The sequence below is a fragment of the Apium graveolens genome, unplaced genomic scaffold (assembly GCF_009905375.1).
Source record: "Apium graveolens cultivar Ventura unplaced genomic scaffold, ASM990537v1 ctg8482, whole genome shotgun sequence".
In the NCBI taxonomy this organism is placed as follows: domain Eukaryota; kingdom Viridiplantae; phylum Streptophyta; class Magnoliopsida; order Apiales; family Apiaceae; genus Apium; species Apium graveolens.
This window is the reverse complement of record NW_027421216.1, coordinates 85,231-157,319: the sequence shown is the minus strand read 5'-3', so window position 1 is coordinate 157,319 and position 72,089 is coordinate 85,231. Positions and strand designations below refer to the sequence as shown.

Below are 72,089 nucleotides of genomic sequence, written 5' to 3'. Positions count from 1 at the left end.
AACTTACTGAAATCCAATCCTCAGTGGAATTACTTATCTCTCTTTTACTACCTGCTGATGCCAAAAAGGGGAGAAGGTAATTAAGTCCAAATGCAAAACTAACAAGACACTGCAAGGAAAGATGATGGAAATGATGATCAAGGATACTCTGGAATGGGTAGTGGTCATAGTCAAGGTAGAAGGTTTACATCAAGACAAGCTAGTCACAGGACAAGTTCTGATACTGGGAAAGAATAAGTTCTGCTGCTGGTGGAAAGGATAAGTTCTGATGAACTTCTAGATCTTGATGAGGAAATGTCAAGACAGTTATTTCTTCAAGAAAATCCAGGAATGGACTTGGAAAGTTTAAAGGAAGAAGAAGCCAGACTTAAATCAGAGAAGTCACATCTAAATCTGAAGCTTCTGGTAAAAAAATCACTTCCAAAACTCAAAGGCATTGTGATCAAAGAAAGGACACATACTGAAGCAACATTGGCTAGATCACAACCACGATAGATCCAAGATCCAAGGGTAAAGAAAAGGTTGGTGAACCTATCAAGGTTTATGTACCTCCTGAGGAAGAAGAAATTACTGATGAAAAGGATGATCTTGCTCTGACTTCAAGAAAAGTTCTTAAAACAACCTCTGACATGGCTCAAGTTGTTCAGAGTCAAGAAATTGTAAGTTCTGATATTCAGAAGAAGCAAGTAACCTCTGACATAGCTCAAGTTAACTTGATATCAGAAAATAGATCAACACTCCTACCAGGATTCACTAAAGCAAAACAGACTCAATCTTTGAAGACTACTGCAAGTGGTTTTGAAGCAAGAGTAGTTACTGGAAAGGAAGCTAGAGATAAAACTGGATTGGGAAGTGCTGATGAAAGAAGAGTACACAAACTACCAATGATCCAACTTCCTTGAGTGAACCAGGTATTGGAGCAACTCCTGAGAGATTGAATCAACTGGAATCTGTACAGATGGTTTACCATACCTACTTGAAAGAATACATCATGTTGTATTTCATGACAGATGGTAGGGTTTATCATATAAGACAAAATGCCATTCCATTGAAGTATTTTGAAGAATTGGAGCATGTACTTTTCTTACTTCAAGTGGATGACAGAATAACAGGGACTGCTGCAAACTACTTAAAAGAACAGATTCAGAGACAGAAAAGGCTTTATTCTGTTAAGTCTGACAATATATGTTCCAAAGTACAGAGATCACAATGGTGATATTGTTGATATGAAGCCTAATACTGCACAGATCAGAACATATCTTGGTATTAAGGGACTTGAATTCAATCTAGAGTCTGACAAAGCTTATGTCATAAGACTAGATCAGGAGTTGAGAAAAGCAAAGATCAATGATCTCAGAGCTGCAATCTTTCAAACTGGTGAAGATACTGCAGAGCTTAAAGATGTCAAAAGGAGAATGATTGATGAACTCAGATATGCTGAGAAATGTTTGTTGAAGAACTATCTCAGAACAACTCCTGACAGAGAGATCAGAAAATGATGAAGCCAAGTCGAAGATCTACAACTGCTTAAATTCTGATATTTATACAGACTGAAGTTGTTATCAGAAGTTGAAATTGGTAAAAGCTTTAAGGACTGTAAGTTGTAGTTATCTAGTCTAATTCTCATGCATTTGTACTTAATGTTTTTGACATCATCAAATATCTGTTAAACTTGTATATTATGTTAATTTACAAGTTGGGGGAGATTGTTAGATATATTTGATAATGTCATGGCTAATATGTTTTGTTTAGTTTTCAGATCTTACTTGAACAGGATAAATCAGTACTTAACTGTTGATCAGTACTTATACTGGAAGTCAGGACTTAAGGATATCAGTACTTATGTTATCAGGAGATAATCATCAGAAGATAGATATCAGAACTTAAGTGCTGAAGGACGATCAGATAAGGACAGTAGCTGATTAAAGGAAAGAAGATCAGATAAACATAAGAAGAGATATGCATGAAGAAGGAATTCTGTAAAGAATGGAATACTTGGAAGAAAAGATATCTGATTGATATATTTTAGGAAGCAGAATTATATTCCATATCAATTAGCGATTATCTTGTAACTGTGTAGTATATAAACACAGACATAGGGTTTACACTATAAGTGTTATCATTATTAGAGAAGATTATTCATTGTAACCCTAGCAGCTCTCGTGATATTTGTTCATCACTGAGAGGTAACAGTTCCATACTGTAACAGAGTTTATTGTTTCAATAAAGTTTGTTTTCTGTTACTTAAGTTCTTAAAGTTCGATTTGAGTGTACTATACACTCGTATTCACCCCCTCTACAGTGTGTGTGTGTGACCTAACAAGTTTCAAGACATGTTTTAGATAAGTATCAACATTTTTTCCCCCGATAGAGAAAAGAAGCTCGCGATTGATTTAGCGCCTGAGACGAGGCTAGTAACTACGCCTTATCCAAAATGGCACCAGTTAAAATGAGGAAGTTAGCAAAGTAAATACAAGAGATGTTCGAAGCAAAAGCGATTAGACCCAGCATATCCTATAAGGTACACCATTACTAATTGTTAATAAGAAAATGGAAGTATGAGATTATGCGTCGACTAGCGAAAGCTCAAAAAGTTTACTATCAAAAGCAAGTATCTGTTACCTTGACCCAATGATTTGTTTGATCAAACGAAAGAAGCAAAGTACTTTTATAAAATCGATTTAAGACTTAGTATTTCACCAACTAAAGATTAAACCTATGGATGTATCAAGGATAATTTTCAGAACTAAGTATTGTTCTCGTATTGTCATTTATATTAACTAATATACCAGTAATATTTGAACGGGATGGACACATCTTTAAGGAATATCCGAGTAAGCTATAATTGTGATACTTAAAGTCAACGGAGGACCATGCAAAGCATTTAATGACTGAGGAGGAGTCGGAGAAGAAAGAAGCTTTATGTAAAGTTTGCAAGGTGAAAGTTTTGATGATAAAGAGCATAAGTAATCAGTGAGGAGGAGACCAAAGGAGATCCAGTAGAAATTAAAGTTACTATGAATAAAGAAAGGCTAAAAGCACCAACAAAGTAAGAAGTTTTACCATGGACCGGTTATACTGCAAATTTGCGCAAGAATTCTTTAAAGCTGCAATACCTTTGATGAAGCTAATCAAGAAAAGCAAGAAGTTTTGTGAAGTGGAGAAGGGTGAAGGAAGTTTTGCGAAGTTAAATGAAAGAATGGTTTCAGCACCTGTTTTATCAATTTAAAAGTATCAAGGAGGTTTGGTAGTTTATAGTGATGCTTCTCATTAGGGATAGGATGTATGTTGATGCAGCACAATAGAGTTATTGTATATGCATCCAGACAACCGAAACCTTATGAGCAGAAGTATCCTACTATAATGTGGGATTAACAGTAATAACATGCGCTTTGAAAGATTGAGAAACATGATATGTATGGAGAAAGGTGTAAGATCTTATACGGGCCATAAGAGGTTGAAAGTATGTATCACGAGGGAAAAGCAAAGATAAAGGAAAGCAATAACGGACATAGAATCTATTACCGGAAGAATTTTCTAGGGAATTTAGAAGTTAGAAATTGGAGTCGGAGGTTATAATCAAAGAAGCAACGAATGGATAGTATGACTTTCAGTTGAAAGTGTTAAGGGAAAAATAAGGAGATGTCAAGAGAAGATAATGGATCACGAGGTTAGCAGTTAGTAAGAGGAATCCATGCGCTCAGGGAGGACGATTATGATATTCTTAGGTTTTCTTCCAACACTTGGATGCTACAAGTAGAAGAATTAAGAAATGAAATTCCACGGAAATTCACAATTATAAAGTATTTAATGTATTGAAGAAATGTCAAGATAGGCTCAATTGCCTTCTCACTCACATGCCTTCTTGAGGTTGCTTTAGAATCCTCAAGTAAGGCCTTTTTCCTAAGAATCTTTTCTTCTAAGTAATAATTCCTATTGACCAACTTAAGATTGATTACTTTAAGACTGTTTATTTCAACTTTTAGCACTTTAATCTCATTGTTGGTTTTCTCAAGATTAACAATTTTAGGCATTTTAATCAGATTCGCAGGTTGGGGCTTACACACACTCAAGGGGACCTTATTTTGGTAAAGAGTTTCAACATTAAAGTATTCAATTTGCTTAGCAAAGGTTTTTATTAGTTTAACTTGATTAATTTCAAACAGAGAGGTCATCAGCAAGGCATATGGCATGTATTCTTCATAAAACCCATTTATCATGTTTAAAATTATGACATAACTCAAGTTAAACTCAACCTTATTAGTTACTAGTTGAAACATTACCTTAAGATCAACAAAATCAAAAACTCTATCTTGTTTTGGTTTAGGGAGAAGGTTTGCCCTAAGTATGACAGCTAGTTTTTGATATGTGTGTGTGAAGTGTTTAAAGTGTATATCCCAGTTAGACTCACAGAGACCCAAATGCACATCATCATCACAGAAGAGACCAACATACAACTCAAACTCCTTTTGATCAAAGACAAACTTATCAAAGATATTGATGCATGGTTTTGCAAAGTATGGCTTCCTAACCTCATGGCCTTATGGATATAATTACTATCAACCTTTTAAATTAATCCCTTGCACATAAGACTCAACAAAATAAACACCAACATCCCTTTGACAGACTTTCATGTTCACATAAAATTCACTTATGAGATGCACATGATAGTTCCTACCTCTATAGAACACAAGTTGTCCCATTTAACAACCATGATTATCTTAAAGAGTTCACCCATTTGCTCAACTTGAATCATCATTCCAGTTTGAATGTTCTTCAACATTCTGTTAAATTTACCAGAATTGGTCAGTTTGACCAATGTAGGTGTGGGTGGTGTTAAGTGTATGTATGGCAGTGATGGTGGTGCAAGGTTTAGAGGAGTGGCATTAATCACTTGGTTTGAGTTAGAGTTCCTAACTCTTTGTGTATTTTCATGAGTGCTATGATATAAAGGTGCTTGGTGTGTGATGTTGTTGTGTTTGTTGCTTTTATGGTGAGGATAGTGATGATTGTAGTTTGGGAAAAGTGATTCATGTGACTGTTGAGGAGCATGTGGTTAATGATCTCCCATCAATGATATCAATGAAAGGGAGAAGCATTGGTGTTCTCATGAGGTGAAATTGAGAGTGTCTAGAGTCCATGCAGGAGGAAAATGAATGCACAGAGAAGAAATGAAGTGCAGTTTATGTTTGTGTATGTGTGTGATAAAATGCATGCATAGCAGTGGACTTATAAAGAGTTTAAAGAACTCATGTGGTAGCATAGTGAATTAGAATAAAGAATTAGCATAATATGTATATGTATGCATGGCAGGAAAATGCATAGTACAGATCTTAAATGCAAGGCAGATATGGATGACCTCATGTAAGTTTGTCAACAATCTACTTAAGTAATAAGCACAGAAAGCACAAGCATTGTCTTACTTAGACACTTACTTCCAATTTTATTTAAAGATTATTTTGACTTCTATTGACTGCATTTTAGTTTTGGTTGTTTTTATATGATAGCATTTATACAAGAAGATATGCAGTGCTTATGTATGCAAGGTCTGTGCAGAGAGTTCAAGAAATAGAACTCTCAAGGCTGTGCATATGCATTTAATGAAGCATGCATTAAAGAATCATGAGTGTTCAATAATATATTCCTTTTATAAATAAAAGAGTGTTAAAGAGAATAGATATTATACAAAGGGATAGAGGTTCATTAAATAGGTGCAGTCATTTTGTAAAATTGTGAATTAAATGACCAAGACTCAAATGTTCATGATTGATGTGACTAATTTTGGATTCTTTTAGACCATTTAATCTCCACTTCATATAACCATCAGTAACCAAATAACAATGTAACATCTATACACAAAGATAGAAGATGCCATCAACTCACCAAATAGATAATTTAGCACATACATTTAGCATTCATATACTTGTAAAATGCATAGATGCCCCTAATTTCTAAAGTGGCCATTTCATCAGTGATCCAGATACTAGGCTTCTCAACAGGAATCCCAACCAGGTCTTAATGTCAGGGCCTTGTGTGTGATTGAGATTAAGCTATATGAAAAATGCAATAGTCACTCCTTATAAATCAACAAATAATTTTAACAAGTCTGCTCAGCCAAATAAACCAAAACTCATACAAAACCTTGAGTACTGCACATAACTGTTTTAAGTTAATTATCATTCCACTGTGTTATCACAGATTCACATTTGATTTATATATTTCATTCAAAACAATCAATCACTTAATTTTATAAGTTGATTAATATACTACTCACTGTATTTCATCAAGACAAGTTATAAACTGTGTAATTCACAGAGTCAAGAAGCAGTAGTTCATAACACATCACAGAGAACTCTTATAATAATCTTATTTCAGATGATCAGTTAAGATAGACAGTCATTGATCTGATTAGAGTTCATACCAAAAGTATTATTACTTCACAGTTGTTAAGAATCTACTAATCAACCATCAAATAATCATATTATCGTGATTCATATTTTCAATTTATCGTTTAAAGTGAACAAGACTAGTCATATATATTTAAATGATTAACAAATGATCATGTTAATTCCACCAGTTCACACATTAATGGAAAGGAACTAGATTGGTATTGCTTAGTGAATCAATATACCCATGCACAAGAACAAACTTGAATCATAAATTAAATCTTGCTTCTTAATTCAAACACATAAACAATCAGACTGAGATCATACATTAAGCATATAACAGACTAAGTCAGTTTTCTCAACAGTCCATAGCCTTGAAGCAAATACTTCCAATTTAAGTTAAACTGGTTTAGTGATTTAATCTATCAAAATTCTCAAGCACCAAAATAACACATGTCTGGCTTAAAAATCTAATTAACCAAAAACAAACTGATTCATTACTTAATCAAATTAAATACAAATAATCCCTTTAGTCCATAACTGATATCTCAGATAAGCCAACAAAATTGAGTTTAACATCAAGTCAAGATAAATTTATCAATACACCACATATAACTCAGATAATCCAACAAAATTGAGTTCCACATCAAGTCAAGATAAATTTATCAATACACCACTGATAACTCAGATAATCCAACAAAATTGAAATGAATATTTAATTGAATCAAAGAATTTCATCAATACACAGTTGATAACTCAAATAAGTACTATAACAGTTCATGCATAGGGATCAAAATCAAAAAAACTTTGTTTAATTAAACAGCAAATCAGAACTCAAACAACCAAGCAATCCAAAGGTTAATCATCAAAATAGTTTATTTTGAATAATCCAAATAGTCACACAATAATCAGCTTCGAATTAAAAGATATACCTGAGTCCATGGCCTTGAAGCATTCATGGATACTTACCTGACTCAACTCGTCTGACCCCGAGTTGAGTGACTCAGTGAGTTAACTCGGTAACTCGTCCGAGTTGACTCAACTGAGTCGAGCCGATTCCTTCACCAATCTTCACTTTTCTTCTCGATCTATCACTCTTCTGTTCTTGTTCTTTGTTTATCCTGCAAAAAGTGCTCAAAACATCCAGTTAGGGTCTTAAAATTCACCTATTTCAGTAGAATTATAGTTGGATATATCTATATAAATGTGTGTGCATGTATATTTCGATTTAAAACCCTAGTTCAATCGATTTGAACTCGAGTATATTAATCAAAATCATTTCGATTTGCCCAACCCTAACTTTGATTTAATTAAATCGTTTACGAGTATATGTATAGCATCTGAAATGAAGGTTTTGATTGGGTTTTGAGAGAAAGAAGTCGATGAACTCATCGGAAAAATGAGAACGGCAGCTAGGGTTTCTGAGAGAAAAATGAGAGAGAAGAAGGCGAGAGGAGATACTGAGTGAACAGTGTCAACCCTAAATGGGTGTATATATATTTATGTATTTTAACGGTTAGGATTAGATCTTGATAGAATTGAACGGTATAGATTTTAAGGTTAAAAAATGGGCTGGGTTGTTTAAATGGTCTGAAAGAATTTGAAGCCCGAATGTTTTTAAAGGGTTATAGATTTATTTGTCAAATGGGCTGGGCTTTTAACTAAATAAAATAGAAAATAATTTATGTTTTTAAAAAATAATTAAAAACTATTTTTGAATTAATATATATATATATGTATATATTTAGAAAATAATTTTGATATTTTAATGAGTAATAATATTTAAATTATTTTAAAATAAATTTCTTTTCAATGCACTTAGTTCATTTAATTTCTCAAAATCTGATCAATAAGTAATATTGAATTATTGAGAGAATTAACATATAGTAGCAAAAAAAAATTATTTTAAAATAGATATATATAAATGTTTACCCGTAATATAAATAATATATTTTGAGAATATATTATTTATTTTAAATATTTCAACATTCATAATCCAAACGGAGTTTAGTGAACCTGTCAGAATTTAACGGTATTGTAAAGATGTCAGCGATGTTATACTCAGTTTCAATATGAGTCATTTTTATATCGCCTTTGTTGTCATGATCATGTAAAAAATGATGTCTCAGATCTATGTGTTTGGATCTAGATTGCAGCACGAGATTTTTACTTAATTTAATAGCACTCGTATTATCACACAAAATGGAGATTACAATAAATTTTGTGTTATAGTCTGCCAATGTTTGTTTCATCCACAGTATTTGTGCACAATATTTGGCAGCAGCTATATACTCAGCTTTAGTGGTGGATATAGATACAGATTTTTATTTCTTTGAAAACCATGAAACTAAACATCCACCCAGAAACTGACACGTACCACTTGTACTTTTTCCGTCGACTAAATGTCCAGCATAGTCTGAATTAGAATAACAAGTCAAGTCAAATGGTATTCCTTTGGGATACCAAAGACCAATATTCGTGGTACCTTTAAGATATCTCAGTATCCTTTTTACTATGGATAGGTGAGATTCTTTTGGTGCTACTTGAAATCTAGCACATTTGCAAACACTATATTGTACATCGGGTCGACTTGCTGTAATATATAATAAGCTACCAATCATTCCTCGATATTTCTTAGTATCAACGGGAATTCCTTTGGGATCCTCCGTTAGTTTGTCAGATGTTGACAAAGTTGTGGAAATTGGTTTGCAATTTTTTATTTCAAATTTTTTTAGCATTTTATTACAATATTTTGATTGTGAAATATGAATGCCCTCGTCAGATTGTCCTACTTGCATTCCCAAAAATAAATTTAATTCACCGATCATACTCATCTCAAATTCTTTGCTCATATAGTCAGAGAATTCTTTACATAGTGCATCATTTATTGAACCAAATATGATGTCATCTACGTATATTTGTACAAGCAAGATATCATTTGTTTCTTGTCTTGTAAATAAGGTTTTATCAGCCGTTCCCATTTTAAAATTATTTTTTAACAGGAATTTGCTTAACCTTTCATACCAGGCTCTTGGGGCTTGTTTTAATCCGTATAGAGCTTTGTATAATTTGTATACATATTCTGGATGTGTTGCATCTTTAAAGCCGGGAGGTTGTTTAACATATACTTCTTCTTCTAGTATCCCGTTTAAGAATGCAGATTTTACATCCATTTGATGTAATTTAAAATCCTTATGACATTCAAAAGCTAATAGCATTCGAATTGACTCAATTCGTGCTACCGGTGTATATGTTTCATCAAAGTCTATACCTTCTATTTGAGTATAGACTTGTGCAACCAGTCTAGCTTTATTTCGAACAACAATTTCATTTTCATCTAACTTATTTCTAAATACCCATTTAGTTCCAATTATGGAAGTATCTTTTGGTTTTGGAACAAGTTACCAAACTTTGCTACAAGAGAATTGGCTTAATTCTTCTTGCATTGCAGAGATCCAATCTTCTTCTAACAAAGCTTCATTAGCGGTCTTAGGTTCTATTTGTGATAGAAAACTAAGCTGTTTCACAATATTTTGAACTTGTGACCGCGTTTGAACTCATTTACTTAAGTCTCCTAGAACATTGTCCAAAGGATGACTTCTAATGTTTGGAACATCTTTAGGTAGTTCAATATCTGTTTCTAACAATTCTAGTGGATTTGTTGGTGATGATGAGCTAAATTCCATATTTTTGAATTGTCGAATAATATTTTCAATATTGTCTTGTGTGACATCTTCTTTGTCTACAAGATCTTTGTATTTAGGTGATGGTTTTGATTCATCAAAAGCTATGTTCATTTATTCTTCCACCATTAGAGAATTTAAATTAAATACTCTATAAGCTTTGCTATTTGTTGAATATCCAAGGAATATACCTTCATTTGATTTTGGATCAAATTTTGTAAGGTAATCTTTGGAGTTTAATACATAGCATTTACTTCCAAATACTCTAAAGTAATTAACTTTAGGATTTTTACCAAAATAGAGCTCATATGGAGTCTTTTGTATTATAGGTCATAATAAGCCTCTGTTTAGTATATGGCATGCAGTAGACATTACCTCGGCCCAGAAATATTTAGGACGGCGATATTCATTTATCATTGTATATGCCATTTCTTGTAATGTTTTGTTCTTCCTTTTAACTACTCCGTTAGATTGAGCAGTATAAGGAGCAGAAATGTTATGAGTGATACCATTAGCTTCACAAAAACTTGTAAAGTTTGAATTTTTAAATTCTTTACCATGATCAGTCCTTATATAGACTCTGGTATTATTTTGTTGGTTTTGAATTCTTTTTCATAGAGAAGAAAAAAATTCAAAAGCATCACTTTTGGTTTTGAGGAATTCTGTCCACGTAAATCGTGAGTAGTCATCAACAACTACCAAAGTATATGAACATCCTCCGAGACTTTGTATTGGGACTGGACCGATAAGATCCATGTGTTAAAGCTCGAGAGGTCATGAGGTAGATACCATAAATTTTGCTTTGTGAGAGTCTCGTATTTGTTTGCCAATTTCACAAGCTTCACATATGTGATCCTTTTTATAATTTAATTTTGTTATCCCTCGTACATGTTCTTTAGTTGATATGTTTTTAATCAACTTCATGTTTGTGTGTCCTAATCTTCGATGCCATAACCAAGGTTCATCTATAGTAGTGATTAGGCATATATTAATATGCTTACTCATGTCACATGTATAGAAATTTTTGCCTCGAGGACACGTAAGGACTAAATTTTCATCTTTGTTAAGAATAGAACAATGGGTAGGATAGAAAATTACCTTATTTCCATTATCGCAAAGTTGACTTATCGAGAGAAGGTTGTACTTTAGTCCCGTGACTTGTTGTACCAGATATCTTGAAGTGCTCGTTCCCGATGTCACTGATGCCAATAATGATACCTTTACTGCTATCTCTGAACGTGACACTTCCAACAGTGACCTTTTTAATGTTGTTCAAGAGTGACTTATTACCGGTCATATGTCTCGAACATCCACTATCAAGGTACCACAAGTCTTGCTTAGAAGTAAGGCAAACCTACAAAATAGATCAATTAAATACATAGGTACCCTTTTGTATTGAGGGTCCAGGGGTTAGTACATCATAAATAACATTTGAATTTGCATGGAAAAATCTAGGCATTGGATAAGCATTGTTATTCACATAGAGATTTCTAGATGCATCATTCCTAATATTATAAAGTGTTCCCCGTGGATATGTGGTATTTAATTTTGATCTTCTTGTACTAGCATAACTTTTAGAGTTTCCAAGTTAATATATCATGCTTCTATCATTTGGATAATACACATTATTTCTAGGAAAGATATGATATTTTGGTTTATTATCTTCAAACCTAATAGGTGGTTGAAATAATTGAGATCTAGGTTGCCTTTGATGGTTATTAGCTACCTTAGGATGGAATACATTTTTTTCAACATTTTTTGATGACTTATATCCTTTTTGAACCCATATATGCTTTCCTTTAAATTCACCACTTTTAAATTTACAGTATGAAACGGTATGTCCGTGTTTGTTACAAAAAGAACATGTAAATGAAGGTGATTTGTGAGCATTATTTTTAGTTTGTTCAGGGTGTTGAACAACTTTCTTTGGTTGAACATTCTTATCATATCCTAAACCTTCATGGTTGAAGGAATTTTTAGAATGTACCATTTTTTTTAATATCTCATTGCCTTTTGTAAATCTTTGAATAACAATTTCAAGATTTTCTTTTTCTTTGTTTAAGGCATCAATCTTGTTGTTAAGGAATTTCTTGATCCTTAACTTGAGAAATAAGCTTGAAATTTTCTTGTTTTAACCGTTGAGTTTCTAATTCTAGATCTTTTCTTTTAGGCTCAATGGTTTGTAGTAGCTCTTTTTCTTTTTCAAGATTGTTTATTTGAGATTTAGTTGTTGAACTTTCTTGAGTGAGTGACTCGTTTTGTATTTTTAAGTTCAACAATTCAACATGAAGTTTACAAATATTTTCATTTATTTGTAAATTCTCAATTTCCATTTCTTCAGATTGGAAAATTAATGACATATTTTCCACTTCTAGCTTGAGAATATTTTCCTTGTGAGTATTATTCTCAATTTTTAGAAGTGGGTTTGGTTATTTAGAGATGAAATTTCAGCTTCATATTGTACTTTTGAGTCCATCATCCGAGTAAACTTTTTACTTTGATTATAATGTATCTCCTCGAGTTTCATTTTCTCGGACCATAATAGATGATGTCTTTTGTCAAGATCTTTATACTTGTTGTTAATATTTACCACAAGTTCAATTAAATCATGATTATTCATATCTACAAGATTCAAATTATATTCATATAATTGAATGAAGTTTGAAGAAAGGGTTACCTCTTGATTTGAAGTGGAGATTTCCTTTGAAGTAGATGCATCCCCGATAGCGATTAAGCATATATTCACAATTTCTTCACTAGCTTCCGGAGCATCTTCATCTTAACTTAAATCCCACCCGTTCTCCGCCACGAGAGATCGTCCTTTTATAAGTTTAGGACATTCTCGTTTAAAGTGACCGGGTTGTTTACATTCGTAACACACCTCTTGTATTTCCTCCGTATTGTGTTCTTGTTGTTTGGGAGGAGTGTAAGTAGGAGTGTTATTTATTATAGATATTATTATTTTGCATACATTTGCCTTTATTATAGCTCGTTGACGGAAAATTACTCTTATAGTTAGGAGTGTAATTTTGAGAGTAATTTGGCCTTCCATTAGAGTTAAAAACTCTTTGTTAATTATTTGATTTCAGGAAGCCTTTTCAGTATCTCTGAGCTTTGCTTTGAAGCACATGACGAAGTTGTCTCGTAAGTAAAGCAATTTCTCTTTCATCAACATTTTGGATTTATTCGTTTAATTCATCGTCATTTTATTCTTCATCTATAAGTATAGATTTTAAAGCCATGTTTTTCTTTTTGTCTTCCACTTTTGGAATGACTTTTTCTTGTAGATTATCTTCTTCGTATGCATGAAGATTTCCAAATAGATTATCTATTTTGTAATCATTGAGATTGTGCATCTCTTTTATTGTGGTTATTTTCACCTTCCAACTTGGAGGTAGTGATTTAAGAACTCTTCGGTTCTTTTCATTTTGTGTATAACTCTTTCCGAGTTGAGATAGTTCATCGACAATACGAGTGAATCTAGTCTCCATGTCGATGATATTTTCTCCTTCTTGGAGTTTAAAGTTCTCGTATACTTGGATCAAAGTTTCCATTCGAGAATCTTTTATATCCGTGGTTCCTTCGTAGGTAACCACTAGTTTATCACACATTTCTTGTGCTGACTTGCAATTATTCACTCTTTTATATTCTTTTTCAGCAAGTGCACTTGTGAGTACCATTTCTACCTTGGCAGATATATTAATTCTTTCTTTCTCTATCGTGTTATATTCATTAACATTCTTTTTGATGATGATGTCATCAACTGTTTTGGTAGGGATAACGACTCCATCTTCTATGGTCATCCAAACTCTGACTCCTTGAGATCTAGCATAGATGCGAAACTTGATTTCCATGTTGCAAAGTTGGTGTCGTCAAATAGAGGAGGGCGAGAGCTAGATAGACCTTCACCACAGCCAATGGTATTTAGATACGCCATTTCGGATCATATTTTGTTATGCCTGTAAACCTGCAAATCACTTAACAAACATGTTAAAAAGCACTGCTCTGATACAAATTGTTAGGTCCCGTAAAGGAGCTATTTTAAGCTAGAAGGGGGGTTGTATAGCTTAATTACCAATTTAAAAATTATTATGGCATTTTTAAAAATATTTATCCCGTTTTAAATATTTTATCGATGTAGATTATATATGCGGAAATAAAAGACAAGTAAGAAAATACCACACGAGAGATTTATCCTGGTTCGCGATGGCGCAACCTCTAATAGATTCGCTCACCCCTACGTCCAGTCCCCGAGTTCCTCTCCAGGACCTGAGTTTTTACCTTAAAATAACCCTGCTCCTTACGGAGGCGGAGAAACCTTTACAACCCCACAAATATTTGTCTTGGTGCATAACTTCAGGTTACCACCTCAAAATAAATGTGCAAACCTACACAACCTATCTTAGACAATAACACCCTGTTACTTCTTCAAAGTTGATGTAGAACCCTTAGTGTAGTCTTTGTCCTTCCAAGCTTTTTCCGATCTTGGATCTCAGTAGTTGGTCTTGGGTCTTTCCTCTTCCTCACAGTGCGAAGACTACTAACTCCCCGTTAGTACGTCTAGGACTTGGGTCTTAGAACGGGAATCACCTTACTATACCTCACCTCACTGCAAAACGAAGAAGACAATATCTACGAAACAATACCCATTATAGATAAAAAGAGTTTGGACTAGTAAAATACTTAACTAGACCGGATGAACAAATATTCTTAAAAGATTATTAATGTATACTTTTCTTTAGATTAAGTGAATGTTAGAGTATACTCGCTTCATTTTGAATAATATATGTTATTTCCGAAGTAATACATATATCAAGTCCTTGGTGAAGCATTATAGATTTTGGATCTTTGATAAAATAATTTCTTGTTTAATATAGTCGTGTGTAGACTTTTATAAATCGAGAATGTTACACTTATTCTTTAACTATTTGCACTTATAAAATATTTGGCCGAGAGAATAAAAGGTGCGTAATTTAAACACAATATATCACAGAATATAATAGCAGAGTTTAAATTATATTAGCACGGTTTATATGTGTATATATAAAATACAATATAAGCTTTAAGTTTTTCCCACGAAACACTGAAGGTGCTAGTAAGGGAAGTCGCTTAATTCTTATACGATTATATAAATACTTATATTTACTTAAAAGTTTTAAGATCTTCCCACGAAATACTAGAGATCCTGGTAAGGGAATTCACTCAAATATTTTAACTAAATATAATAAATATATATATATATATAATATAATATAAGTCTTAAGGTTTTCTCACGGAACACTAAAGGTGTTAGTAAGGAAAGTCACTTAAATCTTGTTAAAAAATTATAACGAATATATCAATATATGGCCAAAATCAGTGCGTTTAAGTTTAAAAAATAAAATGCTAGTTTTGTAATTTAATTCCCACGAAATACTAAAGATGCTAGTTAGGAATATAAACCAACCGTTGTATGAAATTATCACTTCGTGCTTAGAAGTGTATAATATATAGAAAACAATCCTTGTATGGATTTGTTTTTCTTTAAGTTATTCTATATAAGAGTTTGTAGAGATGAAGAGAAGGTGTTACTAAGCTTCTTATATGAATATTAAGAGTGGTCGGTTAAGACTCGGATGAAAGCTAAGAGGTTTACCACTTTTAAGAGATGAATGGAAAACTTCACTGAAAAAATTCGTCGGAGGTTCGGCCGGATTTTAGCTTGTTGGTCGAACTTGGGCAGCCCTCCGGGAGGCAAAAAAGTGGTATGGATGAGCTTTGCTTGGGACGATAGAGCTTGGTTAGTGGAACTAAGCTTGAAGATCAAAAACCTTGAATATATGATATATATTTGTAAGAGATAAGGTTTTTGAGATGAAGTATTTGGGTTTGGATTTTAGAGAGTGTGTAGAGAGAATACTTCTTGAAAATTCCCAGAAATTTATTAGCTTTTAGCTTGTGTAAAAAATGGTGGGGGGTGGGTGTTTATTTACAGAAGAAGTTAGTTGAAGGGAGTGGTTGATATTGAGTTAAAATGAATGGTGGATGAAGAGAGTTGTGTGGATTGATGACATGGAGGATAAGGTGTATTTGTTTGAAACTTGAATATAGGACAAATAAGAAAAATCCCAGAAACTATTAATTATATAATAATAGTTTTTAGCTTTTTCAATTAATTATTAATTACTTAGTTAATTAAGTAATTAGCACCATTAAATATAACAACTTTGAAAACCCTTTAATAAATACAACCAAAAATATGATAATTACCTAAATATCATAAAATGATGATCTGCAAGTTTTGGTCAATTTTGGTCAAAGGTAGCTTGGTCAAACGCTCGGTCAAAATCTTTGTCAACACCCAGAAAAATCACACCCGGACAAAATTTCTTAAAAATACGAAACTTTAACCATCCATAGAAAATACCATTTAAGTGAAAAATCTTAAGTTTCAAGATTTTCTAGCAAGTGGAAGTATTTTATTTCGATTTAAAATGATTAAATCAGGGTTCAGTTCCAAATAAAATATGAATGATCTTTTATGAAAGCAGATAGACATTGTTGGCCTAGTTTGGGCTAAAATAAATACTTAGAATATATTTCCTTAAATATAAAATATTTTGAGAGTGTGGGAAATATTTTTAAGTATTTTAAAAGTATTTTCTCCGATAAATAATATATTTGAGATCCGAGAGAAAATTACTTTGAAAAATTTGAGGAGGGGGATAAAATGAGATATTAATATTCCTATATCAAATATTAATTTCTAAGAATGTAAAAATATATCTTTTGATTTATAAATGTTTTATGGAGTGAAAGATATATATTTTATCCCTTTTAAAAACATCTGTTTTTGAAATAAATTTAGCACGAGCCTTCTAAAGAATATCCAAGTTCTGGTATCCCTTTTTCAAACTGGTTGCCTTACTAATATTGCAAGAGAGCCTAATAAAGATCATATTCCGATAATTCTTTACGATCTCATTGCTTTAGAGTATATTCTTTTGAAACTATATTTTGATTTTCAGTAAATTGGAATATCTCTTATATTTATATTTAAAAATATAAATACACTATAAAAAACATTTTTGAATTTTTTTTCTAGATATGGCTTTTCACTTTTGATTATGTCAATTAAATTCATGCCTCTTTGGAGAGGATATATGTGTTTCTAATTTTATGTTAAATTATGCAAATATCAAAATAAATAATTAATCGAAGATGTCCTTTCAGATGGCATAAAGGTAGATTTCATAAAGGTCAAAGCTGTATCAAATTGGGAACAATCAAAGACGTCGACAGAAGTTTGGAGTTTCCTTGGACTGGCAGGTTATTACCAAAGATCTGTAAAATATTTTGCGAAGATCACAACCCCATTGACGAAGCTAACCAGGAAAAATGTGAAGTTTATTTGGAATGATAAATGTGAAGAAAGTTTTCAGGAATTGAAGAAAAGATTGGTGACAGCTCCAGTTTTAGCACTGCTAGATGAAAAAGGTAATTTCGTAATCTATAGTGATGCTTCTTTGAAAGGATTGGGTTGTGTGTTGATACAACATGATAGAGTTATCGCATACGCGTCCCGATAACTAAATCCTCATGAACAAAAGTATCATATACATGATTTAGAGTTAGCGGCATTGGTTTTTGCACTGAAGTTATGGAGACATTACTTGTATGGGGAAAGGTGTGATATCTATACGGATCATAAGAGTTTTAAGTACATATTCACTCAGAAAGATTTAAACTTGAGGCATCGGAGATGGTTGGAGTTAATTAAAGATTATGATTGTTCTATTAACTATAATCTGGGGAAAGCTAACGTAGTAGTAGATGCACTGAGCACAAAGAAAAGATTAAATATGATGGACATTACTAAGGAATTGTCATCAGAATTGAAGAAACTGGAGATTGAGGTTCGTATGTCGGGAAGTAGTAAAGAAAACTTATATGAGATTACCTTCCAACCAGAACTTATGGAAAAGATTAAAAAATATCAGAAGGAAGTAATGGATCGAAGCTTAGATAATTTAACCGGAGAAAAGATTTATACCCAGAAGGATAGTAAAGGTGTGTTAAGAATTTCCTCCCGAATATAGATTCTGAATGTGACTGAATTGAAAAATGAAATTTTACGAGAAGCCCATAGTTCAATATTTTCAATCCATCCGGGGAGTACTAAGATGTATCAGGATCAAAAGAAAAAAATTTGGTGGCCAGGAATGAAGAAAGAGATAGCTGACTGGTTTAGTAAATGTCATTCATGCCAGAAGGTGAAAGCAGAACATCAAAGACCAGGCGGATTGCTGCAACCTTTGGAGATTCCACAGTGAAAGTGGGACGAGATTGCTATAGATTTTTTGGTTGGATTACCAAGGACCAAATCGAATCACGATGCTATATGGGTAATTTTTTTCAAATCAACGAAATATATTCTCTAGATAAGTTGGTCAAGTTATATTTGGATGAGATTGTGACCAAGCATGGAGTTCCAGTATCAATTGTTCTCGACAGAGATCCAAGATTTAATTCGAGATTTTGGACGAAATTACTGGAGTGTTTGGGAACCAAGTTAAAGATGAGCACTGCCTACCATCCCCAAAGAGACGAACAAAGTAAAAGGACGATTCAGATAATAGAAGATATGTTAAGAGTATGTGTTTTAGATTTCAAAGGAAACTGGGATGATCATTTACCGTTACTAGAACTCTTTTATAATAACAGTTATCATGCTAATATTGAAATGTCGCCTTATTAAGCTTTGTATGGTCAGAAGTGTAGATCTCCACTTTATTGGGAGGAAGTCAGTGAAATAAAATTGTTAGGTTCGGAACTAGTTCAACAAACAAAAGATGTAGTAATCATAATTCAGAGAAAATTAGAGGCGGCCCAGAACAAACAGAGAAAGAATGCAGATTTGTATCGAAATGACATGGAAATAGAAGTTGGATCACTAGTGTTATTGAAAGCCTCTCCTTGGAAAGGATTGGTTAGATTCGGCCAAAAAGGCAAATTAAGTCCCAGATATACCGGGTCGTTTGAAGTTTTGAAGAAAGTAGGAAAAGTTGCTTATGAATTAGCCTTGTCGCCACATATGCGTCATATTAAGAATGTGTTCCACGTCTCCATGTTAAAGAAGTAAAACCCTAATTCAAATCAAGTCATCGAGTATGAGCCAATCGAAATTCAGCCAGATTTGTCCTACGTGGAACAACCAATCCAGATCCTAGACCGTAAAGAGCGAGTTCTAAAAATAAGTCTATCCCAATAGTTATACTTTGGAGAAACTTTCGAGTAGAAGAGTCTACTTGGGAGTTAAAGTCTGATATGCTAGACCAATATCCTCACTTGTTCAGATTGGTGAGATTCTGAGGACATAATCTTTTTACGAGGGGGCTATAACGACTCTGTATTTTCTATTATTAAAATATATATAAAATAAAATATTATTCTGCAAATTATGTGTTGCATGTTAAATATTATATACGTGTTGAATTATTCTTACTATTAATTGTTATTTCGGTTTAATATTTAAAATTGCATTATTTTATTCTTCTATTTAAAAAGGGATCTCAAAGTTTAATTTTTATAAATATGAATATTATTAGTAAAATTATTTTTATGGCTCTATAATTTTAATAATTATTTATAGGAATTTATAAAATTTAGAAAATAATATTTTGTCAAATATTCAGTCCCAAATTATTTTCTGATTGTAATTATTTGATGGTTCAATGTTAAATTCAAAAATATTTTAAAAAATATCAAAAAATTATTTTATTAGTTTCAAGTATTTCGTGAATTTTAAAATTATTTTGAAATTATTTTGACTTATTTTTATCCGCAAATTGTATCGTTAAAAATCAGAAGCGGGCATCAAAACCAAGCATGCATGACAATCAGAGACACATGACAATACATATACACTCATCCTGTTTATTTGAGGGACACGTGCCCTATTCACAGATTGTTATAAAAAATTATAAAAATAAACACACACACAAAAACGTCAGCGTCTCTCTCTCTCGCATCTATCATATATCTCTCTCTCTCTCTCTCTCTCTCTCTCTCTCTCTCTCTCTCTCTCTCTCTCTCTCTCGATATTCCTTATCCTCCATGTCCTTCCTTCCCTGGTAATAGTCCCCTCGATTTTCCCTTCTTTTTCCCGCCGCGGCCTCTATTCCTTTCTGTTTCCGTTATTTTTGTTTTTCCGACAATAGTCATGCATGTTTATATGTGTCTCTGGCTTCAAATTTTTTTCATCCAAAATTCATATGGTTGATGAAATTAATTGATGTTATAATTTAATCGGTGGAATTCGTATCGGACCCCGAAATAAAGGAGTACCACCGAATTTTGTCGCCACCGGTGATGAACTCCGGTGTCATCATCGGTGGTGGACCATGATGTACTCCTGAGCCCTATTATGTGAAAAACATTTCATTTTATTTTTGTTTATTGCATTATAAAATATTCTGAATTGTTTACGTAATTATTTCGCAGAAAATCCAAGTTAAAAATCAAAATGATTATATTTATTATTCGTGAATTTAGAAATTCGATTAATTGGAAGTATTGTTGTTGGTGCTTGTTGTTGATTGGTGTCGATATGATATCAGCTGATATTCAAAAATAGATGAGGTGCTGCCGGTTTTCTAGAAAATATTTATTTTAGAAATTCGGGAGTATATCCTTTAATTATCGGGAATATCAATCAGTTATATAATTATTTTTTATAAATTATTTTTACAAATTTACTTTCGTATTTCAAGTAATTCATTTCCAAACAGCTATTAATATTAAATTCGTTTGGTGAAATATTTTGTAAAAAAGATTTTGAAAACCTATTTTATATAACTAAATTCGATGCGTATCTGGTATTGTATTATTATTCTGAAAATATTCGTTTTCAGTAATTCTGTATTATACGATATATAATTATGTGTTATAGCCTCACTTTTATTTTATCGGGTAGAACTAAATACCGAGGATATGTGTAGCATAATTGAATATCTAATCTAAAGTGTTTCAATTCTATAGTACCCAGTCAAAGGTCACGTTTTTCTAAGGTCAACCTAGGATAGGTTCGTGTCTCTGTAGCCCACTACAGCATGGCAAGTACCTCTGATCATATCTTTTATGGTTCAGTATTTTATATGAATGAACTGTTGATTATATTTCATACTTGATTAATACGTTTTAAGTTGCGTATCCCCTTTTTAGAAATTCCTGGTTTACTTTTAATAATGTTTTGAGGAAGAGTAACTTATAGCGATACCTATCTATAAGTTACGCTTTGCAATCGGAAAATATTTAGTAATCAATCATTACTAAATTTTGTGATTAAAGTCGTGTTTGGAATGAAAATTATGTTCACCTATGTCGTGAAATTTTTGAAAAGATAGGTATAATCAAATCAAAACTTTAGAACTGGAATAAAATGAATCGGATATTCTATTGGAGTTGCGTAAGAGGTCCGTTATTCGGTAACTGCCCAGCATTGGTGGCGTAAGAGGCTAAGTCGGTTGTGCATATTCTCATAACCGATTAGTCCAATGTTATTAAAGACCTAGCTAATATTTAAGTTCCGGAACACATAATTTGGATGGCCATTAGAGCTGTCCGATGATTGATAGACTGATCAGCTATCTTCACCCGTTTAAACGTCCAATGTATCTGATTATTCAAATTTCTGAAATGTTTATAGTCAATTTATTCAAATAAAAGATCGCATGCTAAAATTGAACTGTTTAATTCATTAATCTATGTATTGTGTCCCGTTTTAAAAGAGCATGCTAGTATATGGTGGTTTTCCAGTTCTTAATGATTTCAAATGTTTTATTCTTATAACCATTTAGAAGGAAATCTATATATTATGTTTATTCATATATTTTTGTACTGCTGAGCGATTGATAACTCATCCTTGAAAACTTCTATATTAACCTATTTCAGATGCCTAGAGACCGTGTTCCCGCTAGAAGAGCTTCTATTGGTCGTACTCAGGGCCGGGTGTCGGCTCCTCCCTTGTTTGGATCTTTTGAGGTAGTACTAGTTAGACCAGTTGTTAGGTCTGTGGTCTGTAAGATAAACATAGTTTGTACCAGATTTATTTTAAGTATTCCTTAGTTTAATAATTGTATAATCTTGTTCATACTTAAACCTGGCAAAAACTTGGTCAGGGGGTCGTAGTTGTTATGGTTGTATATTTAATTTCATTCTAATCACTATATATTCTTGTTTTATTATTATTTATAATATCAATCTAGCCCTCGGAGTTGAGGCTGTCTTAGATATATTAAAGAATGAGTGTGGTTGTTATATGTTTATGAAGAAGACTTGATATGTAAGAACATCAGCCACCAATGACAATTAGACAACAACAATGTTTAATTTTGATATTAAATTTATTATAACTTTTATCTTTTTTATTGCACTAGTTATCACATATGTCAACGACCTTGTTTCCAGCAAGACACACTTTGCTTTGACATCTATATTTCGAGTTCGGTAAACCTAGATAAAATTATTTGTGTTGTAATTTTTTTCTCATTTTAATATTATTCAGTTTTATAATCGAAACCTAACCGATAAAAAATGAACTGAGATTTGTAAAACCAAAACCGAATTAATGGTTCAGTTCTGATTTTCAATTAAAAAAAATGAAGACCTCATGTTGTGCTTTTATCCAAAAATGAATCGGTCATGTTCTTCCCTACTTCTCATAGTGGTCTTCGTGTTCGCATTTTCTATTAAACTCATACATATGAAAATTGGGAATTGACCCGATTTTCAGAGAAGGCTCGGAAATTGATCTGGGTTGTCACATATGATATCAGAGCCGACTCTCGAAAGTTTGGTGCATCAAGTTGTCGGGGGAGAGGGAGCGAAGGCTGGTTATATTATCCCATAATGGCAAAAGGGCCAGAGGTGGGGACACGTAACCAACTGGTATTATCGCACAATTGATATAGAGGAACAATTTGGACCTATAAGCTGTCTGTTTATCCTGACGAGTATGCTCGTCAGGCGTTTAAGTGGGAGCGTTTGTAACATCTCAATCCCACATCGAGGAGATTTGGGACTTTTATTATGTTTATAAGGAAAAATATTACTACTGCATGCACCAACAAATTATGATCTTTTGGGGTCCTGTGGTGGGCATGTTTTTTATCCTAGTTTGCTCCACTCAGGACAGTAGGCTTTGGCTTATTTTGGATTCGCAATCGAGACTTGACCCGATTTTCAAAGAAAACTTGGAATTTGATTAGGGTTGTCATATTCAAGAACTGCCTCCCAGGCGAAGGTCAATTTCTTCAACTACCACTGCCTCATGGCTAATCTTCCTTTTTCGAACATGGATTTCTCCATCTGACGTATACGGCCTGAATATGAGGCTCCTCATCCTCTTCGGAATCTGATGATAGTACAATGTTAGACCGGGATCTCCCCGAATATGATTCTGAATCTAAAAATTCGTCTTGATCAGCTCGCCTCCGTCGCCCACTTCCCATTTTGAGTCAGGCAGCCCTCTCTTCTCCCTTCGTACATCTGAGTATGTTTTCTGGGTTTCCACGGTCTCCATAACCTCATGGAGCCTGCTCATGGAGTTCTATTTCCTCTCTTTGCAGGCAAAGTGCCTGCAATCTCAAGTTGGGATTTTTTTCTCGACTTATTGACTTGTCGCATGCTTTACTCATGGAGCCTTCTCATGGAGTTCTTTTCCTCTCTCTACTTTTGCAAACATGGTCCTTTGTTCTTCCGGGGTAGGCATGATTTCATCTTTGGTTTCTGACTCAAAGTTGAGAGCTCTTGGGGATTTGGGCACGAAATGAAAGTTATTGGGTCGACGGTCAGTGAATCCTGGTGGGTGATCAACTTCTGGTGGTTTCAGAAGCAAGAAATTGTTGTTGCATATTTAATCTTAACTTGTATTACTTATTTATGTGTCGTACTTTATTTTTAGTCGTGTTTGTAGCCGAATGACCTGGTCACCAACTGCATGAGAGTTTTTAGGAGTTCAACTTGAATAAATGATAGATGCAAAGTAGTAGTAGGAATCGTGGTTTGTAGTTCCTGTTTTTTAGCATTAACGTTGCTTTGTAATCTTATTTATCTTGAATCATTTAGATGAATAAAAATATAGTTATCAATATCATTCTCCAGCTCTCTCTGTCTAAGATAAAACAACTTATATATATATATAAGTATTTACATCACTTGGTATTAGAGCAAGGAACACAGAGTATGCCTAAGTGTATGCCTAGAACAACGAAGAAGATGGAGACAAGCAAGGTGAAGGAGAGTACAATTAGTCTGAGCTATCCAATGTTGGCCAGAGGTAATTATATGAAATTATCTTTGAAGATGAAACTGTACATGCAATCTCACGGTGTGTGGGTAGCTGTGGAACCCAAAGACTTGAAAAAAGAAGTCGAGGAGACGACAGATAAGCTTGCTTTGGCAGCAATTTATCAAGGCATACCAGAGGATACACTGTTGTCTCTCACAGAAAAGAAGACAGCGAAAGAAGCCTGGGATGCGATAAATGTCATGTGTCAAGGCGCAAATCGAGTAAAAAAAGCACGTGTTCAGACGCTGAAAGCTGAATTTGAATCTCTAAGCATGAGAGATACTGAGAAATTAGATGACTATAGCCTGAAATTAAATGGTCTCAACACTAATATTCGAGCCCTAGGAGAAACAATTGAGGAGGCATATGTGGTCAAAAAGTTTCCAGATCGGTTCCAACAAAGTTCTTGCAAATCACCTCAACAATCGAACAATTTGGAGATTTGGACACTATGACGATTGAAGAGGTAGTAGAATCGCTGAAGGCACATGAAGAACGTTTGAAGGGACAAAACGAAAATCGAGAAAGCCAACTACTGCTTACAAAAGAAGAATGGGAAAGGAAAGAAAGTGGTGAATCAAAATTACTACTAACAAGAGAGGAATGGATAAAAAGAAGTGGTAAAGGTGGAAACTATAATCGCAACAGAGAAGGTTTGCGTGGTGTAAGGGACAGGACCAGAGTAAAATGTTTCAACTGCCTCAACTACGGACATTTTGCTGCAGAGTGTCGGAAGCCTGAACGTTGAAAAGAACAAAATCAGGAGGCAAATTTGACACAACTACAGGACAATTAACCAGCTCTTTTGTTAACAGAGTGTGAGAAGAAAGGAGAAAATACACTATTGATTAATGAGGAGAGGGTTACACCAAAGTTAAGTATCAAGGATGAGATGAAGCAAAGCATATCTAATGTCTGGTACCTTGACAATGGTTCCAGCAATCATATGTCTGGGCAACGGTCAAAATTTAAAGAATTAAATGAACAAGTGACAGGACAGGTCAAATTCGAAGATGGCTCAACGGTAAACATTGAAGGAAAGGGATCAGTAGTTTTTAGATACAAAAATGGGGAAGAAAAGGAACTCAAGGACGTGTACTATATCCCAAGCTTGTGTAATAACATTATTAGTATTGGCCAACTATCAGAGGAAGGCAATAAGGCTGTGTTCAGTGGTGATTTTGTGTGGATCTACGAAAATCAAGGAAGGCTTCTCATGAAGGTTAAGAGGTCAGTAAATAGACTGTATAAGATAATACTGAAAACTGTCACAGCTTCGTGTATGATTTCATCAAAGATAGAAGATTTTTCTTGGTTGTGGCATATGCGTCTAGGTCATGTGAATTTTCAGGCACTTAACTTAATGTCTACAACTCGTATGGTACGAGGTATGCCAAAGATCTGCCAACCCAAAAAGGTGTGTACTAGTTGTTTATTGTCTAAACAAACACAGAGGCCGTTTCCTGCACAAACACTGTACAAATCTAAAGAAGTCTTGGAGCTAATACATGGCGACTTGTGTGGCCCCATAATGCCTGAAACCCTTCTGGAAACAAGTATTTCTTTCTCTTGGTGGATGATTATAGTGGAATCATATGGGTTTACTTGTTGAAGAGTAAAGATCAAGCATTTGATGCTTTCAAGAAATTCAGAATTCAAGTTGAAACCAGCTCTGGAAAGAAGGTGAAAATTTTTAGGTCAGACCGAGGAGGTGAGTTTATGTCAAGTAAGTTTATCTCTTATTGTGATGAAACTGGTATTGTTAGACAATTTACAGCTCCGTACACACCACAACAAAACGGTGTGGTGGAACGAAGAAATAGAACGGTGGTAGCAATGGCACGAAGTATGCTAAAAGAAAAATATATGTCGTCCATGATGTGGGGGGAGGCAGTCCGGCATTCGTTATATATTCTCAATAGGTTACCAACTCGAACACTAACCGGAATGACTCCATATGAAGTTTGGAAATAAAGAAAACCAGAGGTTGGGCATTTGCGGATTTTTGGATGTATTGCACATATGAAGGTACCAAGCACTCACTTAAAGAAACTCGATGATAGGAGTAAATGTGTTGTTTATCTTGGAAGGCAGCCTGGTACAAAGGCTTACAGACTGGTTGATCCAAATGATAACAAGGTATATGTAAGTCACGATGTCGTGTTTGAAGAAGACAAAGCTTGGGCGTGGAATAAAGGAGGAGCACGGCTTGATCAATCGGGGAATTTTTCTATTGATCTGACAGAAAAGAGAGAAGGTGCTGTGATAAATGAGCCAGTGACACCAGCAATAACAAGTAGTATTAATATTGAAGAATCTGGTGGTACGACATCACCTGTAATAGTAAGTTCAAAATTAAATGATTCGGATTGCAACAGTGAGTCTATCCGGTATAGAAGTCTGAATGATATCTATAATCATACTGAAGAGGTCGAACTCGAAGAGGAACTTTTATTTATTGGCATCAATGAACCAAAGAATTACAAAGAAGCTGTGAAAGAAAGTTGCTGGAAACAGGCCATGGAAAATGAAATTGAATCCATAGAGAAAAATCATACTTGGGAACTAAAGGAGCTGCCATCGGGACACAAAGCTATTGATTTAAAATGAATTTTCAAAATAAAGAAAAATGCAGATGGTGAATTGGTGAAACACAAAGCTCGTTTGGTCGCCAAGGGGTATGTTCGGGAGTATGGAGTGGATTTTGAAGAGATTTTCGCACATGTCACTAGGCTAGAAATCGTAAGATTATTATTGGCTCTATCTGCTAAAAATGGTTGTGAAGTACATAATTTAGATGTGAAAACGGCATTTCTGAATGGGGATCTCCATGAAGAGATTTATGTTAAGCAGCCAGAAGGATTTGTGAGGAAAGGACAGGAGCACTTGGTGTATAAAATAACAAAAGCCCTGTATGGTTTAAGGTAAACACCTCGTGCGTGGTATAAAAAATTGAAGAAGTGTTTAGAAGAACTTGGATTTGTGAGATGTCCTTATGAACACGCTGTATATACCAAGCGTGAGCATGATGAAACACTGATCATAGGAGTGTACGTAGATGATTTGTTAGTCACTAGAACAAGTGTAACAGTCATCGACAGGTTCAAGGATCAGATGAACAGTAGATTTGAAATGAGCGACTTGGGCTTACTGTCGTATTATTTGGGAATTGAAGTGCAGCAAGGTATGAATTGTATTGAGTTAAAGCAGACCTCGTATGCTCGAAAATTGTTAGAAAAAACGGGGATGTAGGAATGCAATCCAACAAAGTATCATATGGATCCAAAGGAGACTATCACCAAGGACGAGGGAGGCAAGCCTGTGAATTCGACTGAGTATAAGAGTTTAGTTGGAGGTTTACGCTACCTGGTACATACCCGACCAGACATAGCGTTTTCAGTTGGTGTGGTGAGTAGGTACATGGAAATGCCTACTGTGATGCACTTAAATGCAGTGAAGCGCATCCTTCGATATGTGAAAGGAACAATGGGTTTTGGTCTAGTGTACTAAAAATATAGTGGTAATAACTTGCTTACTAGTTTTTCTGATAGTGATTTAGCAGGTCACATTGATGACAGGAAAAGCACAGGAGGAATGGTGTTTTACTTAAACGAAAGTCTGATTACCTGGGTGTCTCAGAAACAAAGGTGTGTGGCATTATCTTCTTGCGAAGCTGAATTTATGGCTGCTACAGCGGCAGCGTGTCAAGCCATTTGGTTACAAAATTTGTTGGGTCGGGTAACTGATAGTCGAGTTGATTCTGTGGTGCTTTACATAGACAATAAATTTGCTATAGATTTAGCGAAAACCCGGTCTTTCATGGTCGAAGCAAACATGTCAATATTCGTTATCATTTTATTAGAGAATGTGTGGATCGTAGGGAAATTGTCATAAAACACATCAGTTCTGATAAGGAGCGTGCAGATGTATTGACTAAGGCCTTACTAATCGTAAAGTTTGAAATGATGATGCAGCTGTTGGGAGTTAAAGAGTTACTCAGATAAGTTTAGATTAGGGGGAGTTTGTTGTATATTTAATCTAAACTTGTATTATTTATTTATGTGTTGTACTTTGTTTTTAGTCGTGTCTGTAGCTGAATGACCTGGTCGCCAGCTGCATGAGAGTTTTTAGGAGTTCAGCTTGAATAAATCATAGAGGCGGAGTAGTAGTAGGAATCGTGGTTAGTAGTTCCTGTTTTTCAGCATTAACGTTGTTTTGTAATCTTATTTATCTTGAATTATTTATGGGTCATTTGGTTGGAGGCATTCTGGTTTCGTTCATTTCAACCACATACCTGATGTTTGGTTCAGAATTTTTTTCCTCCAAACCCATTCCTCATACCCCAAAGTATGAGTTTTTGATACTCAAGGGGAGAGGTGGGTATGGGGAAGTGTTTAATAAAAAATGTTTGATAAAAAATGATTTAATGAACTAAAATTTATTAAAATGATAATTAAAATAATTTTTAAATTAATTGAAATCGTTAACTTAAAAAATATTTTAAATTTAAAATATTCATTCCAGCACTCAACCAAACACATATCATAAATGATATCTCAACCTCATACTATCCTAACCCGATTCCTGATTCTAAACTCATACCACCTCTCGAACCAAACGACCCTTGAGATGAATAAAAATATCATTCTCCAGCTCTCTCTGTCTAAGATAAAACAACTTATATATATAAGTATTTACATCAATTGTGACCCCTGAAAGAGGTTCCACAAGAAGCTATAGAATGAAGTAAGCTGATAGAAATATTTGAGGAACCTCGGGGAGTTTCACGATATACATGAAGATTAGTTAGCAACAGAAAGTTGCTGAATGGTTGGAGGAACATTTAAAAGGTACTAGATGTTAGTTTTTAGCAAATTTTTTGAGATATAGTAATAGCTAGTATAAAAAGCGCCTACGGAAGCATAACAACTTTTAAGTCATATTTCTTATTACGAGTTGGATCATGTAATTTTGGATACATAATGTGAAAGTTACACATTAATGGTAGGATAATTAGAAGATTGAATCTCCAATTTAAAGGCTATTTAGGTTCCTTTTTTACATTTCATAACTTCAAGGAACCATGCATGGGGTAATTTTGTACCAAAAATCTCCATGGGTATGATTAAAGATCCATTGGACTTACAAGTCTAATCCATAAGTAATAAATGGGGTAGATGATAGGCGTGGTATGATGCAAAAAGACGAATTATGATTAGATGGGTTGGATAAAAAGGTCTATTGAGATGTTACAAATATTTAGGGGTTCCATACGAAGGTATGGGTAAAAGTAGCTTATTTAGTGAACATGTTTCTTCCTACATAGAAGACTATAATGATGTAACAGTATGGTTGGAAGCATTCAGCAAGGTGAGACAACCTCTATAAAATTCATTGGACTAACAAATTTGTTACATGTGCGGGTACGAATTCCTGGAGGTAGGTTCATAGAATCACATTCTTGACTATATATAGGTTCCTAATGACATACTCCTGTTTGCGAATAGATTGTGATAGCAAAATTCAGCAATGATTAGTAGTCCTGTATTTTATAAAAGTATTCATATTAGACATCTAACTAAAATATTATATTATACTATATTTTGCTTTTGAATACCTACTTATATATACATTAGTTGATTCAATTAAACATCTAATTAATTAGCAAAAAAACAGCTATTTGATTTGCTAAAAGAACGGGAGAACCACATTCAAAAGAAGCAAGAATGCGAGAAGGATGCACATATTGAATTTTAGTTAACATATTTGACAATATTATACGCATACTAAAATTTTTTTGGACTTTAGAGTTGAGATTTTACTATTCGGTCAAGATATAATATAAACACAAACTAAAGGTCGACTTATTTCAAATATATTTTCCAAGAATCTGATTATTTAAATTTATTGGTATTTAGCAAAGTATTTTACGAACTATATTAATTAAAGTATATATGAGCATAACTATTTTCCAAATTTGTTTTAATTTAAACACTTATAGTTATTTTGTTTAAAGACATTTTTACTGGCGTCATATAAAATATATTTTAAGAGTTTAATTCATTAAAATTATATTATAACTAAAACATTTATAATACTTTAAAGATATTTCTATGAAAACTAAAGAAAAAATAAAAAATCAAAATCATCCACCAATACTCTCTCAATGAGAATCGACCCCCAAACCCTAGTTAGCCGCCTCAAAAATATTTAGATCTACTCCTTCTTCATTAATTAAGCCCTCTTCCTTTTCCCAAAATCACTTCCATGTTCTTCTCCCTCATCTAATAATCAGTTTTTTATTTTTTTTTCAATAATTATCCTTATTTTATAAGGATTACTATCGTACCCAACCTTTTTGGGTCTTTTGTTTGTCCTCCTTTTGGAGTGGTTGTTTGTCCTCCTTTTTGAGTGCTCCGTATGTTTTTGATATTTTGACTTGTTGGTTTGTATCGTTGAGAATGATTCATTTGGTGTTTCAGGGAATCTTGAAAGCTCGCATCGAGTCTGAATCGTTGGTGAAAATTGCAAAAACTCACCTTTCACAACGGAAGATTGTTCTACGAGGGCATCTGTACCTCCAATCACTTCTAAACATTGGATTACAACTGGAATTAATTGTGTGAAGGTCAATTGTGATGCTAGTGATTTTGGAGATAGTGTATGATGGATTTCTTGGGAAACTATTGTAATCTTTTTCAGTTTAAATAATATTTATATTATGTATGTTAAGCGATCTGGAAACAAAACGGTTATTCATTTAGCTCGTTTATTTGTTTGTCAACCTGATCCCAGTTTTGGGGTTTGTCCAAACTGCATTAAGTCTTTTTGACAAAATGCATAATATTTTGGCAAAATAATAATAATAATAATAATAAAAATAAAAAAATATCATACTTCTAAAAGAACTTAAAAAGTTAAAATAAAATGATGGAAACAGAAAAGGAGCGGGAAAGGTATTGTAAAATTCGAATTCTATTCTGAATTTGCTAGGTATGTAGATTATTAGATGGCTGAGCCCTAAACCCTAGCTAATTTATACACGTAACAGGTCAGGTGCATATGATTTGGTACATATACAACTACTTGAGCTTATATTCTATACTAGATGAGAAGTTAGACTCTGATTTATAATAAAAGATTCGTTCATCTCTTCTTCCCAAATCCTCTTCCTTTGCCTTCTTCGATCAGATTCTATTTAGGTTTCTGGTGATACCTGGTTTTTTTATCGTTAAACTGGTGCACACACCATGAGTCGGACCTTTGACCTCTGTTAGAAAAGCTAAGAACCACTGCACCAACCCTTGGTCAAAACTAGTGTCTCGCGATACCGGTCAATTTATATTGTACTTTTTGGTAAACTTCATATTTTCAGAACATATTTTATAATTGGTTTGTGTGTACAAATATTCTTCTGTTGTGATCCTTTTATTGGTTTAAAATTCATCATACTTTCAGTTTTATGACTCGGTATATTATTGGGATCAAGATGACGCTGTCAAGCGAAATCGATAGATGTTCTCCTATTCAAGAATCAAACTATTCGTCAGGCGGTAATGATTGTATTTAGGTTTTATTTGTCGACTGAATCTGTGTATTCTAGTAATTGAAAATTTTAAAATTGGCTTATATGTTTCATAATTTAGTACTTAAACAAATTAATTGTATTATGATTTAGAAGAAGTCCATGAATTTTGTAATGCCTCAACTAGCCGGTACTTGGTAAATGACTCGTGCATATTTGGGGTAGAACTTTTTGTTATAAAGAACATGACTAGCAAGGCAGTGTGTCTGTCAAATGTTCAAATGCCAAAGAATGACTATTGTATAATGAGAGCTCATATTTGGAAGATTGACAACTTTAGCAAGAGGAAGAACAAAGTTTACTACTCCAATTCATTCATGGCCGGAGAAAGAAAATGGTATTATATAAGTCTTTTTTCTTCCTAACAATGCGGTAATTAATGTTCTGTAACAGATTTCTGATAGTTAGTGTAAATTTTACTTTTTAATGTGTCTAGGAGACTGCTACTTCATCCCAGATGGGATAAAAAGTACTTAGCAGTTGGCGTGGAACTAGCGGATACAAGTAGCTTGTTTCGTTTGGATAAATGGCTTAAAAGGTCTTATTATCATCAGAAGTTGTATGCAATGTTCGGACTTGTCGTGCATGATCAGTTTGGTGTCTCGGATGTAAACACCAACTTTGGAAAAGCATGTGAGTGATGTAATTTTCATTTCAAGCCAAAAGTATAGTTCATTATGTTTGTATATACAACCAACTTGAGTAAACACAATTCTATTAAACATGTTTATAGTCTGTTGCTGATATTAGTTTATATGCCAACTGTTGCAGGTTGGGGAGTTTTCAGTAGAGCAACAACCTGCAAAGTGAATAAAAAATTCATGGACTTGACAGAGCTGCATGACACTTCCAAAAGCTTCTTGCTAAACGATGCCTTGACTATTGGAGTAGAGATTCATCATATATATTATGACAGAGAAATTTAATTTATTTAGATTTTGGATGCAGAATTGTGGTAACAGATTACTGATTGTAGATGAGATATATCTATATATTTATACAGATGGTATGTCTGTCAAATGTTCATCAAACTTAGAGTGCACGACAAAGTCTATTCACATGCTTTATTTTACTGGCAATCTTTTATTTTATTGGCGATTTTATGCAACTTAGCAGCTCCTGCACAATGATTGAGCTCAGCAGCTCATGATTACTACATAATATGCAGAGCACAATGTCATATTTGTTAAATTATCTCACTTGTATATCTTGTCTGCAGAATAATTGTCAGTTGCCACTGTAACTAACTGCCCCCTTCTTTTCCGTTCATTCCTTTTATGTGTGTTTTTTGAAAACGAAAAATCATATATTTGGGCTCGTGCATTTTTGCAATGGCATTATCAAACAGTATCTTCGAAACTTCCTTGTAAGAAGAACTAAGAAAGTAAAAATGATATCAATACAAAGTAACTGTAAGAATACTTGCAGCAGGAGCATCTGCTCTGTGCGCAACAATATACGTGGGCTAAACTCCTCTCCACTACATATTTTTAAGACTTAATGGCATTTTGAATTTCGAGATTTGTACAATATACTCATTTGTCCCGGTGGTTTTAAAGTGTTTTTTTTCTAAAATACTGAAAATGTACCTTTTAAATCTTCGATCGGGAAAAAAAAACGAAGGACCGCAGAAATAAACCTTTACAAACCGGGCGGTCCAAAATTTAAAAGATACGTTTTCAGTACTTCAGAGATAAAAAGAAATACTTTAAAATCACATGGGCATATGAGTATATTGGTGTAAAACTTTAGATTCAAAAAATCATTACTTAATGTGAATTTTTGTTGGTGCAACATGCGAGGGCTCAACAAAAAAATTGCTTTCGTCATCTTTCCCTTTAGACATTACTCTGCCTTCCCTAACCCTTACTGAAGTTCAAGTTTCCAATCTAGATGTCGATTTCACATCGGAAGAGTTGTTCAAAGCGGTAAAAGGTCTAGCAGTCAACAAAAGTCCGGGCCCTGATGGCTTCAATTCTACTTAAATGGTGACACATTGTTGGAAATGACTTCTTAAAAGCTGTCCCCTTCATTTCTTTAAAACTCTATACCTTCCTAAGATGGTTAACACTGCTGTGCCATCTTTAATCCTAACAGCTGAATATCCACAGACTACATTTACAAAAACCAGGTCTAAACTACTGGCCTATATTGTAGCTATCAGTTGTGTATCTAAGTAGTTGTAACGCAAATCTTGTACTAAATTTAATTGTAATATCTAAAATTCTATCTGTACTTCTCCTAAGTTGATAGTATCTTCTTCTAAGTTTTCATGACTCGAATTTGTTGTCTATGTAATACAAATGATAGTATAACAAACATATAGGACATTTTCTGTGCAGGTAATGAAGGAAATGGTGATAAATGTAGTTGTGAAATGTATGTCTGGGCGTGCCTGACAAAGGCTACAAAACTGATAAACTCTGAATATGGTTCCACACAAAACCTGGAACCAGAAATGTACAGTTCGCGCTTCAAATTACACAATTTTGTACTGAAAAAACATACAAAAAAAAATGCATCTTGGCATCTAGGTCTCATACAGGAACCGTTCTTCCATTTGTATTATTATGATCACATCTGAAAATCTTTCAAATTCCTGTCGGATGAGCGACCTTGACCTAAAACAATGAACCAAAATCAAATTAAAAAGAAACGAATGTATCAAAAAATTTGAAAAGCCACATTGTTAACTTAGGCTAGTCAGAAACTCAGAAAGATCTACAAGAAATGAGGACATGACATTGGCGGAGGTAGAGACTTACTACTATTATGAGATGACACTTGATGGACTTCATATTCAGATAACTTGTGGTCATTTATAATAAGTTTCTGTAAAATACAAACTTTGTTGTGAATTCAAGTGAAAATTTAAATTTAATATATAAGGTAGTAAGGGAAAATGCTACCTGCAGTAATAGCAGCACAGACATCTATACTTGAGTTGGGAGAGATTAATGTTTGAAGACGCTTCGTACAAGTCAAGACACGATCACGAGGTATGATCTGTTACCTCACATGAGAGTTTACAAATAAAATTAAGATGGAATAAATGAATATAAATTAAGATAACCTAATCAAAACAAGTGCAAAAAAACAACCCCAAATCATCTTTCACTAAGGAATTTAAAACCTAAAGTGCCACAGTTCTTGCAAACTGTTCAATGTCCACTTTCACCACGGACTGTAACACATCATTAAAACCACAAAAGTGGGCTAAACCCCAGAAGTCAAAAAACAAGATCTTGTCTTTAACACACAATCTTGTCTTTAACACACAGTAAAAATAACAATTGAACTATAAACATAAACTACTAAACCAGATTACATTTAAAGCCAGATATTCATCAGTATTAAAGATTACTCAATATTTCCACGCACATATATGCTGAGAAAAGCCAAATACACGAATTAAAGATTAAAGATTACTCGATATTCTCACACACATTACACATATATACGCTTACCCACTAATTACTTACTCCTACAGTTGAGTTTCAAGAATGTAAAGCAAGACGCAAGAACTTCAAAATAAAGAAAACAAGAATGATGCAAAATAAAGAAAACCAGAATGCTGTAAAATAAAGAAAACAAGAATGATGTAAAATTAAGAAACGCACCAAAAAACCCGGAGAAGCTGCGACGATGTTGGACCAGTTTTGACTTACATCTGCAATGAAGGACAGAAAAACAGAGTAAATGAGTAATCAACAGAAGAAGAACAAAGAGTAAAGAAACTGTGTGTGTGTGTGTCTAAAATCAGTAATGTATAGTCTATGATTTGGTTTTCGTAATCCCCATCTGGGATCGTTTGTTGGCGCCTATTTTTTTCTTAGGTTGGACGGAAGGTTGTATTGAAGATTTCATCTCGGTAAGGTTTTAATGGCATGGCGGGTGGGGGGAGGTGGTGATTTTGGCCTTGGGGTTAAACAAAACAAAGAACTTATTATTTTCCATTCTTGGAGGAAGGTGTTTGAATTTTTTGAGAGCTTTTGAGAGCGATAGGTATTAGGTGGTGGTGTGTTTCCGGAGCCAATGTATTTATACATATCACTTTAAATTCTATTCCCCAAAGTTGGTGATTAATTGATAGATTGTGCCGTAATTAATAGACTTTATTATAAAAAAATGAATTAAAAGATTTTTGATCCAATATTGAATATGTTTTTTTTATAAGAAACGGTTAAAAATCGTCAAAAATTATATTAAGTAGTGAAATGTCGATTCGATCGGTAAAATATACTAAGAAATATCTAAAAATAAAAGAGTAAAAGCATTTAATGCTCATTATTTGACTGAACAAGAGAAATATCTGTGAGCGGTAGCAGTGATCAAATACCTAGAGGATGTGTATGAGACAAGTGTGTATCATTATATTACGCTTATTCATCTAGTACCCCGGCTTATAATCACATTATCCTCTTATTCTATATAAAGTCGCGCCTTAAGTGAGGTGTATTAGTAGTTACGCCACTAGTACTGGTGCATATGATGAAAACTTCTCTTTCCGTTTTCTACTCAGGAATTAGTGTTATATGTTTAGGTCAAGGGTAAATCAAACCAAATATACTCAGTGTAGTTTGTTTAGAGCGGGGTCCCGTTTAGAGCGGGGTCTGAACAAGGTAAAATTTTCGTAGCCATATTGTTATTTTGGAAAATAGGGAACCTGTTTTCGTGAATAACCCCGACTTAGTGAAAGGGAAGATAAATGTGTATATGTGCGATAACTGAGGTCATGACATACTTCACATGAGACTTACATGTGAACAACCACACCAGTGTCTATCGAAATCTAAACTTTACACTTGCAACTTACAAAGAAAACCATTTACCACATACGTGTACATGAAACTTTACAACCGAATCCGGTGCAAGTCACGAGATTCAGCCTCAACTATTCTAATATGTCATCTCTAATCAATCCTATCTAATGTCATGTCACCCGTGAGATTTAAGGCCTCCATATCCAAATTCAATTAATCATGCCACGTTCTACGCAGTTTACCTCTGTTTCTCTTCAAAATATTTTCAACCAGTCTAACTGAGGTGGAAGTACGTCTGCGTCTAACATGCCCATACCAACGTAAACGTCCCACCATTATTTTCATGGAAATAGATTCAACACCCAAAATTCTTATTAAAGTATTATTTGGAATATAATCTGCCATTATGCAACCAAAATTTCATCGCAACATATGCATTTCTGCAGTTTCCAATATACGTTCTTCGTCTTTACTCAATGGCCAACACTCGGAACCATACAACAAAGTCAGTATAATTGTCAGTCTATAAAATTTATCCTTCAAATTTAAATGTACACTCTTATCACATTACACTCATGTAGTAGCCTTCAATCTAATCCAATATGCCTTAATACGAGTTGCGTAACATCGGCTGGAGTATCACCATTGCTATTTACGATAGAGCCTAAATACTTGAAACTATCAGTTTGTGAAACACGGTCATCTGAAATACAAATGACAGCACCCTTCTCTTGATTCTCCTCATTGAAATTAGTTCAAAGGTACTCAGTCTTAGAACGGCTCAAACGCAATATTTTAGCCTCCAATGATGCACGGCATCGTTCTAAGTTTGTATTAATCTCAGCCTTAGATTCCGCGATTAACACAATATCATCAGTGAACAGCATACACCAAGGAACAGGAGCTTGAATGGTACGAGTAATCACATCCAAAATAACAATAAAAATCAAGGGGTTTAATACCGAGTCCTAAAGAATGCCCACCTCAACTGGAAAATAATGAGTATCTCCTAATAACGTCCGAACACAGTCCTTACCGCTGAATAAATAACACCTATATAATCAGGTAGAACCTCTTGAGGCTCTAATCATCTCCAAATTACTGCACGTGGTATACTATCATATTTACTTCATACGCCTCACACAATCAAGTATTTCGATCTGATACTTCTCAATATAGCGTGTGTATCTATATCAAGATGGTGAAGGTGTGCCAGTATATTTGAAAGGGAAGAGGGAAGATTGGGTTTTTTGATTAATTTAAAAAAAAATTGAAATTTAGATTTGGAAATAGAGAGATACTAAAAATTTAGTAGATTGTAAAATTTGGTAGACTACTATGGGTAGGGGTGATCGTGGTGCGAGCGCTGTGATTTTTTACTCAAACCACAAATCAACCCTCAAATGCGGTTTGGTCAAATTTTCAAACCGTGTCACGCTACTTAAAAACCGCATAAACTGTATTATGAAAATACGGTGCGGTGTGTGCGGTGTGTGCTATTTACATATTTTAAAAAAAAATCTAATTACATAGAAATATTATAAAATTTTAGCCAATATGGTGGCCAAAAATAATGTCTTTAATTAAAAATAAATACATGTCGGTGATTTGTGATATTTAAGTTAACATGTTTTTAATCATCAAAGCTTATATTATTAACTAGCTCATTACAAGAATTTGCAGGAACAATATAATGACTTTCGGAAAATGAACTGAACTCAGGAGAGACACAACTTCAAGAGCTAAGATCAACAATGACACTAATAACCATCTTACCCATAATTAAACTGACTAATACTAGTAATAGACCCAGACTTAAATAGATTAGACCTGGACTTGGATACTAATACTTTAAACTTAAATATGTAACCTAATAGATGAAAGTGATCATCATTCAAACCTGAATTATATTAAACAAAAAAATTTATTTATAATATAAATATAAGTATAGATATAAATATTTTATATATTATAAATTGCAGTGCGGTGCGGTTTAAATCGTAATGTTAAAATGTTAAACTGTAAACTGCACTGTACCACGCGGTTTTTTAAAATTCAAACTGCAGTCGCATCACAAAAAATAAAAAACCGTATTTTGCGGTGCGGTGTGGGACGATTTGAATGGTTTTTTTGATTTGTGCGTTTTGATGATCACCCTTAACTATGGGTATGGGGTGGTACGGAGATCCATGTGTTTATGTGAAAATGTTAATACATGTTTAGTCTTTATTAGTTGAATGCAGATACGCCTCTTACACGGGCGTGGAAGGAGGGTATAAAAATATCTTCATTTGACTATGGATAATTTAAACATGTTGGCATCCAAAAATAAATCGTCTCGTAAATTTAAAGAGCAGGTGAATGCCCATTATACTATCATCTAGAATTTATGTAATTTTTAAAATTCTAGCTTGCACATGTTTTATTAGAAATAAAGTGTACGGACCCTAATAATTTAGTTAAACCGTGCAAAAAATACCACTTGAAGCAGTTTATACTCAATGATTCATCAAATAATAAATGACGGGAGATATATACTCTTCGTGTAGATGGGTGATAACAGCGAAAACCTTTGTAATATTGACTATAGCCAATAAAAACACATGGTATAGATTTTGGATCAAACTTAGTCTTCTGATAATCAGCCAAATTCGGATAACGACACCCAAATGTACGAAGTGATGAATAAGTTGGTGTTGTGCCATAAAGCTTTTCATATGGAGAGATAATTCCAATAACCTTAGAAGGTATCCTATTGATCAAGTCAAACCGTTGTGTGAAAATCTTCGACCCACAAAAATATAGGAGCTTTACAGAGATATAATAATGAAGACCCGTCTCGGTAATATGCCAGTGCTTTCGTTCAGCGCGGCCATTTTGTTGGGGTTTATGCGGGCAGGAATATTGATGAATAATCCCATTATTATCGAGGTAATATTGAAATGCACATTTAGTAAACTCTCCACCTTCATCACAGTGAAACGCTTTAATAACATTTCCAAAAATATTAAGAATCATCATGCGAAACTTATGAAAATTTTCCATTACTTGTGATTTGTTTTTCATAGGATAAAGCCAAGTATAACGTGAATGATCATAGACAAAAACCAGATAATAACGAAAGTATTGGGGTGACGAAATAAGAGCAGTTCCCCATACATCGACATGAACTAAATTAAATAATCCAGGAGCAATTTTATTATCCAAAGAAAAAGGCAACATACATTGTTTGCCAAATTGGCAACTAGAATAAACTAGACCAAACTTCAAATTAAATAAAATAAAACTCTGTTTATTTAACAATGAAAGAACACGATTTGAGGGATGCCCCAATCGTGTGTGCCACCGTTCATGAGATCCTTCTTACTATAAAGAAGCTACCAAAGCAATTGACGATGAATTTAAATTTATGTCTCCTGGATCAAATAAATGGTCAAACATATATGGTCCATCACGCCTACTTCCGTTCCCAAGTATCTTTCCCGTTTTTCGATCCTTAACAAGAAATTCAGATGATGAGAAATCACAATGACAATCCATATCATTAGTTAGCTTGCTAATGGAAATAAGATTTTTGGTTATCAAAGGAACTAATAGCGTATTTTTGAGATGAAGTTTGCCAAATTTAATGTCACCAATATGAGAAATATATAAAGTATAACCATTAGCAGTTTGAACTGTGTTATCCCCATTATAAGGGAGTCATGGAACTGAAATTACCTTCAGAATTTGTCATATAAGATGCGGCTTCTGAATCTGGGTACCATTCTGGATCATTAACATATGCGATAGTGAGAGCAGAGAATTTTTTCGGAGTTTTGGCATCTTGGTAGCTATTATCAAACTGACGCCAACACTTAATTGTAGTGTGCCCACGTTTTCCAAAAACTTGGCAAGAAGATGGATCACTGAATCATGACGGAAATGAGGGGTGCGATGAACCAAAATTAGATTTGGTATAACCCTTCTTGTACGAGCCTTTGAATGATTCTCCTTGCTTTTGTTACCCTGCAAAATTAAATTTGTTTTTCTTTGCAAAAAAAGCAGTATCAAAATTATGATGAGAATTCATACGAATGTCCTGGCCATGAAGATTAGGTACTAATTCATCATATGGAGGAACAGGTGGACGAGCAAATACTGAAGTAACAAAGGCATCATATGCTGGAAGCAGGCCATTAGAACACAGATAACCTTATCTTCATCCGAGATTGGTTGACCAATAACACCCAATGAGTCAGAGATTCGTAAAACGACGAAGATAATCATGAATAAATTCTCCCTGTCATTGCCTGCAATTTTGTAATTCTTGCTTCAATTGATATTCCCGGGCCTTTGATCTCTGTGAAAAAGTATTTTTGAGCTTTTCCCAAACATCTTTTGACGAGGAAAGACCGACAACTTCAACAAGAACTTCTCCGTAAGCATTAATCCAACTCAATAACACTTGATCTGTTGTAAGCCATTTGTCAAACGCTAGGTTTGGAATTGAACCTGCGGTAGCATCACTCCCTCCATTGGAAATAAGAGAGGCCGGTCATGGAATAGTTCCATCGATATAACCCATAAGCTTTTGGCTTCGCAAGAGAGGAACAAACTGAGAATGCCAAAGTAGATAGTTGGATGCAGTAAGTTTGATCGAAATCAAAGTTGTAATAGACGATGGGGAAAAGGAAGGGAGGGTGTTGTTAGAAGATGCCATAAGAATGACAAGAGAGGGTGGAAAAAGTATATATAATAAGATTAATGTGATCTTCAACAAGATCTGAGATCTGATACCATAAAATAAATGAACATAGGAGTAAACTCAACACCTTGTGTGTTGATTATTCATTATAATGCTCTATATTTTATAGAGTAGAGTTACAAACTTACAGTCTCGCACTATATGGGATAACGATGATACATCTCTGTCTTAGCAACTGAACTTATTATTTAGTAGTATTTCTCCAGCTGAACCTTATCATCTATTATATATACTCCCTCCGTTTCAAAATAACTGTCCACTTTTGAAGAAAAAATTTGTTTCAAAATAATTGTCCACTTACATTTTCAATGTCGCTATGCAAGATATAAAATTTAGTTTATATTTTCAAGATGAATTCTACACCACACACAATTATTATATCACTAGTTTCTATTTCCAAGGCTAACTCCTTACCATAAATAATGGTGTAGTTAATGTAGTCAATACAATAAATATGATAACTAATATAACTTTTTTAACAATGTTATAATTTCTTAATATGCGTAATTTTTTTGAAAGTGGACAGTTATATTGAAACGGAGGGAGTATAATAGAGCAAATGGGGGTTTCAATGAGATAATTTAATCAAGTAAAATAACTGTTATACCCCCTAAGATATAAAAATGACATTTTAACTCTCATCCTATTTATTTCGTATTAATACCTTCATTATTATAACATATTTAATTCTCTACCCATTAATAGCTAATCTTGATTATTTTATTTTAAATAATATATCACATAAAAACTAATAAAATGTTATTAACAAATTAATGATGTTCAAAAACTTACAAATATAACATGATTTCGTGGTATCCGAATTTTAATAATATGACATATTTTCGTATCATGTTAATTAGTATGATGGAATGACAAAATTTATTATTCATCATCAACTAAGCTTTAAGTACATGTAAACCATGTCGAGTAAATAATATATTACATAATATCAAATAATTACTTACAAATCGAATTACATGTAAATTATAGAGAAAATGCCCTAAATAATATTATTTTATATACCTGTTGTCCAAATTATCACTTGTCGGGCTGAGTGCCCTTTTGTCGAGGAGAATTCCCATTCAATAAATGCGTACACCAAATCCATACCTGCAACCACCATAACTCTAACGTTGGTCACATTTTTCCATCTCTGCCTCCTTTTCTAATCTGGCACCGAAATTCACGCTCATAACATTCTTTTATACTTTGTTAAAGATATATAAACACTCATATATACACGGAAAACTCAATCGTACATACACAAATTTACTTAATTAATTAGCCCAAATACAGGGTTTTTTTCAAATTTGAAGTAAGCTTTATCACTAGACTATAATTTGAAATTAAGATTTGATTACTTTCTATTGAATATGAATTTTTTGAGTATGAAAATAGAGAGGTTGTATCATTTCGTTAATGTACGCTAAAAAGGGAGTCAGTCGGTGGCGATGTTGTATATGTTTGTGTTAGTCCCTTAACAATATGACAAGAATTATAGAAGGGGGGTTGAATGGAATTCTTGAAACTTTTTCTTGAAATAAAAATGTTCTAACTCGAATATATATAAGTGTGAATTGATTAGCACAATGCGGAATAGTTACTTAAATGAATCAAATCACAAGTAATTAAAAAGAAGAGTCTTTAAAATTTTCTGGTGGATTTGAATGTTTCCACCAGAGATATATATTATATATCAAGAGAACCCTGTGTGCAAAATGCTCACAGCTGCTTACAACAATTGAACAACTAAGAGTACAGAGAAATGCTAATAATTCTGCTTACAAATGTTTCTCTGCTTTGTTGCTTAGTTCGATAGTTTCTTAGTTGCTACTTCTTGGTTTATATATCACCAAGATTATAAAGTAATGAGACAGGATAATAAAATAAAAACTATCTAGTCTATTACAATGCTACTTCATTACTCTATTCCAGCATCTTTGAATATCTTCATAATAGCATGGAAATGGTAATGCTTCTTTGTTCTCGAAAACCCAGTTGAATAGGCTACCACATTCCATTTGCATCCACTCGACGCATGTGACTATGTTGTCACTGTCAATAGATATTTGAATTCTGTATCCGTCGAGTTCATGATCATCCGTTGGGTTATTGATCATCCGTCGGGTTGTCTAGTTGATCATCCGTCGATTTCATTGTAGTTTATCCGTCGGGTAGCAATCTGGCACTTGACTTCATTTCATTTATGCAGAATTACAAGACATCATCTATGTACAATTAATCAACCTATTCTGCATATCTAGTTAAAGTCAGCCTGACTTGAATACTACTTAAAAAATCTATACAATGGTGTATGCAGAAATGTGCTACAGACTTATTGTTACATAAGCTACTCACTCGATGGATAATAAGTCATCATCCGTCGGGACTATATTGAGTCATCCGTCGGGACTATAAATCTTATCCATCGAGTGCTACATAATTTCACTAAGTAAAATCTACCAAGGTGTTTTGTTCATGAAATCATCAAGTACACAACATATACACAACAATCTTCCCCAATTTATGTCTACTGGAATTGTAGCCATAAATTAAGAGATACTTGATGATAACAAAACACCCTAAAAATACAACTTTAAAAAGAAAGTAGATATTACTGAAAAGTGCTTCAAATAACAAAATGTACAAAGTTTTGCTCACAGTCATTTTCAAAATGCTCCTCTAGCCTGAGCAGATTTGTCTAGTTCCTTAAAGGTCTAGATCTCTTTCCAAGCTTTCTGTTATTTTCTCCAATCGGATTTTGGAGCTGCCTGTGGAATTCCAGTTCATCAGATTCTGAGAGATTTAGCTTTCCCTGCATTTCCAAAAGAGTCTCATTGCTGGAGATGCTCAATTGGTCTTCTAATCTGAAAAATCTTTTCACACCTTTGTCATCCATAAACTCCATCAGCCAGTAGGGTCTTAGATGCACTCTTCTCCCTGTGTAAGGGATAATTAGAGTCTTTGGAAGTACATCTTTAGCTCTAACACTCCTTATCTCTTCAATCTTCTTCAGTACCAATCTTCTTGCAGTAATGTTGAACCCAAAGTTCTTGTTGAAGGATGAATAAACTTTTATCAGTACATCTTGGCTTTCTTGAAGGATCCTGTGAAGTGGCCACTGAATCTCCTTTCCTCCTTTGTACTTGAACACTAACCTTTCAGGTAGGTTTCTGTATGCATCAATTCCTCTCACTTCATCTAGTTCATCTAGATATAGGTTTAGATCAGAAAATTCTTTGATGTCACACAAGTACATGTAATCTCCTCTATTGACTTTGGACTGAGCTTTGACTACAGATTTATATTTGAGAGGTGACAGCTTCACTTTCTTGACTGCTCTTGACTTTGTTCTTCTTGGCTTGCTAAGGATTGGTAGATTGAAGTCAGGAATTGGTATGTTCTCCCATTCTATTGGCTCATCCTTGGGCACAATAGGTTCACCATGAATATTCCTGTAGGGATCCACCACCCTGATATCTTCAAAAACCACAGAGGGCTTTGATGCTTGAGTTGTAGATGGTGTGGATTCCTTAGGAAATTGATCTTTCAATTCCTTGTCAACAATATCCAGTTTTCTTTTAGTTCTTTTAGCCAATTCCTTGATTCTTGGAGAGTTCTTATGTTGCTCAACTTGCTTCTTTGATTCAGTAATTTCAGATGGCTGAACAGGAATTTATTGTGATGAATTTACAGCATGTAGCTTAGCTAAGATAGCAATTTGCTCTTTCTTCTGTTTAGCCTTTTTAGCATCTAGAGTAGCTTGCTTCTTTTCCTGCTTCAATCTAGCATTTTCTTCTCTCTTTGCTTGAGCAAATTAAGGATGTCCAGCCACCACACAAATTTCTTTCCCATTCCTGAAAATCTTGGCAATTCTCCTTTTAGAAGCTAAATCAGCTGGATCTTTGTAGAAAGCAATTGATCTTGACAGAAGCTTCTTTTCATCAGGCTTGGGTTTCTTATACACAGTATCCAAGGGGTTCTTCAATGATGATTTTGAGTAGTTCACCCTTGGTTTAAGAATTATTTCAGCCTTTGGAGATTTGATGCAGGAAGGCTGTCCTCTTTCCAGATAGTTCATGCTCATCTCATTCACACTAATTTATTTGACTTGAGAGTGATGGATGGCTGACTTAACTGGCTCCTTGACAAGTTCAAACTTCTTCTGTATTTCCTCATCAATCTTCTCCCAGTTGACTAAACTCAACTTCTCCTTATCAGTTGCTCTTATGTTGGCTGCTGCTGCATTGATCAGATCTATACTATCTGTAACTGATGGCTTTGAGACAGTAATTGAAGGCACAATTACTTTACTGATTTGAATTTGAAGCCTCTCCCCCTCACTAGGTCTCCCCCCCTCACTTGGTCCTTTATCCCCCTTTTTGTTATCATCAAGTTGAGGTGAGGAGGGAGTTTGAGCAGCCACCATTTTTTGCAGTAAATTTGTCTGTTGGGCTTGATGAAGATGAATGGCAGTTAAAGATGCTTCCATGGCTGACATTCTTGTGTCCAAGGCATCTATCCTGGTTGACAAATCAGAATTTTTCCTTAATTGCCTCTTGACGTCAAGCATTGTAGCTTCTGGAAGTTTAGAATCTATCTTATCTGAAATGGCCTTCTTCATCTCCTCAATATCACCCTTCACGGTGTTTACATCCCTAGCATGCTGGAAGCCCTGGATTTGTTGAAGTTGCAGGGAGGCTAGATGTGCCTGAAGGAGCTTCTTGGTGCTGGCATTAGTAGTGGTTTGAAGAGCAGTATTTGTCTGATTAATTAGCTGGATCAGGGTTGTCTTGAAGTAATGCTCATCACAGTGCTTTGAGAAAGCCCATGAAGGCATACCTGATCTTGAACTTGAGCCTACTTCTCCCCCTATGTCCATTGCTTCATCTTCACTATCCCTACTCCCATCTCCAAAGAAATTAATTGAACCACCAGTCTCATAGTCAACATCACCAGCTGTAGAAGGCAAAGCTGTGATGGCATCCTTAGCTCTCATCATAGACTGTGTGGTATGCACCAAATTCAGCATCCTTTCTGCATTGTCATTGCCCTGTTCAGCTAGAAGTTGATAAGCTGGAACAGGGTGAGTAAATGCCTCAGCATCAAGGGAAGTGGAATCTGTATCAGCTTTAGGATGCTGAGATAGTGGACATTCATTGACTCACTAGCAATGACATCCATTCTTATAGCTCCAGTACCTGTATTTCTCTCATTTTCTCTCTTTTGTTGCATCAGGGTCTCACCCTGGCTCCCCACCCTCACACCCTCACCTTCACCTACTAAGGTGGGACTCCTCTCACTCTCTTTTATCAATCCTGAAGAAATGGACTGCATAGTTTCACTCATTTCCTCTCTTTTTTCTTGGGAGCAACCCAGACTCTCACTCAAAACACTCTTCTCTCTCAATCCTAAGAGTGACTGCACAACCACTAAATCTTCTGCACTTGAAATAAATGAAGTTTGAAGCTGTGCAGAGATACTCGATGAATGAGTTATATCCATCGAGTGAGTGGTTTTGGTATCCGACGGATAACTGCTGTCAAGCTTATCCGTCGGGATAAAATCACTACTCGACGGATGAGCAATATCCGTCGAGAGAGTAGAAATGAATGAGCTGGGAATAGAAACTATTGTTGACTCTGTGCTGATTGAAGTTATTTTGGGCACAGATGATACAACAGTTCCTGAAAGAATTGGCAAGTGAGCCAATAAATCATCTAAAAGATGATGCTCACTTACACTAGATTTTGGCTTCCCCAACAGAGTTAAAGAAGGGGAATCAGGAATTGATGTGTTTATCATATCCACATCCAGAGAATTTGTTGGTGAGCTAGGTGTTTGAGCTGCTTCTATAACTAGAGATTTTGGTTGTGACTCCCCATTTATTGGAGCCACATCAAACTGAATTTGTGAAGGTGTAATGACTGTGTCTGTTGTACCAGTTTGCACTGTGTGTGTACCCTGTGCATCCCCAAAGGTTTTAGATTTCTTCTTTCTGGCATAAGTTTGGGGTGAGCTTGTGTCCTTAACCCTCTTGGCATGTGCTCTAAGTTGAGAGCTTTGTTCAATAACTACATCCTTTTCGGAGGATGCAGCTAGAAATGAGCTTTTGTCATTTTTAAGCACTGCAGTTTGTTGGGAAACTGCAGTATGGCTAGACTGGGATCCACTCAACTCTCCAACCTTATTCTTGGGGTTTCTTTTATGTTCACCCCTTCCCTCACCTAATTTACCCTCCTTCAAACTCCCCTCTTTGGCTTTAGTGGATTTTGCAACTGGCATCTTTTAAGAGATACCAGAGGGGGTTTTCTTTGATTTGGATTTTGAAATAATTGTAGGTTTGGTAGCTTGGGTAGGCAACTATTTGGTCATTGACACAGTTGCCATAGCCACACTAGAACTCAAAGAAATTGTTGAGGTTGGAATAGTTGTAGGGATAGATGAACTTACCTCACTTACCTGAGGTGCTTGCATTACAGGAAAATAGAACAATGGCACATCCTTGTGATGATTGGCCCTGTTCAAATCTGCAATGAGCCTTCTCTCTTGAACCCAACAATCTAATTTGTTGTTAGGGTTCTCAAGCACAATCTCTTCACAAAGGTGGTTAGCTAACATCATAAGTAATCTAGCATAATACACATTCTTACCTCTTTTATTTAACTCTCCCAGTTTAAAACCTAACTCAAATGAAACAAGGTCACTAAAGTTAAAATACTTATCTGTAACTAGCATGTAGAGCATGTTAAGCATGGAAATATTCACTGAATCACCATTACTGATCTTTCCTGAGAAAACCCTTGTAACTACATCACACATGAAACTCCATTCTTTTCTAAGACCCATTCTCCTAATGTCACTCAGTTTAGAAGTAGGAAGTGCATAGTTCATGAAATGAAGCATATTGATTATATCAGTGTCAGTGTGTGGTGAGGTCACATTATCATCAGGAATTTTGAAACATGCTTTTATCACATCACTATTGATACATAATTCTTTACCTTTAATGGTTAGTATGATGGTCTTATCTGTAGAGTTGTAGGTAGCAGTGGTCCACATCTCTTCAACAACTTCACAGAAGATCGTGGGTGATTCCAGCATGGCATAATTGAGCTTGCAATTCTTCACAAAGTCCATCATCTTGTGATAGTCACCAGATTGCTGAATACCCTTGTTCACTAGTGCAGTGAAATTGTTCTTCTCATAAATGTACCCAGTTTGAGACATAATCTTTACAACAGGTGCCATTGTTAAAGAATAAGAGCTTGAAGAGAAAGAGAGTAAGTGCTTTGAGAGAGAATGAAATTAGAGCAGTTGAATTGAGAATGATATAAGAAAAGCGATTGAAATAATATAAGCTTTTATACTATCTCAAAAATAACTGATAAAAATAATAAAGTAAAATAAAGTAACCAATAGAAATTGCCTAAAATAGCCGTTTAAAAATAAACTGTAAAAATTGCACCCATTATCCGTCGTGTTATGCTTACAAACTGTAAGTATACTTGATGGATATTGTACAGGGAATTAACGGCTGAGATTAAGACAATTCGACGGATGAGGATAAACAGTTATCCGTCGAGACATAAAATATTCCAGAAAAATAATTGATTTTTATTAGCAAATAATATACCGACGGATGATCAAACTCGATGGATAAAGATCATTTGTCGAGATGTAAATTTTGACTTAGCCAAAATTTCATCCAAGACTGAAAAATCAATTAAATTTCTGGCTGCATTTCAACTTGAAAATTAACTCATATAGATTTAAGAGTAATTAAGCATACATAACTCACTTACCAACCTTGAGAAGGTGGATTCATCCAGTGGCTTGGTAAAGATATCTGCAAGCTGCTTCTCACTTGGAACAAAATATAGTTCCACGGTACCATTCATTACATGTTCCCTTATGAAGTGGTACTTGATATCTATGTGCTTTGTCCTTGAATGTTGTACTGGATTTTCAGTGATGGCAATTGCACTTGTGTTATCACAAAAAATAGGAATCCTCTCAACTTGCAAACCATAGTCTAGCAATTGATTCTTCATCCATAAAATCTGTGCACAACAACTACCAGCAGTAATATATTCAGCTTCAGCTGTAGAAGTAGAAACTGAATTTTGCTTTTTACTGAACCAGGACACAAGCTTGTTTCCTAGAAATTGATAGGTTCCTGTTGTACTTTTTCTATCAATTCTACAACCTGCATAATCTGCATCTGAATAACCAGTTAGATCAAAACCAGAATCTCTAGGGTACCAAATGCCAAGTTTTGGTGTTCCCTTGAGATATCTGAAAATTCTCTTAATAGCTATTAAGTGAGATTCTCTAGGATCAGCCTGAAATCTAGCACATAAATATGTAACAAACATTAAATCTAGCCTACTAGCTATTAAGTACAAAAGTGAGCCAACCATGCCTCTATAACTTGAAATATCCACAGACTTTTTAATAGTGTTTAATTCAAGCTTAGTTGCAGTGGCCATGGGAGTTTTTGCAGATGTGCAATCCACTAGATCAAACTTCTTTAAAAGATCAAAAATGTATTTAGTTTGACTAATGAATATTCCATCACTGACTTGCTTAACATGTAAACCAAGAAAGAAATCAGTTCTCCCATCATACTCATTTCATACTTATTTTGCATCAGTTTGGCAAACTTTTTACAAAGTTTCTCATCTGTAGAGCCAAAAATAATATCATCTACATAAATTTGAACAAGTATACTAGAACCATTAATATTTCTAAAAAATAAAGTTTTATCTACAGTACCTCTTGTGAAGTGATTTTCCAAATGGAACTTTGATAAAGTGTCATACCAGGCTCTAGGTGCTTGCTTCAGTCCATAAAGTGCTTTCAAAAGATAATAGACATGATCTGGAAAATTTGGATCTTCAAAAATAGGAGGTTGACTGACATAGACTTCTTCCTCCAAATCTCCATTTAGAAAGGCACTTTTGACATCCATTTGATAGACTTTGAAATTGGCATGGGCTGCATAGGCTAAGAAGATTCTGATGGCTTCAAGTCTTGCAACAGGAGCAAATATTTCATCAAAATTTATACCATCTTGTTGATAATAGCCCTTAGCAACCAATCTAGCTTTGTTCCTGACTACTATGCCATTTTCATCCATCTTAATTCTGAATACCAATTTGGTATCTATTGGATTCTTTCCTTTAGGCTTAGGCACCAGCTTCCATACATTATTCCTTTCAAATTGGTTTAGCTCCTCCTGTATAGCTAAAATCCAATCAGGATCTAACAAAACTTCTTCTACCTTCTTTGGCTCTTCCTTGGAAAGAAATAAGTGAACCAATAAGCTGCTGGTTTGAACAACCATCTGTATCTGTATAGGATAATAATTTGCCAACACTGGCGAGTGCCAAATGAACAAGACTGGAAACAAGAACCAACATATGCACTGGAACCTGCTGATCAGTCAAGATACAGTGCAGATCTATACCCAACTGCATAGACCCAACCAATATAAGGAGTACTCAGGCAACCATGGCCTATTAATTAAAGGTCTGGGTAAAACCCAGTCCGCATCGTAACCATCCAGTCCAAAGCTTAGCATCCGGAATAATCGGAATACTTTTGATGTATCCCAACATCAGGATATATCATAATATATGTAACAAGGGTAAGAATATTGGAATATGAATAGAGGATTCAATAAATTGGGAGATATTAAGAATCGAAATGAAATGGAAACAAGATTCAATAATTTTGTAACAGTGTATATGAACAAAATTATCAAAGATAACTGATATGGGAAAATGAGATATAATTCACTATTCTGAATTTAGAATAGGGGAAAACTTGCCTTGCGCATACTTAACCTGGTTCAACTCAGCACCTTCGGTCTCTAGCTTGCTCTGCCTTGCTGACACTGAACCAATCATAGAAAGATAGTCATTTAGATAACTTACTATATACGTATATCTCGAATTGATACTACGTAAACTCATCAGTCTACCCATGCGTTTCCATCTGACTCGCATATATACGCATATAATTATATAGCACGTAAGGTTCACATAACCACGTAAAGCACATAGTACATAAAGCACATAATTAATTTTTAGACTTATAATTATTTTTAGAATCGATACTAGACTCATATTTATAATAACTAACCCTATATGATTTTATTACAATTTTTCGGAATTTATTTGACTCGATTCTACCCCTAATAGGGCCTATGAATAATTAATTATCGCAAGACCACTCTCTTCTGGAAGAAATTATAACTTACAATTATTTTTATTGGATTCGTTTCATTTTTCTGAGTCTAGGGGTCCTCGTTTCGCTCAAATCGGACTAACGGTTTAATTATTATGAATTAAACAAGATTTAATTAATTAATAATTAATTATAAATAATTAATTATAAATAAATAATCCTTAATTATATTTTTAAATAATTAATTTATAATTATTGTATTTTAAAATAATTAAGCCCTAATTATTAAGATTAATTACTATTTATTACAATTATTTACAAATTATTAATACTCACTCGATCAGATCGATTATTCACAAATAATCAATCGACTCAATTAACTGATACGCTATTTATCGAATAATTACTTATTACTCGAATTATAATCTAACTCAACGATTAATTACTCGTATAAATACGAACTATTAGCGATCCTCACATAAATATTGAACCATTATATTATTATTATAAATTATACGATTCGTTAATCAATTAATTATCTGTATTTAATTATACGATACGAACAATTATTACGACATTCTTCGAATAATTATCGCTCGAATAATAATTCTAATTATTGAATCACTACTCGCATAAATACGAGTTACACGTAATATTAACTAATTATCCTATTATTAATCATATTATTTAATCCTTATTTATTAATTAATTACCTAATTATTAATTAATTACCTAAATATTAATTAATTAGATAACTAATAAATAATTAGATAAATAATTAAATAATTAATTAAATTCGAATTTATAAATTAATAAGATAATTCAGAAAATAATTCTAAGAATTTAAAACTGATTTTTAATTAATTATTAGAATTATTAAAACTGATTTTCTGATTTTTAAAAATATAATAAATAAATAATATATCAGAAACATGTTTCAGGATTTCAGATTAGGGTTTTTAGGATCAAACCCGGGTCGAAACCGGGTTGCAAACCGGGTCGAATCCGGGTCGCGAAGAACACGAACCCAGCAGCCCAGAAACCCGAAGCCGGCGGGAATTTTCCGGCGAGTAAAAACACGACCAAATCGTGTGATTCCAGTCCGATTCTTCTGCGTGATCGTTCCTGGCCACCATAGCAACCTCCTCCCACCTTCCTTCTTCTCCGTTCGTCGACGATGTCATCGGAAAAACGAAGAACACCGCCGTGGCAGCGGTTCTCCGACGAGGACGAAATTAACACCAAAACTGACGAAACCGGTGCCGTTCGACTGTAAATTCAACGATCTATTCATTCCCATCAACAGAATCAACAAACAACTAACGATTCATTCAGACCGAATTCGAAATAAAAACCCGAAAATACAAATTAGAAATCGATTAAACTAACAACAAAAACGATTACATAATTGAAAACTACACTCAATCAGCTTCAAAACGGATACTTACATGACTGATTTGGTTAACAGAATCACGATCAAAATTGGCTTTGATTTTCCTGCCCTGTTCTTCACCCACACAAGAATTTCTTGATTTTCTGATTTTTTTATTATTAATTACTAATTAATTAACAGTAAATCAGCTATTTATACTTGTGAAAATAATACCCCCAAATAAAATTAAGGGGCTAATTACACTCCTAATAAAAATATTTGGCCTCAATTTTTATAATTTTTGGGTATTAATAATGAATTTTTAAATATTTAATAAAAAGAAAATAAATGCTAAAAATTCTCAAAAATTGTGAATATTACAAAAATGCAAAGAAAAATAATGTATGATAATTTTATGATCATATAAAAATAAAAATGTGATTTTTGTGGGGTTTTTGGTACCCGAAGGGGTCCGGAAAAGTCATTTTTCGCGAAAAAAGTAAATTTGTAAAACGTCTAGGGGTTGAGAATAGCGATATGGTATAGGGCATTTTTGGCAAAATAGGGCCAATGATTTTGTTTGAAATACGGGCTTTTAAAACATGGTTTTGAGCTGTACGGGTTTTGATATAAAATATATAACTTACGATAAAACACTCAATAAATATCCAAAACACGTTTGGATCAAAACAGACAACACGTAACACATAGCAGTTTGCGTTTAATGACTCAACACATTTAATCACATAATAATACACATAATTTATCTTTATTATGATATAATACAAGCGTAATTTCTCGGTCGTTACAGATTGCCTTCGAACAGATGAAGCATTATGCAACTCGACAGATGTTGAGTTTTGTGCTTCATTGGTAGTAGATTTATCTGCATTATCCTTAGACACTGTTTCTTGATCACTTTCATCATCACTGTCATCACTAACCATCTCCACATTGTCGAGTTTGAGGCTCTCATGGTAATCTCCATCTTTCAGTCCTTCAATCTTTTTATCATCAAACACAACATGTATTGATTCCACAACAATGTTGGTTCTTAGATTGTAGACTCTATATGCTTTACCAACAGCATATCCAACAAAAATTCCTTCATCCGCTTTAGCATCAAACTTCCCATTTTGATCAGTTTGATTTCTCAGAATATAGCATTTGCAGCCAAAGACATGAAGAAAATTTAGAGTTGGCTTCTTGTTCTTGAACAATTGATAGGGAGTCATGCATCTTGCTTGATTAACCAGGAAAATATTCTGAGTGTAGCATGCAGTATTTACAGCTTCAGCCCAGAAATAGGTTGGCAGTTTAGATTCTTCAAGCATTGTCCTTGCAGCTTCAATAAGTGATCTGTTCTTTCTTTCCACTACTCCATTCTGTTGTGGAGTCCTTGCTGCTGAAAACTCATGCAGAATCCCATTTTCCTCACAAAATGCTCTCATGACAGAATTCTTGAACTCAGTTCCATTGTCACTCCTGATTCTTCTAACCTTGAAATCAGGATGATTATTGACTTGCCTTATGTGATTGATGATGATTTCACTAGCCTCATCTTTATACTTTAGGAAATATGTCCAAGAGAACTTTGAGAAATCATCTATAATTACTAGGCAAAATATTTTCCTTGAGATGGACAACACATTGACTGGTCCAAACAAATCCATGTGAAGCAGTTGCAAAGGCTCTTCAATTGTTGAATCAAGTTTCTTCCTGAATGATGCTTTAATCTGCTTCCCTTTTTGGCAGGCATCACACAGTCCATCCTTAGAAAACTCCACTAGAGGAATGCCTCTAACCAGTTCTTTCTTTACTAGCTCATTCATGGTCTTGAATTTTAAATGGGATAGCTTCTTATGCCATAGCCAACTTTCATCCTGACTTGCTTTACTGAGAAGACAAGTAACGGATTCTGCATTAGATGAGTTGAAATCAGCTAGGTACACATTTCCTTTTCTCACACTAGTGAGAACCACTTTGTTGCTTCTTTTGTTAGTCACAACACAGGCTTCTGAATTGAAGGTTACTGAGTTGCCTTTATCACAAAGCTGGCTGATACTCAACAAATTGTGTTTGAGACCATCCACTAAGGCAACCTCCTCAATGATGACATTGTCCTTTGAAATTAAGCCATATCCCACAGTATAACCCTTGTTGTCATCTCCAAAAGTAATACTTGGGCCAGTTCTCTCCTTAAACTCTGTGAGCAGGGTAGAATCACCAGTCATGTGTCTTGAACAACCACTATCCAAGTACCAAAGATTCTTTTTGTTTACCTGCACACATCAAAATCAAATCAAGTTTATTTTGGTACCCAAGTTTCCTTGGGTCCTGCCTTGTTAGCTTTCTTTTTTTGTTTCTTAGGCTTTATCTCATTTAACTTGGGGACATCAGATTCAACCTTGGTCATTTGAGTTGGGCCTTTGAAACCATTCATTGCAACAGAATTATCATGCATATTATAATCAACAGGGAATGGCATGCTGTTAGTAAACATGTTATTCCAGTAAGGCATGCTAAATGGCATTTGTGGCATACTAAATGCAGCATAATAAGGATTAGGTGCAAATGGTGTTAGTGTAGGTGCCCTAGAGGCAATACATTATTCTTTTATCTTTATGTCAGTTGATCATTCAATAAATGTATTTATTATGACCTTAATTACTGCGATATTTTGTTAGCATAATAAATGTCCTTAGAATCATGATACAAATTATATAGTTTAAGTACATGACTTGAACTTGAGATTATATAATATATCATATTCTTAAAGGTCCCTAGTCGAGTATTATTATATAGGACAATAATAATACATAGATAGACTAGTATGTTGTTTGACAAGATAACCACATCTCATTGGTTATAAGTATGGGGATACTGAAGTCAATACATAGGTACATGTGAGAGTACATGGTACTGGACAGACCCACAGTGAGATTCTTCATGTTTAATAAAGTCATAAGAAAGACTCACAGTGATAATGGTGTAACGATCCTTTGACTTGAAATCATTATATTTCTATACGAGGATTAATATACTTTGACTACATTAAAAGTTACTTTTGATCGGGTGATGATAAAAGTGGACATCGGGTATATCATGAGTCGTATGAGAAATATGAATGATAGATAAAGGATTTAACCCTCCTATAATTAGGAGAGATATTATTGGCCTCTTGATTGAGTGAGATTATAAAAGCATGGCCATGCTCAAATAATGATTTGTTTCAATAATCTACTCATGCATCAAGTAAACCCAGATTAAATGTTGAAGAGGATGACTAAATACATGCCTCGAGTTTAATCTATAATATGTATGGTTAAAGGGATTATATTACACGAAAAAACATTAATCACGAAAGGTTTTATCTAATCACGATTTAATTATTGTTTAATTGGGTAACAATGATGTATTACTAGATACCGCTCATTGTTTATAATTTTATTAGAGAATAAAATTATTGCCAATTAAATAATAGCCTATAGGGTCGCACAAATAGAGCACTTAATGGAATAGTTAATTTAAATTATGGATTTAAATTAATTGATGATTATTTGAATTTTATTATAATTAAGTAAGACTTAATTGAGATAATATAAATTCGAATTAAAAGGAATGTTTTTGCCCATAATAATTAAGTATGACTTAGTTATTAATTAAATAATAGAAATTCGTTTTTATTATTTAATCCAATACCTACTAGGGTTGGGCTTTGCTATTATGGGCCTTTTTAATCAGTCATTATAAATAGATAATGAGAGGTTAAAGAGGCTTGAACGTTTTTTAAGAAAACCCTAGCAGCAAAGAGAGGCAGAGGCAATTCAGATCGTCAAGAAGGAGGCTAGTACATCCATTCCGTAGTCAAGTTCGTGAGACGTTCTTGAAGGTGCTCGTGTGGATACCATAGAGGTGTTTCTCCGAGAGGTAGACACAAAGCGTGATAGCTAGGATCTCCGTTGAGTTCGTAAAAGTTAATCTCTTGAAAGGTATGATTCGTTATCTCCATAATCTGCCCATAATTATACATGGATCCTGTTTTTGGGTTTCGAATTTTTTTGTTTTATTTACGTTTATCCGCTGCGTTTTATGCCTTCGGAACCCAACAATGGCATCAGAGCTACGTGTATAAGGGGCTGATTTGGTTACGTGTTTACTGTATTTTTACAAGTATGCATGTGTGATGAGTCTGCCATGATAACAGTTATGTTATATGAGTCTGCCATGATAACAGTTATGTTATATGAATGATATGATGAATCTGTTAATGATCTATATGATGATACTAGTATGTTTAAGATCTGCCATAACTCATATGTATGCGATCTCTTAAAATATGTATACTGATACACGTTTTTGGTAACTGGGATATGGATCGTGTATATACTGATACATGCTTCTGGAATAGTATTCTGATACATGTTTTTCTAGTATTCTGATACATGTTTTTCTAGTATTCTGATACTTGATATGGAATAGTATTCGAACCGCGTGGTTAGGGTTTCGTTTTTAATTTGTGCTTATGACATATGCTTTACTTATTTATTATTCTTGATTGGATCATGATAAGTGATAAATAGTATGTCATCTTTATATGATCTATCATGTTCTTTAATGGTTACTGAGCATGGTGCATAGTTATGGCCTTAAGACCTTAGTTGTAATGGTTTATTCTTTTGGTTTGTAATAAATACGACTTGCATGTCGTTTTCTATTTGTAGTTGTTTTATCTCGAATGTAACTCGAGTTCTTTTGTAAGTTCATTAGTATAATTCTTAATGTAACATCCTAGAAGGACAAGGGAAAGAGGAGGCATCCTATGGAGGCCAAGGAGACAATGGAAGCAATAGAGAAGACATATGTAATAGTTATTTTTACACCATAGATTGACCTTGATCTTTTCATTAGCCTGAAAAGATCACATAGGATTGGGCCATAACTATTGCACGTTTACTTTACGTACTTTTCATATGATGTATAAATAGTATGTGTAGAGTAGAAAAATGCATGTTTTAATTAGATTAATGATGTATGTATGTATTAGATACATCACTCATGCCATGCCTTTAAACAAGATAAAATCTGTAACGACTCAAGATTTAAAATTAACAAACGATCATGAGATTCTCGTGTTTATGAAACACGGAATAAAATACGAATTTTCTTTATTTCTGACATGGGGCGATTTTGTCAACAACGGGTTCATAGAACTTGTGAGGCTGTGGGTTTTAAGCGAGACCGATGTGACTCCTCCACTACCTGGAAATCAAACCATTGACGAGTATTGATTTGAAGTATTTTATTCAAGGAAAAATTGGGAATCTCTTTATGATGGGATCATGATCGTTCTAAATTAAAATCCCTAAGTAAAAATATTAAGTTTTAATCAGATGCTTTCCAATGAATGAACACTCATTAAATCCTAGATCGATAAGGGGAAGGGCTGTCAGTGGCAGGGGACTCCTATCTATCATGGTGAAATGCGACGAATATAAACGGTTATATTCGGACGTTGTATCATTGGGTCTAACTTAACTGAGTCATCATAATAAGGTGAATATAAACGGTTATATTCAACTATTATGAACTTAGAAGCATAGAGTTTGGTTAAAAATCTATTAGATAGATAAGATCAATTGTTGTTCACCAAATTATCCAAGAATTATATATGATATAATTGACAACTGTTGTCTACCTAAATAATCATGTTTTAAGGATACCAGTGGTTGACTTAGAACATGACGAAATATGGATCTTGGCTCACTAGAAAGATTTATGGGATATACTTTCCGAATTAATAGTTAGGGCTATTAATTTGATAAAAAAAATAGTGGGAGATATATTACGAATATATCATAATCATATGAACATAAAATTTTAACTCAGACAATCTAATGTTTATTTTGCGCTTTTATTATTGTAGATACTGAGTAATGGCAAACAACACAAACACACTATCCGTACGTTCAGTCCTTGAGAAGGACAAGCTGACAGGAGGAAACAACTTCCTAGACTGGCAGAGGAATTTGAGGATTGTCCTCAGGCAGGAGCGCAAGCTTCATGTCATTGATATTCCTCCTCCAGGCCCCCTTCCTGAGGGTGCTACTGCTGATGAACGAGCAGCACGCACAAAGGATGAGAATGATGCAAATGATGTTGCATGTCTTATGTTGGCAACTATGAGTGCTGAGCTTCAAAGACAACATGTGCATATGGATGCATATACTATCAATGAGCACTTGCAAAGCATGTTTGCAAGCCAAACTCGTCAAGAAAGGTTCAACACGAGTAAGTCACTTTTTAATTGCAAACAAGGGGCGAGTGAACCAGTTGGCCCACATGTTCTGAAGATGATTGGTTACATTGAGTACCTTGAAACTTTGGGTTTCCCGATTGGTCCGGAAACTGGTATTGACCTAATCATGAATTCTTTGAACAACAAATTCACTCAGTTTGTTGTGAACTACAATATGAATGAATTTGACAAAACACCTACTGAATTGTTGCATATGTTGAGAACATATGAGACCAACATGAAGACAGCTGAACCTGCTCCCATACTGATGGTGGGAAATAAAGGTAAGGCCAAAGGGAAGGAAAAATGGAAGGGTAAGAAGAAGATTGGATCTGATTCTACAACCAAGCCAAAATCAGGTCCCAAACAGGCTTTAAAGCCTAAAGGTGGTGTGGCCAAGGGTGAATGTCACTACTGTAAGAAAGATGGTCACTGGAAGAGAAACTGTCCAATTTACTTGGAGGATCTGAAGAAAAAGAAAGCAGTTCAGATTTCTGGATCAGGTATTTATGTTATAGAAGTCAATTTGTCTATTTCTACATCCTGGGTATTTGATACTGGATGTGCTTCTCACATTTGTATAAATGTGCAGGGCCTGCAGAGAAGTAGAACTCTGGCTAAGGGAGAAGTGGACCTAAGAGTAGGCAATGGAGCAAAAGTTGCTGCTTTAGCTGTAGGGACTTATTATTTATCTATGCCCTCTGGGCTTGTTTTAGAACTAGAAGACTGTTTTTACGTGCCTGCGATTCGCAGAAACATTATTTCTGTTTCTTGTTTGGACAAGAAAGGTTTTTCGTTTACAATAAAGAACAACAGTTGCTCTTTTGCTTTGAATGATTTAACCTATGGTGTTGCGCGTTTATTTAATGGTTTATATGTTCTTGATTTAGATAACCCTGTCTGTAATATAGAAAACAAACGACTTAAAATAAATGACTCAAATCAAACATACCTCTGGCATTGTCGTCTAGGCCACATAAATGAGAAACGCATATCCAAATTACATAAGGATGGATACTTGGATAAGTTTGATTTTGAATCATACCAAGAATGCGAATCTTGTTTGCTTGGTAAGATGACTAAAGCCCCTTTCACTGGTAAGGGTCAAAGGGCCACTAAACGTCTGGAGCTAATACATAGTGATGTATGTGGCCCAATGCGTGTAATGGCTAGAGGAGGCTACTACTACTTCATAACATTTACTGATGATTTCAGTAGATATGGATATGTATATCTTATGAAGAACAAATCCGATTCTTTTGAAAAATTTAAAGAATACAAGGTTGAAGTAGAGAAGCAAATTGGCGGAGATGCAAGTATTAAGATCTTACGATCCGATCGTGGGGGTGAATACTTAAGCACCGAATTTAGAGAGTATTTGAAAGAGTGTGGTATTGTATCGCAACTCACTCCGCCAGGAACACCTCAATGGAATGGAGTTTCAGAGAGGAGAAATCGCACCTTGTTGGACATGGTGCGATCGCTTCCAATTAGTTTCTGGGGTTACGCTCTAGAAACAGCGGCTTTCACACTTAACCGTGTTCCTACTAAGAAGGTTCAAAAGACTCCATATGAGATATGGAAAGAGAAACGGTCAGGCATGAACTTTATGAAAGTTTGGGGATGTAAGGCATTTGTGAAACGTCAAGAATCTGACAAGCTTGGACCTAAATCCGAAGAGTGCATTTTTGTAGGATACCCTAATGAAACAAAGGCGTATTATTTTTATAGTCCTTCTGAGCAGAAAGTGTTTATTGCTCGAGATGCTGTCTTCATGGAAAGAGATTTTGTTTCCAAAAGAAACAGTGGGAGAACTATAGATCTCGATGAAGATCGAGAACCGCAAAATAGCATTGAACCTGAAGTGGAACAAGAGCAGAATAATGATAATGCTCAACAAACACAGGTTGTTCGTAGATCTGGTAGATTTCGCCATGAGCCAGAGAGATATGGATTTCTCATGACTCAGTGTGGTGATTTGATGCTCATAGATGAAGATGAGCCTCTCACATACCAAGATGCTATGAACAGTCCAGACTCTAAGAGATGGCTTGAAGCCATGAAATCCGAGATAGATTCCATGTACGAAAACCAAGTATGGACTTTGGTTGATCCACCTGAAGGGGTAAAACCCATAGGGTGCAAATGGGTTTTTAAGAAGAAAAAGGGCATGGATGGAAATGTTCAGACCTATAAAGCTAGGCTGGTTGCAAAAGGTTTCAAACAAATTCATGGTATTGACTATGATGAAACTTTCTCACCAGTGGCTATGGTCAAGTCTATAAGGATTTTACTTGCCATTGCAGCATTCCATGATTATGAAATCTGGCAAATGGATGTCAAAACAGCCTTCCTTAATGGAAGCCTTGAAGAGGATGTGTACATGACACAACCTGAGGGTTTTGTCGATCCAAGGAATGCTGGCAAGGTATGTAAATTGCGTCGATCCATTTATGGATTGAAGCAATCCTCTAGGAGATGGAATATCCGTTTTGATGAAATAGTCATAGAGTATGGCTTTGTTCAAAACGAAGATGAACCGTGTGTTTACAAGAAGGTTAATGGGAGCTATGTGGCATTCATAGTACTATATGTTGATGATATACTACTAATGGGGAATGACATACCTTCTCTAAAGGCTGTTAAGACGTGGTTAGGGAGCAATTTCTCCATTAAAGACTTGGGAGAGGCATCCTACATTCTAGGAATGAGGATCTATAGAGAAAGATCTAGAAGGATGATCGGTCTAAGTCAGAGCACATACATTGATAAGGTTTTGCATCGTTTTGGAATGCAAAATGCAAAAAGGGGATATGTCCCTGTGTCTCAAGGGATAACGATCTCTAAGGACCAATGTCCGAAATCATTGGATGAGAAGGACCACATGAATAAAGTTCCATATGCTTCAGCAATTGGATCTATCATGTATGCAATGGTATGTACTCGCCCAGATGTCTCGTATGCTTTGAGCATGACGAGCAGATACCAGTCTAATCCGGGTGAAGGTCACTGGACGGCAGTTAAGAATATTCTTAAGTACCTGAAAAGAACTAAAGATTCATTCTTGGTGTATGGAGGAGAAGAGAAACTCGTTGTAAAAGGTTACACCGATGCAAGTTTCCAAACAGACAGAGATGATACTGTATCACAGTCTGGTTTTGTGTTTTGTCTAAACGGAGGTGCTGTAAGCTGGAAGAGTTCAAAGCAAGAAACAGTAGCTGATTCTACAATGGAGGCTGAGTACATTGCAGCTTGTGAAGCAGCTAAGGAGGCCGTTTGGATTCGAAAGTTCATTTCTGTTTTGGGAGTGGTTCCATCGATCGCAGATCCCATTGATCTATACTGCGATAATAATGGAGCCATTGCACAGGCTAAAGAACCTAGATCACACTCCCGGGCTAAACATATACTCAGGAGATTTCACCTTATTCGAGAGATTAATGAAAGGGGTGATATACACATATGTAAAGTGCACACAAATGATAACATTGCAGACCCACTGACCAAAGGCTTGTCGCAGCAGAAGCACGATGGTCACACTAGTTCCATGGGTATTAGATATATGGGTGATTGGCTCTAGTGCAAGTGGGAGATTGTTAGTGTAGGTGCCCTAGAGGCAATACATTATTCTTTTATCTTTATGTCAGTTGATCATTCAATAAATGTATTTATTATGACCTTAATTACTGCGATATTTTGTTAGCATAATAAATGTCCTTAGAATCATGATACAAATTATATAGTTTAAGTACATGACTTGAACTTGAGATTATATAATATATCATATTCTTAAAGGTCCCTAGTCGAGTATTATTATATAGGACAATAATAATACATAGATAGACTAGTATGTTGTTTGACAAGATAACCACATCTCATTGGTTATAAGTATGGGGATACTGAAGTCAATACATAGGTACATGTGAGAGTACATGGTACTGGACAGACCCACAGTGAGATTCTTCATGTTTAATAAAGTCATAAGAAAGACTCACAGTGATAATGGTGTAACGATCCTTTGACTTGAAATCATTATATTTCTATACGAGGATTAATATACTTTGACTACATTAAAAGTTACTTTTGATCGGGTGATGATAAAAGTGGACATCGGGTATATCATGAGTCGTATGAGAAATATGAATGATAGATAAAGGATTTAACCCTCCTATAATTAGGAGAGATATTATTGGCCTCTTGATTGAGTGAGATTATAAAAGCATGGCCATGCTCAAATAATGATTTGTTTCAATAATCTACTCATGCATCAAGTAAACCCAGATTAAATGTTGAAGAGGATGACTAAATACATGCCTCGAGTTTAATCTATAATATGTATGGTTAAAGGGATTATATTACACGAAAAAACATTAATCACGAAAGGTTTTATCTAATCACGATTTAATTATTGTTTAATTGGGTAACAATGATGTATTACTAGATACCGCTCATTGTTTATAATTTTATTAGAGAATAAAATTATTGCCAATTAAATAATAGCCTATAGGGTCGCACAAATAGAGCACTTAATGGAATAGTTAATTTAAATTATGGATTTAAATTAATTGATGATTATTTGAATTTTATTATAATTAAGTAAGACTTAATTGAGATAATATAAATTCGAATTAAAAGGAATGTTTTTGCCCATAATAATTAAGTATGACTTAGTTATTAATTAAATAATAGAAATTCGTTTTTATTATTTAATCCAATACCTACTAGGGTTGGGCTTTGCTATTATGGGCCTTTTTAATCAGTCATTATAAATAGATAATGAGAGGTTAAAGAGGCTTGAACGTTTTTTAAGAAAACCCTAGCAGCAAAGAGAGGCAGAGGCAATTCAGATCGTCAAGAAGGAGGCTAGTACATCCATTCCGTAGTCAAGTTCGTGAGACGTTCTTGAAGGTGCTCGTGTGGATACCATAGAGGTGTTTCTCCGAGAGGTAGACACAAAGCGTGATAGCTAGGATCTCCGTTGAGTTCGTAAAAGTTAATCTCTTGAAAGGTATGATTCGTTATCTCCATAATCTGCCCATAATTATACATGGATCCTGTTTTTGGGTTTCGAATTTTTTTGTTTTATTTACGTTTATCCGCTGCGTTTTATGCCTTCGGAACCCAACAAATGGCATGTTAGCAAACTGTGCATTCATATTCTGTGTAGACATAGCATTCATAGGCATGGAAGGCATGGCATTCATGTTATGAAATTGAGGTGGCACAGACATGGAAGTAGGCATGGCAGATTTGTAATTAACAGACAGATGATTTACACTACCACACTTGACACAAATTTTTCTAGGAGCATATTTATCAGGTGTGTAGTTATTGTGTTTGTTAATCCCTACTGTACCATTCCTATTATTTTTCTTTTTAGTCTCTGTTTTTACCTCAATCTTTTCAAGTCTGTCACTTAACTGTTTGACAGTCATGTGACCAATATTAGCCTTTTTCCCTTTCTTAACTTGACTCGATTCTCCTGAAACAAAGTTCTTGGAAACAGACCCATAATTCTCATTTAGCTTAACTAATTTGGCTTTACTGATAGGCTTGCTCACAACCGACGGATGAGGATTTTCATCATTCGACAGATAACCCTTTTTGTTATCCGACGGATGATCCTCATCATCCGTCGAGTCTACATTTGTCAACACTCCATCTACCAAATTTGGTTCTAGTTTTTCTTTGTTCTTTTTCCAGGCAGCATCACAGAAAGATTCAATTCCTTGAACTTTAGTGATTTGAGCATGGACATCCCTGGATGTTTTCCATGCCTTAATCACCTCTTGTTCACGCTCGAGCTGCTTCTTCAAAATTTCTTCTATCTTCAAGGACTCGGTTAATTCCTCCTTGGCAATCTTACACTCAATTCTTAACTTTTCGAAATCAATGAACTGAGACTCAAGCATATTATTTCTCTCATTCAAAAATAAATTGTTTTCTTTGATTTTAGCATTTTCTTTAGTAAGAGACTTAAGTGTAACACGCAAATGATATAACTCTGTAGACATGTCATTTATGGCATCATTACACTCAGCTTTAGATAAATGTGCAAGGTTTGTAGTAATTACCTGATTACTTGAAGAACTTGTTTCTGTTTCATCAAACTTGACCATTACGGCTAGATTGACATAGCTGACATCTTCATCTTCATCCAGACCATCTGCTGCTCAGTCATTTTCTTGTGTTATGAAAGCCCTTTTCTTTTGTTTGAGCAGTTCAAAGTATTTTTGCTTATAATCCACAGGCTCAAACTTTTTCTTACTGGAATCTGACTTCCTACATTCACTGGTAAAATGCCCTGACAAGCCACATTTGAAACATTTGAATTTTGATTTATCCACCATGTTTCCTATTTGGCTTGGCTGCTCCAAAGTTCTTCTTGAACTTGAGGTTGGCAAATCTCCTGGAAAGAAATGCTAGGTGTTCATCAATGTCCTCCATGTCATCTTGGCTCAAAGAATCTTCACTTTCTACTGCAAGCCCCTTGCCCTTGTTCTCACAGACCCTTGAAGTTGATTCAACAGCTTCCATCTTCATCTCCTTCTCTTTCTCCAACTCAGCAACTAGTGCAATGGATCCTCCTTTCTTCTTTCCTCTCTCCATCCTCTCATCTTGCTCTATTTCAAGCTCATTAGTTTTCAGGATGCCATGCAGTCTCTCCAAAGTAAACTCCTTATAATCTTGTGAGTTTCTTAATGAGACTGTCATTGGTTTCCATTCCTTTGGAAGAGATCTAAGGAATTTCAGATTAGAGTCTTTTGTCTAATAGATCCTTCCATGCAACTTTAGAGCATTTAGTAGTTTTTGAAACCTACTGAAAATGTCAGTGAGAGACTCACTTTCTTCATTATTAAAATGCTCATATTGCTGAATCAAGAGTTGCATCTTGTTTTCTCTAACTTGCTCAGTGCCATCACAGATGATCTGTATTGTATCCCAAACATCCTTGGCAGTTTTGCAGTTGATAATGTTGTCAAACATGTCTCCATCAACTCCATTAAACAGGATGTTCATGGCCTTTTTATCCTTCCTGACTTATTCAATGTCAGGATCAGACCATTCATGCCTTGGCTTGGGGACTGCTGGCTCGTTTCCTGTTGCAGCTCTCATTGGAACATGAGGGCCTCTTTCTATGCATTCAACATAGGCCTCATCTTGAGAAAGCAAATGAAGATGCATTTTTACCTTCCAATGATGGTAATTATCTTTATCCAGAAAAGGGATCTTGACTCCAACATCCTTCTTGTTCATCTTGCTGTATTATTTTGATCTTTAAACTCTTTGAAAGTTAAGAGCTCGCTCTGATACCAATTGTTAGTCCCTTAACAATATGACAAGAATTACAGAAGGGGGGTTGAATGGAATTCTTGAAACTTTTTCTTGAAATAAAAATGTTCTAACTCGAATATATATATAAGTGTGAATTGATTAGCACAATGCGGAATAGTTACTTAAATGAATCAAATCACAAGTAATTAAAAATAAGAGTCTTTAAAAACTTTCTGGTGGATTTGAATGATTCCACCAGAGATATATATTATATATCGAGAGAACCCTGTGTGCAAAATGCTCACAACTACTTACAACAATTGAACAACTAAGAGTACAGAGAAATGCTAAGAATTCTGCTTACAAATGTGTCTCTGCTTTGTTGCTTATTTCAATAGTTTCTTAGTTGCTACTTCTTGGTTTATATATCACCAAGATTACAAAGTAATGAGACAGGATAATAAAACAAAAACTATCTAGTCTATTATAATGCTACTTCATTACTCTATTCTAGCATCTTTGAATATCTTCATAATAGCATGGAAATGGCAATGCTTTTTTGTTCTCGAAAACCCAGTTGAATAGGCTACCACATTCCATTTGCATCCACTCGACGCATGTGACTGTGTTGTCACTGTCAACAGATATTTGAATTCTTTATCCGTCAGGTTCATGATCATCCGTCGGGTTATTGATCATCCGTTAGGTTGTCTAGTTGATCATCCGTCGACTTCATTGTAGTTTATCCGTCGGGTAGCAATCTGGCACTTGACTTCATGTCATTTATGCAGAATTACAAGACATCATCTATGTACAATTAATCAACCTATTCAGCATATCTAGTTAAAGTCAACATGACTTGAATACTACTTACAGAATCTATACAATGGTATATGCAGAAATGTGCTACAAACTTATTGTTGCATAAGCTACTCACTCGATGGATAATAAGTCATCATCCGTCGGGACTATATTGAGTCATCCGTCAGGACTATAAATCTTATCCGTCGAGTGCTATATAATTTCACTAAGTAAAATCTACCAAGGTGTTTTGTTCATGAAATCATCAAGTACACAACATATACACAACAGTTTGGTTATTTCAGGCACATATTCCGCTCGTAATTATTCTGGGCACCGTTTATTTCAACTGTGATATTTAGCGCTTTCATCATAAATTATTCACGTGTCTTACATGAACTTCCTACGTACTAAACGAACATCCCACAAAAATAATTGGATGTTGACATCAGAACAATAATTGTTAACTTAAATTTTTTGAATAACTCGGAAATAATCGAACTTCCTACGTACAAAACGAATACATCACACAAAAATAGAGGATGCTAACCCCGGAACAATTATTTCTAACTTAATTTTTTGAAAACTCGAAAAAAATCTAAAATCAATAAAAAAAGTTACATTTATTTTAGAACTTGCTCGTGCCTCGCACAGGTTTTAAAGCTAGTTAGTACTAATAACACGTGTTATGTTATCAAATATATGGATGATGAATTGAATTACAGTTATATATATTACAATATTTAATCATATTTTATCTACTGTTGTATAATTGTATAATATTTTGGTGTTTAAATAGCAGTAGAATAATGTAATCTTTTTATAATTGGTTAAATCTATAATTATATTCTATTTAAAAATTGTATTAGGTGTTTGAATAATATTCGAATGGTATAATCAGTTTCTTATGATTGTATTAAAAATATATTTATTTTAATAAGATATAATCATAATCGTTTATTTTTAATTATATCAAATAAACAGTTTAGATTATTTTGGTGGTACATGACCAAAGTTTTGGATAAGAAGTATCTTACGCTTATCTATTATATATATAATAGAGCAATTATGGGGTTCATTAAGACAATTTATTCATTTGAAATTATTTAATTACCCCTCATAAATATGTACTAATAAATATCAAATTTAATAACATATATTAATTATATCTAGCTCATTAATTACTAATAATTAAATATTTATTACTAATCCATTATTGTATAATAAGAACTTATGCTTATACTTATAATTACATATGTATTTTATAAATATAGACAAAAATTCTAATATTGTCATGTTTATATATATATATATATATATATATTATCGCATTTAATGTCGTATGTCACATTTTAATTGTTCCATTTACAGTAGAAGAAACTTAAATTCAAATGAAAAAACAAATATCGTATTCTTATTTAAATATGTATAACACTTGTATTATAAGTTCACAATACACACGTAATTGTGCCAAATTAATTACCTTATACTCCCTCCGTCCCTCCCAATTGTTATCGTTTCTGTGAGAGTGTCCGGCACGCATTTTAAGATAAAGAGAAAATATAGTTCTTTAACTTTTTTTAAAAAATTTTATTTTTCTGAATAAAAATTTAAATATTCTATTTTTATTCAGAAAAAGAAAATTTTAAAAAAAAAGTTATAGAACTATACTTTCTATTCATCTTAAAATGCGTGTCGGACACTCTCCAGAAACGATAATAATTGGGAGGGACAGAGGGAGTATCTTATTTTCACACATTTAAAATTCAAACACATACATACATACATACATACATACATACATACATTCATACATGCATACATACATACATATATACATAAATACATACATAAATGCATGCATATACACATATAAATATACATACAAGATATAAGAAATTAAGGTAACTAATACAAGTTAACTCACTTTTTTCGTAATTGATAAATATGATCTTGTCAAATAAAGAAGTTGAATGCTATACATTAATAATTATGAAATTTAACAAAATTTTGAACACTTTGAGGTACATTTTTACAAAAATCATATGTTAATCATCTGATAAAAAATTGAAAAAAAGTGTATCTCACATCATATATAAATTTTATAATAGTTGATATAAGATCTTGCTCGTGCGAGCTAGTTATATATAAAGGACATAATGTTATGTCCGATTTTTTGATATTTATGGTATCGTTTCAAGTGAAATTAAAAAAATTAAGTTAATATTTGTAATTAGGAATTTTTAAAATATTTAAATTTATTATTTCTTTGAATATTCTCTCAAAATTTAATTTTTTAAAATAAGTTGTTCGAAAATATACCCATAACCAACTTCAAATTTTCAGTTAATATTTAACTGCAAATTTGAAGTTGGTTATGGGTATATTTTTAAAAAACTTATTTTATTTAATAAAACTTGAGAGAATTTTTATTTAATAAAATTTGAGAGAATATTCGATACAATTTTAACTGAAAATCTGAATTTGGTTATGGATATATACTTAAACAACTTATTTTATTAGAAAATGTTCTATATAATATATTATCCTAGATATGTCAATCAATTAAAATACAAATTTAATTATTTTAGAAATTTAACTTTTATTTTTTACACATAATCAATATTTTTGATATTCAATTATTTAATCTTATTTTAATTATCTTTTAAATATATTTAGTTTTAATTTGCATGATTTAAGATAAGCAGTTACTCATGATTTTGTAATCAGGAGAGAACTTGGTTTACATAAATATCACATTTATCTGTATTCGTGATTAAGTGTCAAGTTACACTAATATCACATTCATCAATATTCATGATCAGCCTAACAAACAAAATCAATATTCATGATCACGAATTTTCAAGTTCTTAAACAGTAATTTTTCAAACCTTCATCCAAACAAATTAATCTGAATGCATCAAACAAAAACTACACACATATTCAAAAAAAATCATTTACTCAAATCTAATCTTCCCCTGAGAAAGTGTCATATGAACTAAAGCATGCACATGGATAATATAATTTTGAACCTCCTGATCCGGAGAGCTCTGGACCAAGACTGGCAGTGAGTTCGAAAAATACATCTGCAGGCTGATGGTGTATATTCATTATTCCATTTAGAATCTTGACTGATGAGTGATAGCGTATAGATTAATATGCCAATGTTATGCAACATTGTTCCAAATCAATCAGCAAAAATTAATAGTATAACTATAGAATCCTGGTCAGTTAAATTTCTAGATATCTTTTCCTTTTCTTCATCTGACTGCTTTGAGAGGTTAAAAATTTACATTTCCTCACTCTTATCAGAGCTTTAATTTTCCTCTTCTCCCACCTTCATTCCGTCCACAATAATGTCTTTGCTAGCAAACATCCATTCAATATGTGCTTCGACAATCAAGACATCATCTACCAGGAAGCCCTTGGACTGATTATATAACTCTTTCATGTCAATTATGTGCTCCCAAGTTACAACTGTTGGTTCTGGATTGAACCACTTTCCAACTGTCAATATAAAAACAAGGACTAGTAAATTAATTAAACAATCTTTTTAAGACTTAATTAGCACTTTAGTGTTATTTTGATTCAGCTAATTAACTACTGGAGAGTTGTTTTAAGGACAAAAGAAGGTGATTGAGGAGCTCGAAAACAAATTAACTAGACTTACTGCTGTACTTCACGTCTTGGTCTTTGTGTAGTTGGTTCTTCACGCCCAAGGTATAGATTGCATACAATCTATGATCATTTTCCCTACGTAACCATCCGATCAGCCCTGCCAAGGTTCCGTAATTAGTATCATCCAATTTGAGCTTCATGCATAGCGAGTTGTTAACGAGTACATCCAACGCAAATTGCACTTCTATTAGAGCAGAAGCATGCTACATGACAATTTGCAGAGCAAGTATCACACTTTGTATCTCTAATCTGTTGAAAGTCTCTAATCTGTTGAAAGTAGTTGACGCCCTAAGCATAGTTTAGCTATTTGCATCGCTTCTTCAGTATATAAAATCTGTTTACAAGTCTTTTGTATCTGTTAAGAGTATTTTGTATAGTTACAAAATGATTTTGTGCTTCGGAAGGTGTCAGATGATAGCCAGGCGTCTTTGATAAAGATTTGTTGTGTCAGTTCGCCGAGCTATTTAGTTCACATGATTTGGTAGTGATCTATTGTTATTTCAAATATTTTGTTATTAGGAAGCTGATAATTTACCCAAGATGGGAGAACAAGTGGTTGGCTTTAGGCCTTGTATTGGACGGGACAAATAGCGCAAACAGCAGCAGCAGGGGTGGCTTCCTGAATTTCAGAAGTCTTGACAGGAATGGCGACCACAAATTGTATGCAACATACACGCTTGTTGTCAAAGACCAGTTAAATCACAGGGACATAGCCAGAGAAGGTAAGAAATGTACATACAAGTATATATGACTAAATTTTACGGCCAGAATTCATGAGATACTTTCACATTCTTTTGACAGGAAGCGACTATTTCAGTGAAGTAAATACTTGCAGGATCAAAAGAAAATTTCTGGAACTGAGTAAATTACATGACCAGTTCAAAGGTTTCTTAGCAAATGACGTTTTAATTGTTCAAATACGCGTGAATGCTATTTCTTTTGAGCACAAATGTCACGAAGTGTAGAGAGGACATAGAC

General features: G+C 34.2%; 2 protein-coding genes and 1 long non-coding RNA gene across 3 annotated transcripts; 2 read left to right on the top strand and 1 right to left on the bottom strand.

The window, feature by feature from the left end:
* The first annotated feature begins 27,674 nt into the window (after positions 1-27,674).
* Positions 27,675-28,292, top strand: LOC141705053 (secreted RxLR effector protein 161-like). The gene is made up of 2 exons (XM_074508124.1): positions 27,675-27,901; positions 27,950-28,292. Exons 1-2 carry the CDS (start codon positions 27,675-27,677, stop codon positions 28,290-28,292), a joined length of 570 nt encoding a protein of 189 aa, XP_074364225.1.
* Positions 28,293-32,081: 3,789 nt separating this feature from the next.
* On the top strand, positions 32,082-33,037 carry LOC141705052 (MATH domain and coiled-coil domain-containing protein At3g58410-like). Its single transcript, XM_074508123.1, has 3 exons — positions 32,082-32,320; positions 32,420-32,616; positions 32,755-33,037. Exons 1-3 carry the CDS (start codon positions 32,169-32,171, stop codon positions 32,907-32,909), a joined length of 504 nt encoding a protein of 167 aa, XP_074364224.1. The 5' UTR covers positions 32,082-32,168; the 3' UTR covers positions 32,910-33,037.
* A 1,283-nt stretch (positions 33,038-34,320) lies between these two features.
* Positions 34,321-35,888, bottom strand: LOC141705050 (uncharacterized). Its single transcript, XR_012568208.1, has 4 exons — positions 35,604-35,888; positions 34,893-34,989; positions 34,749-34,815; positions 34,321-34,604 (listed from the first exon to the last, which is right to left on the bottom strand). It is a non-coding gene; the product is annotated as an uncharacterized LOC141705050 (long non-coding RNA).
* Positions 35,889-72,089: the final 36,201 nt, after the last annotated feature.

Coding starts and splice junctions, on each gene's coding strand:
- LOC141705053 (XM_074508124.1), top strand. CDS start 27,675: ATGGATCCAAAGGAGACTATCACCAAGGACGAGGGAGGCAAGCCTGTG. Junction 27,902..27,949: donor ACAATGGGTTTTGGTCTAGT/GTACTAAAAATA, acceptor TTTTTCTGATAG/TGATTTAGCAGGTCACATTG.
- LOC141705052 (XM_074508123.1), top strand. CDS start 32,169: ATGACTAGCAAGGCAGTGTGTCTGTCAAATGTTCAAATGCCAAAGAAT. Junction 32,321..32,419: donor ATGGCCGGAGAAAGAAAATG/GTATTATATAAG, acceptor TAATGTGTCTAG/GAGACTGCTACTTCATCCCA. Junction 32,617..32,754: donor CACCAACTTTGGAAAAGCAT/GTGAGTGATGTA, acceptor CAACTGTTGCAG/GTTGGGGAGTTTTCAGTAGA.